This window comes from Globicephala melas, chromosome 6 (genome assembly GCF_963455315.2).
Source record: "Globicephala melas chromosome 6, mGloMel1.2, whole genome shotgun sequence".
NCBI lineage: Eukaryota > Metazoa > Chordata > Mammalia > Artiodactyla > Delphinidae > Globicephala > Globicephala melas.
In genome coordinates this window covers 19507544-19579632 of record NC_083319.1, presented here as the reverse complement: position 1 = coordinate 19579632, position 72089 = coordinate 19507544, and the positions used below count along the sequence as shown (strand labels likewise).

General features: G+C 43.0%; 1 protein-coding gene across 1 annotated transcript; it reads right to left on the bottom strand.

The window, feature by feature from the left end:
- Nucleotides 1-38600: 38600 nt before the first annotated feature.
- On the bottom strand, nt 38601-62247 carry TNFSF8 (TNF superfamily member 8). Its single transcript, XM_030858897.2, has 4 exons — nt 62053-62247; nt 52303-52345; nt 40467-40538; nt 38601-38995 (listed from the first exon to the last, which is right to left on the bottom strand). The coding sequence occupies exons 1-4, from the start codon at nt 62245-62247 to the stop codon at nt 38601-38603; spliced, it is 705 nt and encodes a 234-aa protein (XP_030714757.1).
- Nucleotides 62248-72089: the final 9842 nt, after the last annotated feature.

Below are 72089 nucleotides of genomic sequence, written 5' to 3'. Positions count from 1 at the left end.
TATTATGTTGAGGAAAGTTGCCTCTATGCCTACTTTCTGCAGGGTTTTTATCATAAATGGGTGTTGAATTTTGTTGAAAGCTTTCTCTGCATCTATTGAGATGATCATATGGTTTTTCTCCTTCAATTTGTTAATATGGTGTATCATGTTGATTGATTTGCATATATTGAAGAATCCTTGCATTCCTGGAATAAACCCCACTTGATCATGGGGTATGACCCTTCTAATGTGCTGTTGGATTCTGTTTGCTAGTATTTTCTTGAGGATTTTTGCATCTATGTTCATCAGTGATATTGGCCTGTAGTTTTCTTTCTTTGTGACATCCTTGCCTGGTTTTGGTATCAGGGTGATGGTGGCCTCGTAGAATGAGTTTGGGAGTGTTCCTCCCTCTGCTATATTTTGGAAGAGTTTGAGAAGGATAGGTGTTAGCTCTTCTCTAAATGTTTGATAGAATTCGCCTGTGAAGCCATCTGGTCCTGGGCTTTTGTTTGTTGGAAGATTTTTAATCACAGTTTCAATTTCAGTGCTTGTGATTGGTCTGTTCATATTTTCTATTTCTTCCTGATTCAGTCTCGGCAGGTTGTGCATTTCTAAGAATTTGTCCATTTCTTCCAGGTTGTCCATTTTATTGGCATAGAGTTGCTTGTAGTAATCTCTCATGATCTTTTGTATATCTGCAGTGTCAGTTGTTACTTCTTTTTCATTTCTAATTCTATTGATTTGAGTCTTCTCCCTTTTTTTCTTGATGAGTCTGGCTAATAGTTTATCAATTTTGTTTATCTTCTCAAAGAACCAGCTTTTAGTTTTATTGATCTTTGCTATCGTTTCCTTCATTTCTTTTTCATTTATTTCTGATCTGATCTTTATGATTTCTTTCCTTCTGCTAATTTCAGGGGTTTTTTGTTCTTCTTTCTCTAATTGCTTTAGGTGCAAGGTTAGGTTGTTTATTCGAGATGTTTCCTGTTTCTTAAGGTAGGATTGTATTGCTATAAACTTCCCTTTTAGAACTGGCTTTGCTGCATCCCATAGGTTTTGGGTCGTCGTGTCTCCATTGTCATTTGTTTCTAGGTATTTTTTGATTTCCTCTTTGATTTCTTCAGTGATCACTTTGTTATTAAGTAGTGTATTATTTAGCCTCCATGTGTTTGTATTTTTTTACAGATCTTTTCCTGTAATTGATATCTAGTCTCATAGCATTGTGATCAGAAAGGATACATGATACAATTTCAATTTTCTTAAATTTACAAAGGCTTGATTTGTGACCCAAGATATGATCTATCCTGGAGAATGTTCCATGAGCACTTGAGAAAAATGTGTATTCTGGTGTTTTTGGATGGAATGTCCTATAAATATCAATTAAGTCCATCTTATTTAATGTATCATTTAAAGCTTGTGTTTCCTTATTTATTTTCATTTTGGATGATCTGTCCATCGGTGAAAGTGGGGTGTTAGAGTCCCCTACTATGATTTTTTTACTGTCGATTTCTCCTTTTATGGCTGTTAGTATTTGCCTTATGTATTGAGGTGCTCCTATGTTGAATGCATAAATATTTACAATAGTTATATCTTCTTGGATCGATCTCTTGATCATTATGTAGTGTCCTTCTTTGTCTCTTCTAATAGTCTTTATTTTAAAGTCTATTTTGTCTGATATGAGAATTGCTACTCCAGCTTTCTTGTGGTTTCTATTTGCACGGAATATCTTTTTCCATCCCCTTACTTTCAGTCTGTATGTGTCTCTAGGTCTGAAGTGGGTCTCTTGTAGACAGCATGTATATGGGTCTTCTTTTTGTATCCATTCAGCCAGTCTGTGTCTTTTGGTGGGAGCATTTGATCAGTTTACATTTAAGGTAATTATTGATGTGTATGTTCCTATTCCCATTTTCTTAATTGTTTTCGGTTTGTTATTGTGGGTCTTTTCCTTCTCTTGTGTTTCTTGCCTAGAGAAGTTCCTTTAGCAGTTGTTGTAAAGCTGGTTTGGTGGTGCTGAACTCTCTCAGCTTTTGCTTGTCTGTAAAGGTTTTAATTTCTCCATCAAATCTGAATGAGATCCTTGCTGGGTAGAGTAATCTTGTTTGTACGTTTTTTTCCTTCATCACGTTAAGTATGTCCTGCCAGTCTCTTCTGGCTTGCAGAGTTTCTGCTGAAAGATCAGCTGTTAACCTTATGGGGATTCCCCTGTGTGTTATTTGTTGTTTTTCCCTTGCTGCTTTTAATATGTTTTCTTTGTATTTAATTTTTGACAGTTTGATTAGTATGTGTCTTGGCATGTTTCTCCTTGGATTTATCCTGTATGGGACTCTCTGTGCTTCCTGGACTTGATGAACTACTTCCTTTCCCATATTAGGGAAGTTTTCAACTATAATCTCTTCAAATATTTTCTCAGTCCCTTTCTTTTTCTCTTCTTCTTCTGTAACCCCTTTAATTCGAATGTTGGTGCATTTAGTGTTGTCCCAGAGGTCCCTGAGACTGTCCTCAGTTCTTTTCATTGTTTTGTCTTTATTCTGCTCTGCAGTAGTTATTTCCACTATTTTATCTTCCAGGTCACTTATCCATTCTTCTGCCTCAGTTATTCTGCTATTGATCCCATCTAGAGTATTTTTAATTTCATTTATTGTGTTGTTCATCATTGTTTGTTTCATCTTTAGTTCTTCTAGGTCCTTGTTAAATGTTTCTTGCATTTTCTCTATTCTGTTTCCAAGATTTTGGATCATCTTTACTATCATATTCTGAATTCTTTTTCAGGTAGACTGCCTATTTCCTCTTCATTTGTTAGGTCTGGTGGGGTTTTGCCTTGCTCCTTCATCTGCTGTGTGTTTTTCTGTCTTCTCATTTTGCTTATCTTACTGTGTTTGGGGTCTCCTTTTTGCAGGCTGCAGGTTCGTTGTTCCCGTTGTTTTTTGTGTCTGTCCCCAGTGGCTAAGATTGGTTCAGTGGGTTGTGTAGGCTACCTGGTGGAGGGGATTAGTGCCTGTGTTCTGGTGGATGAGGCTGGATCTTGTCTTTCTGGTGGACAGGTCCACATCTGGTGGTGTGTTTTGGGGTGTCTGTGGACTTATTACGATTTTAGGCAGCCTCTCTGCTAATGGGTGGGTTGTGTTCCTGTCTTGCTAGTTGTTTGGCATAGGGTGTCCAGTATTGTAGCTTGCTGGTCGGTGAGTGAAGCTGGGTGCTGGTGTTGAGATGGACATCTCTGGGACATTTTCGCCGTTTGATATTACGTGGAGCTGGGAGGTCTCTTGTGGACCAGTGTCCTGAAGTTGTCTCTCCTACCTCAGAGGCACAGCACTGACTCCTGGCTGTAGCACCAAGAGCCTTTCATCCACACGGCTCAGAATAAAAGGGAGAAAAAGTAGAAAGAAAGAAAGAAAGAAAGAAAGAGAGAGAGAGGGAGGGTGGAAGGGGGAGAGAGAGAGAGAGAGAGAGAGAGAGAGAGAGAAAGAAAAAAGGGAAAAAAGAAAGGAGGGAGGAAGGAAGGAAGGAAAAGAAAAGAAGGTAAGATAAAATAAAATAAAGTTATTAAAATAAAAAAATCATTATTAAGAAAAAAAATTTAAAAAAACACCAAAAACGGACGGATAGAACCCTAGGACAAATGGTGAAAGCAAAGCTATACAGACAAAATCTCACACAGAGGCATCCACATACACACTTTCAAAAAGAGGAAAAGGGGAAAAAATAATAAATCTTCTCTCAAAGTCTGCCTCTTCAATTTGGGATGATTCGTTGTCTATTCAGGTATTCCACAGATGCAGGTACATCAAGTTGATTGTGGAGCTTTAATCCGCTGCTTCTGAGGCTGCTGGGAGAGATTTCCCTTCCTCTTCTTTGTTCTCACAGCTCCCAGGGGTTAAGCTTTGGATGTGCCCCCGCCTCTGTGTGTAGGTCGCCGGAGGGCGTCTGTTCTTCGCTCAGACAGGACGGGGTTACAGGAGCCGCTAATTCGTGGGCTCTGGCTCACTCAGGCCGCGGGGAGGGAGGGGCACGGTTGGCGGGGCAAGCCTGCGGCGGCAGAAGCCGGCGTGATGTTGCGCCAGCGTGATGTTGCACCAGCCTGAGGCGCGCTGTGCGTTCTCCCGGGGAAGTTGTCCCTGGATCCCGGGACCCTGGCAGTGGCGGGCTGCACAGGCTCCCCGTAAGGGAGGTGTGGATAGTGACCTGTGCTCGCACACAGGCTTTTTGGTGGCGGCAGCAGCTGCAGCCTTAGCGTCTCATGCCCGTCTCTGGGGCCCGTGCTGTTAGCGGCGACTCGCGCCCGTCTCTGGAGCTCCTTTAAGCAGCTCTCCTAATCCCCTCTCCTTGCGCACCAGGAAACAAAGAGGGAAGAAAAAGTCTCTTGCCTCTTCGGCAGGTTCAGACTTTTCCCCGGACTCCCTCCCGGCTAGCCGTGGCGCACTAACCCCCTGCAGGCTGTGTTCACGCCGCCAACCCCAGTCCTCTCCCGGCGCTCCGACCGAAGCCCGAGCCTCAACTCCAGGCCCCGCCCGCCCCGGCGGGTGAGCAGACAAAGCCTCTCAGGCTGGTGAGTTCTGGTCGGCCCTGATTCCCTGTGCGGGAATCTCTCCGCTTTGCCCTCCGCACCCCTGTTGCCTTGCTCTACTCCGCGGCTCCGAAGCTTCCCCCCTCCGCCACCCGCAGTCTCCTCTCGCGAAGGGGCTTCTAAGTGTGTGGAAACCTTTCTTCCTTCACAGCTCCCTCCCACTGGTGCGGGTCCCGTCCGTATTCTTTTGTCTGTGTTTATTCTTTTTTCTTTTGCCCTACCCAGGTACGTGGGGAGTTTCTTGCCTTTTGGGAGGTCTGTGGTCTTCTGCCTGCGTCACTAGGTGTTCTGTAGGAGTTGTTCCACGTGTAGATGTATTTCTGGTGTATCTGTGGGGAGGAAGGTGATCTCCGCGTCTTAGTCTTCCGCCATCTTCCTGATTCCCCTACGGGACTCTTAATCGCCCTCCCTGCCCTCCCCACCATGTTGCCATGGTTATGAAATTCCTGAGCCCACCTGGGCAATGGGACCTGTCCGAAATAAAGAAAGACATCTGGCCTGTCCCACTCCCACCCTATAGAAGGAAGGTACATGTGCCTCGACCAGTTAGTAAACAAAATTTTCACCTTGGACCATTCCTTTGTTTTCTGGCTGTGAAAGCTAATCGATATCACATGTTTGGGCTCGACTCTCCCAGACTACTAGGAAGTCGGCCTGCTGTTCTGACAGCCACCCTTCCCTCTAATGAATTCTGTCTTGTTTACATTCTGCCTTGTGTCTGGAAATTCTTTTCCAACCCGCGTTTGGACCACGACATTTCTGTCAAATATCATTAGCCAGAATTGGAACATATGTCCCTTCCCAAGTCAATCACTGATAAAGTGAATGGAATCACCAGTTTCGGCTCATACTGTAGCAAAGTTCTTCCTTACTTGGATGGGGCTTGGCTGGGATCTAGGAAAATAAAGGCAGTCTGAAGAGTCTGGATAACTCAACAGATCCAGAGTTCTGTTGGCAAGGAAGGATGCTGTTGGGTAGGCAACCAAGTGTTTGCCTTACCAATCTTTATATTTTTTGCCAATCTTAGAGGCAAAAAGTGATATCTTATATTTTTGTTTATGTTTACTTTTTTATTCAGTTAGGCATTTCTTCCATATTTCTTAGCCATTTTTATTTCTTCTTTTATAATTAGCCTGTTCATATCTATGGCCTGTTTTTCTACTGGTATGTTCATTTTTCTTATTGATTTTTAAGAGTTTTTTGTTTATTTTTTTTCTAGTGGGAGTATTATTTCCTTCCCCATTCCTTTACTCTGAGTCAGGCAATGCTGAGTTCTTTCTTTTCCACAGTCCCGTATACCTTCCAAATTTACCTTCTTGGAGCTGTTTCAAAAATTCTTGCCTTTATAATGCACACATCCCTGGTCTAGCACAGAATAGTTTCCCACCACCATCTAGTTAGTCCCCAGTCTACTGTATTCTTCTTTTAGAATAAATATCCTGTTTCAATTGAAAATGCCCCAACCACTTCTCCCTTTGGACTGTTAATCTCCCTCCTCGACCTCGCTACCATGTTGCCATGGTTATGGAATTCTTGAGCCCACCTGCGCAATGCCCACCTGGGCAACGCCCACCTGGGCACCGGGACCTGTCCCAAATAAGGAAAGGCGTCTGGCCTGTCCCACTCCCACCCTATAGAGGGAAGGTATATGTGCCTTTGGACTGTTGCCATGGCCTCATAATTGTTTTCCTCTCCTCTAGTGCCTTCCTTTTCCTCCGTCCTGCAGTATCTCAGTGAAGAAACACCAAGGTGTGGATGACACGGCTTTACGCCCTTTGTTGCGAAGGCTGCCCTTTTGCTTATTCAGTAAAGTCTAGACTTCTAAGCGTAGCCTGTAAGACCTGCTCCATTCAATTCCAAATAATCCCTTTTCACTGTTGCCTTGTGCTCTTATTATATCAGTTTACCATGCCTAATCCTGCTTTCTGCCAGCGCCGTTTCCCTTTCTATCATGTCCTTTTGGTGAAATCTCACCCATTTTTCAGCACCCACCTCAGAGCTACCACCTAAGCCAAGTCTTCCCAGATTCCTCAAGACGGAATGACCTTCTCCTTCCTCTTTCATAAGCATTTTTACTGTGTGTGTCTGAGTGTGTAGGACATCTTACCTGCATCACTGTCCCACACGTGCGGGGCTTTCCACCAGTCCGCATCACCTCCTAGAGTTTATGTGGAGTGGTGTTCAGTGTGAGCTTGCTGAATCTGTCAGTGCTCAGGAAATGCTTGACATTAACAATTCCTCTTGGCGTGCAGTTACCCTAGGGGTGAACTTAAATTTAATTGCCGTTTAGCACTTGCTGGAGCAAGGCTGATGACCACTGCCTGCAAGAGCACTTTTGGAAGAGGAGGTGTTTCCACAGTCTGCTTGTAGTGTGGATTTTCAAGCCTCGTTTTCGATTCATCAGCAGACGGCTCCCTGACGGTACTTCAGTCAATCGATCCTTTTAGCATAAGGCTAGTTTAAGTGAATTCAGCCTGGAAATTACAACTACAAACAGGTCTTTAGAAGTCATGCTAAATTATGGGGAGTGGGATCAATTGTAGAAATTTACTTTTCTAGTTCTTTTCAAGAAACTTTAATAGGTATATAATAACCAGTAGTTATTGACAATTTGCTATACGTCATGCACTATTTTAATCACTCTACACGTGTGAATTAATTTATTCCTCATAACACTTTTAAGAGATAGGTACAATGATCATTTTCATCATAGATATGGGAAACTGAGGCAAGGGAGTTTAAGTAACTTGCTTTAAGTCACAAAGCTAGTAAGTGGAGGAAGCAGGATTTAAATTCAGGCAGTTGAATTTCTGAACTTGCACCCCGAAGTGAACTCTGAGCTATATTTTTACTGACCACTAAGGAGATAAATAGTCATTTCGAAGCCATTCAATATAAATTACTTTTATTAAGCCAAACATCAAAGAAATTTCTAAAATGTAAAAAAAAACCAGAAACCACTGCCATTTTTCTCATTATTTTTGTTTTTGAAAAATATTTTTCATAAAAATGGTGTTTGTGTTAACCCATTAACATGTAATGGGTTTATTACTGTTATTTTAAAATAAATATTCTCAAGTGATCAGTTTTAATTCATAACACAGTGCATATCAATAGGTGTAACCCACATAAACAGAAGCTCTTTAAGATCGTCAATCATTTTAGGAATGGAAAAGGGTCTGAGACCACAAAGTGTGAGAACCACGGGTATAAAGAGACTAGAACAGATCCAAGTCATGAGTTATATTTAGGTTAGATTCTAAGATCATGATTTCAACTCTGTGTATGTGCTGAAATATTTAAAGCTTGAAATATATTCATTTAATTGTTCACGTATACAGTGGCTATCTGTTGAACGCTTTCTGTGTGCCAGGTGCTGGGTGAAGCATTGAGGATATAGTGGGGAGCAAGATAGCCTACCCTCCCAAAGCTTAACTTTGGCATTCATTCATGCAGCTTTCCCTTTGTCAGTGATACCCAGGGTCTACTCTAGTCTTAGAAGAGCCCCCAAAGGATTTATAATCTAGGGAGGCAAGACACCTGTGTGGAATCTTTAAGCAAATCAGGATGAATACAGTTACGACATCATCATTAGCAGTTCTCATGATGTAGGAGCTCAGAGAAGGGAGAAATCAGTGTGGGTTGGTATAATAAGGGATTCTGGGACTGGACTTAAACCCAGAAGGATAGGCAGGTTTAAGAGAGTTCAGTTGAGAGGAAGGGGCCAGGCTGGGTTGTGGAGGTGAATCATTGCTCACTGTCGGCATGTAGGGAAGGAAAGGGGCTTGCCTAATGGAAGAGACTTATGGAGGGGAACTCCTGGTCTAGGACTGGGTTTGCTTCTGTAGTTGATGGAAACCTCCTTATGTCTTCTAAGCTGCTGGTTATCAGATGTCTCTCTTGGGTGTACTTAGAAATCTGTGCCATCACTCAGTGTTCCCAAACTTGCCAGATCTGAAACTTTCCCAAATGGCATAGTTATCTGGAAGTACTTGTTAAGGACACGGATTCCAGAGCTTCATCCAAGATGTGCTGATCTGGACAGGGGCCTAGCGTTCTGAATTTTTATTAGGTATACAAGGTGATTTTCTTTTTTTTAATTAGATGCAAGTTTGGGAAATGTAACTCATCTCATTACCAATGGTTCCAACCCTGATGGTGCACACTGGGAAACTTAAAAAAAATACTACTGCTGAGGCCCTACCCACAGTGACCTAGTTAATAACAACAAAATGATAAAAATAAAGATAGACTAATAATAATTGGAATTAAATTAGGAGAGTTTTGGGGTCCATAATTATTCCTTCAGTGGCACCATATTTCCCATAATCCCAGAATCAGCTAGGAAAATCACATCTGGCTCCATTAACAGTGTTTTTCTAGTTTCAACAGGCCAAGAACACAGCACTGTGAACTAGGGGTGTGTTTATCGGTGGGGTGGAGGCAGGGGAGTTACATCACTTGCTTTGAAGAAAAATAAAAGAACATTTATGGTTGCTTTGGGCTGTCAGTGTCTGTTCAGGTCACAGCAAAAGTTAAAAGCATCCCACTGAGGCCACGTGGGAAATTATCCTCCCGGTTCCACTTAACTGGAACCTTTGGGAGGAAGCAGAGAAACAAATCACACCAGGGCTCTCATTGTTCCTGAGAACTTTCTGAGTAAATGCAAAGTGCGTGCCATCTGATCCCACAGGAAATCAATTTAGTTTTACTGAGAAAGTGTGTGTATATTTCCATTTATGAAATCATGGACTCCAAGTTCTGGGAGGTCACAGAGCCACAAAATATGCGAGAGGCCACTTGGCTCTACTGCTTACTCTCTCTCTCTCTGCTCTTCCTCATGCAGCTGGATTGGGTACCAGGAGACAGTGAACTTTGAGCTGCCTCTGGCACTGGCTTGCTCTGTGACCTTGAGCAAACCTCTTGCACCCTCTGGGCCTCAGCTTCCATATCTGTTTGAAGAAAGGTGTGCTTTAATCTGTTGAGCCCTTCTAGCTGCATCTTTGGAAAAATATAAGCCTCAATTATGACATTTTTCTGGCTCCTTCCTAGAAAAAGGACACCCAGTTTATAGAGCCAAAGGGTTGAACTGCATCTAGAAAGAACTATGCTTGTAATGTGTCCCAGTGGAACAGGATCTGTGCAGGGACTTAGAAAAGAGTCTGAGTATTCAGGAAAGCATATCTGAAATTCTGAAGAAAGTAAGGTTCTGAAACTTGACCTTCTTGATTCATCTCCCTGGTGGGTTGTATGGTCTTGAGCTTGTGAATTATTCTCTATGGAATCCGTTTTCTTCATTTATAAAATAGGAATGATAACAATGATAACTTGTTGTTCTGACAAGTAGATAAGATGTATCTACTTAGTATCTCAATAAAAACTAGCTGTCATTTTCCCTTTATAATTTGGTTGCAGTGGATGTTTTCTCCTTTCCTTGGTGTATCCCTTGGTACTGTTCTAGATTAGTTTTGTTAATGCATCTTTATTCTCTTTCTACTGTATAATTATTTTGGCCTGGTTCATCTAAGGAAAGAAGAAAGGAAATGTTTTTTATGAAGTCAAGTTTTAAAGAACAAAGAGTATACCTGGATGGTAAGATCAAAGAAGGTGAAAAATTACCTGTATTTAATGCTATGAAATGGAGACGGAAGTAGAGTCCAGAATTTTGGCAGGGGAACAGGTCTCTGGGTGAAGGATTGCCTCCTAGCACTGTGCTTTTATGACCTTCGTTTCCTGAGCAGGAACTTTCTGTGCAAACAACTGACATGAATCAAAGAACATCTGGGTTCTTGCTAAGGGCAGCTTCCAGAGCAGGGCAGCAGTCAGGACCTTCCTGCCGTCTTTCTCCACCTCTCACCTTCCCAGCCCCAGTCCCTTGGAATGGAGCAATGATAGCAGGGAGTCCACAGCTGCGACACAGCTGCCACGTGCTGGGCCTTGATGTCCAGATTTGGGATTTAGTGCTGATTCTTCAGCTTCATCTTTTCTGTGGGTCCTTGAGTGAGTTGCTTGCCCCATCAGCCTCACTCAGAACCCGCACCTGTGAATGGGCAGGTTGGAATGGATGTGAGCTTCCATACGTCAGGACTACCGAAGAATATTTTATTAAAACTACACAGTTTCAGACCTCACTCTCAGTGATCCTGGTTCAGAAAAGTCAAAGATGAGTTGAGAGCCACTGCTCCTGACCCCGTAAAATCCTAGATGTCCTCCATTCATGGTATGTGGCATGACTCACCCTCCTGATGGAAGTGAGAGAACTCAAGCAAGTTTCCTCTTGCACAGTGTCGCCATCCAGGCCGTGGTTCTGGAAGTGTGGTTTCCAGGTCTCCAGTGAGCCATGAGGGTTTATCTGAAGGTCTTAGAATCACATGTGAGTCTTATTTTACTTTTAGGAGGTTAGTGACATAAATTTCCATAGGTTGGGATCTTTTATGTAATTAAAGACTACCTGTTAATCTAATATCTGAGTTTGGGTTCCCCTGAAAGCAAACCTAAGGCAAAGTTTTTAGGTGAGAAGTTTATTTGGAAGGTGACCCCATGAAGTATTATAGAAAGGAGGGATGGGAGAAAAGCCAATAAAGACTATGTCACTGAATTACTCACTGTTGTGGGCAGCTGGGCTTAATGCCTTGGGGACCCTCTGTCAATCCGCGTAGTTCGTGATTCTCAACTGCGTGGTTTTTCTCGCAATGGAATTTGGCGGTGTATGGAGATAACCGGGAAGGGCTACTGGCGTCCAGGATGCTGCTAAACATGCTGCAATACCCAGGACAGACCCTGCAACAGAAAGAATTATTCAGCCCAAAATGTCAGTAGGGCTCATGTTGAGAAACCTGTCTCAGAATTCTCCCTCTTATGGAGATGTGCCTGGCATCTGTCCATTAACTCTCACTGCCCCCCCCCACCCCCAACCCCCCCACCGGATAAAGGTTGCCTCTGGGAGTGTAAATGTCCTCAGACCAGTAGGCTGCACTTGAATTAAGGCTGAGCAGCCTTCTGTGGTTTTGGAGAAATCCCTGAGGCAAAAAAGCAGAGAGATTACATGACGCGTAGGTGGGACCCTGCCTGTGTGCATGCCATAGCCTGTTGTGTACTGAAATCAGGCCAAGGTCAAAGGGATGTGACTAAATGTGATTCTCCTAGCTGAGTAATGATTCAGGGTTGTGGAGAGTATGGTACAACTGAAAAAAAATTATAGACCCTGAAACTGCCTTAATTTAATTTGACCGTGAAAATGGCTGAAGTCTGGAAATCCAGTATAGTACAGAGGTCCTGTATGGTGAAATGGTTACAAATGTGGCGTCTGGGCCGAGGCTAGCTGCCTTCAAATTCTGCCTCTAATAGTTTTTAGCTTTGTGACTGTGGATGAATTAATTAACTTCTCTGTCCCTTAGTTTTCTCACCTAGAAAATGGGGTTAATAATGTTTCCCATCTCATAAAGTTATTGTGAGGATTAAACTTTATTTGTGTATGTGCATTTGTGTTTGTATGTATGTATATATATTGATGTAACATATATATTTAATGTAACGTGTATTTAATATTTAATGTAACATTTTAACAGTACCTGGCATTTGGTGAGCTGGAGTGACTGACTGACTCTTATCATCATCCCAGGGCTTGGGTTCTGGGCTTGGGAAGTTGCAGCATTAATTTAGCTTGGCCTTTTTCCATTGGTAGTAGGCACAAGACCTTCACTTCAATTGGAAAACATTTATTGAGCTCTTATTATAGCCAGATACTATGGTATCTGTGGCTCTTGGCCAGGCTCTTGGTAATAAGAATAGGAATCTCTCTCTTTCCTCCTCAGCTCTTTGTTTATGTTCCACCATTCCTTTCTTTGGTTTCATAAGGTGTGATGGAGAGTAAAGAGTATAGGACTTGGAGAAATGAACTTCTGTTCCAGGCTCAACTTCATCATTCACTGGCTGTGGATTTGGGAAATGACTTTGCTTTACAATTTTATAAGTGAATATAACCCACTTATGCCTCTCTGTGAGACTTAAATGACTTGCTATAAGGAAAAATACTGTAAGAATTTCTAAGTGAACCAACCGGTAGTTTATTGTTTCACTTGCATGTCCAGTGTTCTCAATTCTGTCTGGGACTGCGGAGCTTTAAAACAGATTTCTGGGTTCTAGCCCTATGGTTGTTGAGAGTGTCTTGAGGGGCACCAAGGGAGCCCATAATCAAAAATATTTTTTCTAGTCAATTCTGACAATCAGCCAGATTTGAGAACCACTAAACTACTGTGAGTGCCATGGAGCAGGGACGATGTCTTATTCAACTTTTGTGTTCCCACTGCCTAACAAAGTTCTAAATATACAGCGTGCTCAATACATGTTTTCTGAATGAATAAAAGGCTAAACCTCTCTATACTTAAGAAAATAGAGGAAAGGTACAACACTCTAGGAGTCACCCTATTCCCCGATCTGCATGTTTGTCTGACCCACCTTCCTTCCACTGAAGTAGTTTGTTGCTGAAGCACCTGAGCTAATTTACACCTGGGACTATAACACTTGAACAGCTTGCACTGTATGTTCAGATTCACCATGAGTGACAATATCTGTTCTTTCTACTTTAAAGGTGGTTGGGAAGATTAAGGGGTAAGAAGGGGTAAGAAAGTGATTTTTCAGGCCGCAGTGTGTTATAAATATATAGGGAATTAATGTTATTAAGAAGACAAGGCTCAGTAGATACAGTGTAGAAGAGAGAAGATTCTTTAATCAGAGCCTGTAGGCCCACAGATTCACTACTGAGCTTACTAAAGTGATAACAGAGAACAGATTTAAAATAAAGTGACATGGAGAGGTGAAAGTATAAGACTGGGCAGAGGTATACAGGCCAAGGAAACCCCAAAGAATCCAGAGGGATCTCAGTATTAATGTCAGGAAATTGGAATACAAGGTGTTAAACAGGTCAAAAAGGAACCTTTTATAGCGATGGAGTGTGTGATCCATAATGGAATATATTGGCATGAATAGTTATGCACCAATGAACATGGCACTAAAATATAGAAAACAAAATCATCAGAAAATACAAACAACAAGAGCAAAACCCCTGACAGAATCAAATTTGTAGTGGGAACATTTGTTATACACCTTTGGAACTTCGGCAGATCCAGTAGATACAGAAGTAAAGATAAAGAGGCATAGGGAGTTGAGGAAGATGGTGGAAGAGTAAGACGCGGAGATCACCTTCCTCCCCACAGATACACCAGAAATACATCTACACGTGGAACAACTCCTACAGAATACCCACTGAACGCTGGCAGAAGACCTCATACCTCCCAAAAGGCAAGAAACTCCACACGTACCTGGGTGGGGCAAAAGAAAAAAGAAACAACAGAGACAAAAGAATAGGGACGGGACCTGCACCAGTGGGAGGGAGCTGTGAAGGAGGAAAGGTTTACACACACTAGGAAGCCCCTTCGCGGGTGGAGGCTGCGGGCGGTGGAGTGGGGGAGCTTCGGAGCCGCGGAGGAGAGCACAGCAACAGGGGTGCGGAGGGCAAAGCGGAGAGATTCCCGCACAGAGGATCAGGGCCGACCAGAACTCACCAGTCTGAGAGGCTTGTCTGCTCACCCGCCGGGGCGGGCGGGACCTGGAGTTGAGGCTCGGGCTTCGGTGGGATCCCAGGGAGAGGACTGGGGTTGGCTGCGTGAACACAGCCTAAAGGGGTTAGGGCACCACGGCTAGCTGGGAGGGAGTCCGGGAAAATGTCTGGACCTGCGGAAGAGACAAAAGACTTTTTCTTGCCTCTTTGTCTCCTGGTGTGTGAGGAGAGGGATTAAGAGCGCTGCTTAAAGGAGCTCCAGAGACGGGCGTGAGCCGCGGCTAAAAGCGTGGACCCCAGAGACGGGCATGAGACGCTAAGGCTGCTGCTGCCACCACCAAGTGACCTGCAAGCACAGGTCACTATCCACACTGCCCCTCCCAGGAGCCTGTGAAGCACGCCACTGCCAGGGTCCCGTGATCCAGGGACAACTTTCCCGGGAGAACGCACAGCGGCACAGCGCGCCTCAGGCTGGTGCAACGTCCCGCTGGCCTCTGCCGCCGCTGGCTCGCCCGCATCTGTACCCCTCCCTCCATCCGGCCTGAGTGAGCCAGAGCCCCCGAATCAGCAGATCCTGTAACCACGTCCTGTCTGAGCCAAGAACAGGCGCCCTCCGGTGACCTACACGCAGAGGCAGGGCCAAATCCAAAGCTGAGCCCTGGGAGCTATATGAACAAAGAAGAGAAAGGGAAATCTCTACCAGCAGCTTCAGGAGCAGTGGATTAAATCTCCACAGTCAACTTGATGTACCTGCATCTGTGGAATACCTGAATAGACAACGAATCATCCCAAATTGAGGAGGTGGACTTTGGGAGCAAGATATATTATTTTTTCCCCCTTTTCCTCTTTTTGTGAGTGTGTATGTGTATGCTTCTGTGTGAGATTTTGTCTGTATAGCTTTGCTTTCATAATTTGTGCTAGGGTTCTGTCCATCCATTTTTTTGTTTCTTTTTCTTTTTACTTTAAAAAAATTTTTTTTCTTAATAATTATTTTTTATTTTAATAACTTTATTTTGTGTTATCTTTATTTTATCCTCTTTCTTTCTTTCTTTCTGTCTGTCTTTCTTTCTGTTTTTTCTCCCTTTTATTCTGAGGCGTGTGGATGAAAGGCGCTTGGTGCTCCAAACAGGAGTCAGTGCTGTGCCTCTGAGGTGGGAGAGTCAACTTCAAGACACTGGTCCATAAGAGACCTCCCAGCTCCATGTAATATCAAATGGCGAAAATCTCCCAGAGATCTGCATCTCAACACCAAGACCCAGCTTCACTCAATGACCAGCAAGCTACAGTGCTGGACACCCTATGTCAAACAACTAGCAAGACAGGACCACAACTCCACCCATTAGCAGAGAGGCTGCCTAAAATCATAATAAGTCCACAGACACCCCAAAACACACCACCAGACGTGGACCTGCCCACCAGAAAGACAAGATCCAGCCTCATCCACCAGAACACAGGCACTAATCCCCTCCACCAGGAAGCCTACACAACCCACTGAACCAACTTTAGCCACTGGGGACAGACACCAAAAACAACGGGAACTACGAACCTGCAGCCTGCAAAAAGGAGACCCCAAACACGGTAAGATAAGCAAAATGAGAAGACAGAAAAACACACAGCAGATGAAGGAGAAAGGTAAAAACCCACTAGACCTAACAAATGAAGAGGAAATAGGCAGTCTACCTGAAAAAGAATTCAGAATAATGATAGTAAAGGTGATCCAAAATCTTGGAAATAGAATAGAGAAAATGCAAGAAACATTTAACAAGGACCTAGAAGAACTAAAGAAACAAGCAATGATGAACAACACAGTTAATGAAATTAAAAATACTCTAGATGGGATCAATAGCAGAATAACTGAGGCAGAAGAATGGATAAGTGACCTGGAAGATAAAATAGTGGAAATAACTACTGCAGAGCAGAATAAAGACAAAACAATGAAAAGAACTGAGGACAGTCTCAGGGACCTCTGGGACAACATTAAATGCACCAACATTCGAATTATATGGGTCCCAGAACAAGAGAAAAAGAAAGGGACTGAGAAAATATTTGAAGAGATTATAGTTGAAAACTTCCCTAATATGGGAAAGGAAATAGTTAATCAAGTCCAGGAAGCACAGAGAGTCCCATACAGGATAAATCCAAGGAGAAACACGCCAAGACACATACTAATCAAACTATCAAAAATTAAATACAAAGAAAACATATTAAAAGCAGCAAGGGAAAAACAACAAATAACACACAAGGGAATCCCCATAAGGTTAACAGCTGATCTTTCAGCAGAAACTCTGCAAGCCAGAAGGGACTGGCAGGACATACTTAAAGTGATGAAGGAAAAAAACGTACAACCAAGATTACTCTACCCAGCAAGGATCTCATTCAGATTTGATAGAGAAATTAAAGCCTTTACAGACAAGCAAAAGCTGAGAGAGTTCAGCACCATGAAACCAGCTTTACAACAAATGTTAAAGGAACTTCTCTAGGCAAGAAACACAAGAGAAGGAAAAGACCTACAATAACAAACCCAAAACAATTACAAAAATGGGAATCAGAACATACATATCGATAATTACCTTAAATGTAAATGGACTAAATGCTCCCACCAAAAGACACAGACTGGCTGAATGGATACAAAAATAAGACCCACATATATGCTGTCTACAACAGACTCACTTCAGACCTAGGGACACATACAGACTGAAAGTGAGAGGATGGAAAAAGATATTCCGTGCAAATAGAAACCACAAGAAAGCTGGAGTAGCAATTCTCATATCAGTCAAAATAGACTTTAAAATAAAGACTATTAGAAGAGACAAAGAAGGACACTACATAATGACCAAGGGATCAATCCAAGAAGAAGATATAACAATTGTAAATATTTATGCACTCAACATAGGAGCACCTCAGTACATAAGGCAAATACTAACAGCCATATAAGGGGAAATCAACAGTAACACAATCATAGTAGGGGACTCTAACACCCCACTTTCACCGATGGACAGATCATCCAAAATGAAAATAAATAAGGAAACACAAGCTTCAAATGATACATTAAACAAGATGGACTCAATTGATATTTATAGGACATTCCATCCAAAATCAACAGAATAGACATTTTTCTCAAGTGCTCATGGAACATTCTCCAGGATAGATCATATCTTGGGTCAAATATCAAGCCTTGGTAAATTTAAGAAAATTGAAATAGTATCAAGTATCTTTTCTGACCACAACGCTATGAGACTAGATATCAATTACAGGAAAAGGTCTGTAAAAAATACAAACACATGGAGGCTAAACAATACACTACTTAATAACGAAGTGATCACTGAAGAAATCAAAGAGGAAATGAAAAAATACCTAGAAACAAATGACAATGGAGACACGATGACACAAAACCTATGGGATACAGCAAAAGCAGTTCTAAGAGGGAAGTTTTTAGCCATACATACAGTCCTACCTCAAGAAACAAGAAACATCGCAAATAAACAACCTGACCTACACCTAAAGCAATTAGAGAAAGAAGAACAGAAAAAACCCTGAAGTTAGCAGAAGGAAAGGAATCATAAAGATCAGGTCAGAAATAAATGAAGGAAACGATAGTAAAGATCAATAAAACCAAAAACTGGTTCTTTGAGAAGATAAACAAAATTGATAAACTATTAGCCAGACTCATCAAGGAAAAAAAGGGAGAAGACTCAAATCAATAGAATGCAAAATGAAAAAGGAGAAGTAACAACTGACACTGCAGAAATACAAAGAATCATGAGAGATTACTACAAGCAACTCTATGCCAATAAAATGGACAACCTGGAAGAAATGGACAAATTCTTAGAAATGCACAACCTGCTGAGACTAAACCAGGAAGAAATAGAAAATATGAACAGACCAATCACAAGCACTGAAATTGAGACTGTGATTAAAAATCTTCCAACAAACAAAATTCCAGGACCAGATGGCTTCACAAGCGAATTCTATCAAACACTGAGAGAAGAGCTAACACCTGTCCTTCTCAAACTCTTCCAAAATATAGCAGAGGGAGGAACACTCCTAAACTCATTCTACGAGGCCACCATCACCCTGATACCAAAACCAGAAAAAGATGTCACAAAGAAAGAAAACTATACGCCAATATTACTGATGAACATTGATGCAAAAATCCTCAACAAAATACTAGCAAACAGAATCCAACAGCACATTAAAAGGATCATACACCATGATCAAGTGGGGTTTATTCCAGGAATGCAAGGATTCTTCAATATATGCAAATCAATCAACGTGATACACCATATTAACAAATTGAAGGAGAATAACCATATGATCATCTCAGTAGATGCAGAGAAAGCTTTCGACAAAATTCAACACCCAGTTATGATAAAAACCCTGCAGAAAGTAGGCATAGAGGCAACTTTCCTCAACATAATAAAGGCCATATATGACAAACCCACAGCCAACATCGTCCTCAATGGTGAAAAACTGAAAGCATCTCCACTGAGATCAGGAACAAGACAAGGTTGCCCACTCTCACCACTCTTATTCAACATAGTTTTGGAAGTTTTAGCCACAGCAATCAGAGAAGAAAAAGAAATAAAAGGAGTCCAAATCGGAAAAGAAGAAGTAAAGCTGTCACTATTTGCAGATGACATGATACTCTACATAGAGAATCCTAAAGATGCTACCAGAAAACTACTAGAGCTAATCAATGAATTTGGTAAAGTAGCAGGATACAAAATTAATGCACAGAAATCTCTGGCATTCCTACACACTAATGATGAAAAATCTGAAAGTGAAATTAAGAAAACACTCCCATTTACCATTGCAACAAAAAGAATAAAATATCTAGGAATAAATCTACCTAAGGAGACAAAAGACTTGTATGCAGAAAATTATAAGACGCCGATGAAAGAAATTAAAATCATTCAAATAGATGGAGAGATATACCATGTTCTTGGATTGGAAGAATCAACATTGTGAAAATGACTCTACTACCCAAAGCAATCTACAGATTCAATGCAATCCCTATCAAACTACCACTGGCATTTTTCACAGGACTAGAACAAAAAATTTCACAATCTGTATGGAAACCTAAAACACCCCGAATAGCCAAAGCAATCTTGAGAACAAAAAATGGAGCTGGAGGAGCCAGGCTCCCTGACTTCAGACTATACTACCAAGCTACAGTAATGAAGACAGCATGGTACTGGCACAGAAATATAGATCAATGGAACAGCATAGAAAGCCCAGAGATAAACCCACACACGTATGGTCATCTTATCTTTGATAAAGGAGGTAAGAATATACAGTGGAAAAAAGACAGCCTCTTCAGTAAGTGGTGCTGGGAAAACTGGACAGGTACATATAAAAGTATGAAATTAGAACACTCCCTAACACCGTACACAAAAATAAACTCATAATGGATTAAAGACCTAAGTGTAAGGCCAGATATTGTCAAACTCTTAGAGGAAAACATAGGCAGAACACTCTATGACAGAAATCACAGCAAGATCCTTTTTGACCCACCTCCTAGAGAAATGGAAATAAAAACAAAAATAAACAAATGGGACCTAATGAAACGTCAAAGCTTTTGCACAGCAAAGGAATCCATAAACAAGACGAAAAGACAGCGCTCAGAATGGGAGAAAATATTTGTAAATGAAGCAACTGACAAAGGATTAATCTCCAAGATTTACAAGCAGCTCATGCAGCTCAATAACAAAAAAACAAACAACCCAATCCAAAAATGGGCAGAAGACCAAAATAGACATTTCTCCAAAGAAGATATACAGATTGCCAACAAACACATGAAAGGATGCTCAACATCATTAATCATTAGAGAAATGGAAATCAAAACTACAATGGGATATCATCTCACACCAGTCAGAATGGCCATTCATCCAAAAATCTAGAAATAGTAAATGCTGGAGACGGTGTGGAGAAAAGGGAACCCTCTTGCACTGTTGGTAGGAATGTAAATTGATACAGCCATTATGGAGAACAGTATGGAGGTTCCTTAAAAAACTAAAAACAGAATTACCATGCGACCCAGCAATCCCACTACTGGGCATATACCCTGAGAAAACCATAATTCAAAGAGTCATGTACCACAGTATTCATTGCAGCTCTATTTACAATAGCCAGGACAAGGAAGCAACCTAAGTGTGCATCATCGGATGAATGGATAAAGAAGATGTGGCACATATACAATGGAATATTACTCATCCATGAAAAGAAATGAAATTGAGATATTTGTAGTGAGGTGGATGGACCTAGAGTCTGTCATACAGAGTGAAGTAAGGCAGAAAGAGAAAAACAAATAGCGTATGCTAACACATATATATGGAATCTAAGAAAAAAAGGTCATAAAGAACCCAGGGATAAGATGGGAATAAAGAGTCAGAGCTACTAGAGAATGGACTTGAGGATATGGGGAGGGGGAAGGGTAAGCTGGGACAAAGTGAGAGAGTGGCATGGACATATATACACTACCAAACGTAAAATAGATAGCTAGTGGGAAGCAGCGGCATAGCACAGGGATATCAGCTCAGTGCTTTGTGACCACCTCAAGGGGTGGGATAGGGAGGGTGGGAGGGAGGGAGACGCAAGAGGGAAGTGTTATAGGAGCATGTGTATATATATAACTGATTCACTTTGTTATAAAGCAGAAACTAATACACCATTGTAAAGCAATTATACTCTAATAAAGATGTTAAAAAAAAGAGGCATGAACATAATTTATAAGCTGTTTCTAATAGAAATACATTGATCCCTACAAACAAAGAATAAACCTTTTTTAAAGCACCTATGGGACAGAATTTTACCATACTTTTAGCCTAAAACTACTCTAATAATTTCTTTAAAGAACAAAGAGTATTGACCTGAGTTTTCTAATATGATAACCACAGTTCACATCTGGCCATTGAACACTTGAAATGTGGCTAGTTGTAATTGAGGTGGGATGTAAGTATGAAACACACACTAGAATTCATTCCAAATAAAAGGAATGTTAAATAGGTCATTAAAATTTTTACAGTGACTAATGTTCAAATGATAATATTTTTTATATATTGGGTTAAATAAAAATATTAAAATTAATTTCACTTTTCTTTTTACCTTTTTTAATGTCACTACTAGAGTATTTAAAATTACATATGTGACTCCTATTTTTGGCTTGCATTATATTTCTATTGGATAACACTTGTATAGGCCATACTTATTTTCCACAGTGTGATAGAGGACAAAATCTAAAGCATAATAATAATTTTTTAAACCCAAACCACTTAGAAATTGAAAAAATAAAAATACAAATTATAAACTCCCATTTAAAAATCTTGTTGCCTTCAATAAAAAATTTTTCAGAAAACTAAAAATCTTTTTGTGTCAAAGAGGAAATCAAACTGACAATGTCAGAACATTTAAGGAAGTAAATTTGGAGGATAAAAATAATTTATTTCATAAGGTATGTGATTTACCCAAAAGAAAAGGAAGAGCCCTAAATATTTTCAGTACTAAATAAGAAAAGGTGGAAATAAATTAAAAACAGTCAACAGTCAACTCAAGAAATTAGGAAAATGAAACTACATTTTTCCAGGGGTCTTATGGTCCAGAGAAAGAAGTCTGCCAGTGTACAATGGATGTCTGGTTGTTCTCAGTATTGAGTATCTCCTGTGAGTCAAGCAGCAGGGGCTCACCTACATTATCTCTAATCCTTTCAAACACACTACAAGATTGGCATAATTATACCCATTTTGCAGGTGATTAAACAGACTCAGCTAGGTTAAGTGACTTTTTCAAGAACTCAAGACAAAATAGTAGATGTGTGTGATTGGAATTCTGTCTCTAAGGCCCATGCTGTTTCCAGTTCATCACACTGATTTCATAAAATGTTCAGCTGCTTGTTTTAGAGTCCATGGGGTACTGGATAGGAATTCAGAAGTGAGAGAATTAAAAAGTCCAAAGCATTGATTCACCTTGATTTCGTTGGTATCCCTTAGTTTAGTTGTAGGAACTTCAGTCTCCTCCTTTATCAGACAAGGGAACAAAAATAGGTCATTGTTTAAGGCCTCTTTTGGAAGGTAGCAATGAAAGGTGCTTTGGGCAGGTCAGTTTTCATGTGTGTGATGGGTATAACTGGTATCTGCCAGAAAAGGCCCTTCCCCACCATCATGGTATAGCATGCCGTCACACATATGGGACACTCCTGACATGTGTCCTATTAAGAGATCCCTGGAGTTTGGGTTGTCTGTCCAAGTACTGCTCTAATACTGACTTCACATTTGGACACATTGCAGCTGAAGTTTCATTACCTGAAAAGTAGACTTTCACCAGAATTTATTCTCTGTTTTGTTTTAAAAGAGAGGGGGGAATCACAAAAAATCTAGAACTAATCCATTTCTTGGAACATCCTGATCAGTTGAATTCATCTCAACATAGACTTTCCAGGCTCCTACTATGTGCCAGAACCGGGGACAGAGTTGCAAACGAGACAGAACACTAACTCTAGGACGAGACATATAGACTCTATTAGTGTGTTATTTTTCCAGTTGTAAGAACAGAGACCCTCCTGGGTCAGACCAGAAGATATTTGATATCAGAGAACTACTTGAATAAACAAACCAAATTCCAGGGAACCTAGGAGAGCCCTCAGCCTACTCTAAGGGTACATGTAGGAGTAAGAAGAATAGAATCCCAGTCACACAGCTAGATTCCTAAAAGACTGGCTCGTCAAGTGGTCACTGGAAGGCTTATGGCTTCCCCAGAACACTACTTGACTGTTACCACAGTTTCAGCTACCACCAACAAATTTCTCTTTAATAATGATCATGGGCTTCCCTGGTGGTGCAGTGGTTGAAAGTCCATCTGCCGATGCAGGGGACACGGGTTCGTGCCCCGGTCTGGGAAGATCCCACATGCCGCGGAGCGGCTGGGCCCATGAGCCATGGCTGCTGAGCCTGCCCATCCGGAGCCTGTGCTCCCCAACAGGAGAGGCCACAGCAGTGAGAGGCCCGCATACTGCAAAAAAAAATGAACACTGTTTCTCGATTGAGCCTTTTGTCACAATTCAAATAACCATGTACGTGTGGATCTATTGTTAGACCCTACTGTTTTCATTATCTTAACCTTGTAGTAAATTGAAATCTGATAGTTTGTCTTGCAAAATTCTCATTTTCTTTCAGGCTATCTTGTCCATTTTAGGTTCTTTTGCATTTCCAAAAAAATTTCACAGTCAGTTTGCCAATTTCCACACATAAAATACCTACAGAGATTTTAATGAGGATAAAATTTATTCTTATAGGTCAATTTGGGGAGAATTTACATCATAATATATTGAGTCTTCCAACTCATATACTTGAAATATCTCTCCATTTAAGTCTTTAATTTCTCTTAGCAATATTTTATAATTTTCTGTGTGGAGGTCTTGTACACCTTTCATTAGATTTAGTCCTAGATATTTGATATTTTGGGGTACTACTGTACATGGTATATTTTTCTGAATTTTGTTTTCCAATTGTTTGTTGATAGTATGTAGAAATATAATTGATTTTTATATGTTGACTTTGTAACCAGCAACTTTGCTAAGTTTGTTTATAAACTATTTTTGATTTTATAATTATAGTATTTGTATCATCTATTAATAGACTGTTTCACTTCTTTTCTGATCTTTGCACAGTGTATTTCTTTTTCTTCCCTTATTGCTCTGGCTAGGACTGCTGGTTCAGCATTGCACAAAAGTGGTGGTAATGGACATCTTGTCTTGTTGCCAACCAGTAGACAAATGTTCAGTATTTCACCACTGAGTATGATTTTAATTGTAGGCTTTTGTAAATATAATTCTTTTGTTTCTTAGTATGAAATATTTAAAATAATGATGAGTGTTAGTGAGGAACACTTCTCTTTTCTGGATGTTTCACATGAAGGAAGCTCAGTTAGTATAACATTATGTTTCTTTTTGTTCTTTGGTTCATTCTGCTGCAGGAATGGTGGAGTGGCCTTATCTGCTTGCTAAATCTGAGAAGAATACAGTGGGCTTGTTCCTTCAACTGCTCTCTTGATCTTCCTCTTGGTGGTCCCATGTTCTTGTCCAGGATTCAGGAATGTTACAACAGGCAGTTCTCTCTAGATCAGGAATTTAGCTAGAAGGGCCTGTTTGGCTCTGAAGCCAAGCTACATCATCTGACTTGGCCTTTCACAATGACAAAGTTGATACTTTAATTTCCCATCTGTCTTAATTTTTGTTTTAATTTTCAGTTTCTTCCAGAGCCCTTCCTTTTTATACCTAGGCTCTGGAAGAAACTGAAAATTAAACAGGGGAAGCAAGGGATACTGTTACTTGTATTATTTTTAAATAAAACAAGTTTGCCACAAAGAATTAAAAAATCTGTAAGGACAGGATGTTTTCAAGGTATGACTTCATGAGCCATTTGAGCATCCTTCCTTATTGTGCTTATCCTGGCCCTCTTGCTGATAACCTTTCCTTCTCCACAATCTTCCTGCTGTGCCTTAGCCAAGTTTTACCCCCAGACAGGAAACTGCCCAGCACCCTTCCCTCCTTGAAGCCCTCGGCTTCTCCCTCAGCGCCACCGCATCTGCACAGCTGATTTGTCCTGTGGATCCCCTTCTTCCCCACTGGTCCTGCAAAGTCTGCAAAGTCAAATCCCACAAGTATCACAGAAGTTCCACCCCTTAGTTAGACATTCCCACCACAGGCCCTGAAGTAAATTTATCTCTCAGGGCCTCATTTCCATACCTTTAAATTGGAGATCATAATAGAACCAACCTCATAGGATACGTGTGAAGATTAAAGAGTTATTTGGATGTAAAGCACTTAGATTAATGTCTGGCTCAGTATGCTCTCATTACATGTTAGATATTATTAATAGCTGATACTATCACATTCACTGGGCTTTTTAATATATCATTTTATACTCTTCCATACTTTTATCTGGTTGTTTTGTGTACATATAACTTATTTTCCAAATTAGTTTTTAAGCTCTATAAAAGCACATCTGAGTCTTGTACTTTTCTTGCATTTCCTTTGTGCTAGTCAAATTTACTACCTGTAATAGAACAGCAAAATGATAATATTGGGATTTCAGTATTTTTTGTAACTGTATTTCTGAAATACCATTAGCCTGATCCTTTTTGAAGTGGTGATATTTCTGGGATATGTATGTGTCTCTATTATTGGAGATTTTACTTCTTTAAGTATTCAGAGAAAGAGATGTAGAAAGCTTCTCTCAAATAGAATAAAAACTAATTTGGTTCCTGAAAATCTGGGTTAGAGTCCTGGTTTTTCCATTTAGTATTTATTAGCTAGGTGATTTTCATCTCTGATTCTCAGTAAAATAGGGACAATAGGCCTCCTTTTCAATGCAGCATTTAGCTTTCTTCTGTATTTTAATATTCAGATTAAAAATAGCAAAAAATCTTATTTGTTGGACAAAAATACTACTTAAAAATAGCTGGACTACCTGAATGCTATAAATCTGGACCACAGTCACTAGTACATGTACGTCTGTGAGTATGAGATATACATGTATATGTATATTCATATATGTATTGGGTTGGCCAAAAAGTGCGTTTGGTTTTTCAGTAAGATGGCTCTAGTAGCGGTTAGTTTTCCTTTACTTCATCTGAAACAATTTTGTTAGATTGTATTGTGACAGCTGTCATATCAGCATGCATGTAAAAAAAAAATCAAAATTAGTGAATTTTTGTGTAGCCATTTTAGTATTGAAGATGGAAGAAAAAAAGCAACATTTTCGGCATATTATGCTTTGTTATTTCAAGAAAGGTAAAAATGCAACTGAAACACAAAAAAAGATTTGTGCAGCGTACAAAGAAGGTGCTGTGACTGATCAAATGTGTCAAAAGTGGTTTGCGAAGTTTTGCGCTGGAAATTTCTTGCTGGACGATGCTCCGTGGTCAGGTAGACCAGCTTAGGTTGATAGTGATCAAATCAAGACATTAATTGAAAACAATCAACGTTATACCATGCCGAAGATAGCGGACATACTCAAAATACCCAAGTCAATCACTGAAAATCATTTGCACCAGCTTGGTTATGTTAATCACTTTGATGTTTGGTTTCCACATAAGTTAAGCGAAAAAGACCTTCCTGAGCGTATTTCTGCATGCGATTCTCTACTTAAATGTAACGAAAACGTTCTGTTTTTAAAGCAAATTGTGACAGACGATGAAAAGTGGATACTGTACAACAATGTGGAATGGAAGCGATTGTGGGGCAAGTGAAATGAACCACCACCAACCACACCAAAGGCCGGTCTTCATCCAAAAAAGGTGATGTTATTTATATGGTGGGATTGGAAGGGAGTCCTCTATTATGAGCTCCTTCCAGAAAACCAAACGATTAATTCCAACAAGTACTGTTCCCAGTTAGACGAACTGAAAGCAACAGTCGTCGAAAAAAGTCCAGAACTAGTCAACAGAAAATGCATAATCTTACATCAGGATAACACAAGACCACATGCTTCTTTGATGACCAGGCAAAAACTGTTAACACCTTGGCTGGGAAGTTCTGCTTCGTCCACCGTGTTCACCAGACATTGAACCTTCAAATTTCCATTTATTTCGGTCTTTACAAATTCTCTTAATGGAAAAAACGTCAATTCCTGGAAGACTGTAAAAGGCACCTGGAACAGTTCTTTGCTCAAAAAGTTAAAAAGTTTTGGGAAGTGGAATTATGAAGTTGCCTGAAAAATGGCAGAAGGTAGTGGAACAAAACGGTGAAGAGTTTGTTCAATAAAGATCTTGGTGAAAATAAAAAACGTGTCTTTTATTTTCACTTAAAAACCAAAGGAAATTTTTGGCCAATTGTTATTAACAATTCCAGAAAAGGGTATAGACCAGTGTTTACCAAAGAGAATTCTCTTGAGGTGCTAATAGACCTGACTCTCCCTGGGTCAGGCAGAGGGTTACAGTAGATGAAAAACTTGCAGAACTGTTCAGTATCCACAGAAAGGTAATCAGTCGCATTGCATGGGGGCATAATTTGCATTTTTATGGACAAGAATTATTTGTATTACTATCATTTTTCTGCAGCTTTAAGGGTTGTAAAAATATCAGAGATAACAAAAGCTTGAAATAATTAGAATTTATGAGCTAGTCAGTAATTCCACTAAATTTCAGTCTTTCACAGTTTTTCCCTATACCACATGTTCTCTGAAATAGAATGCTACTCTTGGCAGTCCTTTATTTAAAAGGAGCCTTTAGTTACTTATTTTAAAAATATAACAATATAGAGCTCATTTAATGAGTATTTATGTAGAATATCTTCAGTTTAAGAGAGACTGAACTAAAAGGAAAAAATTCAATATAGGAAGTTGTTTTTAAAGGTGATTTCAGCTTCTATTCAAATCAATAAATATTTCCTAAGTACCTACTATGTGATTCAAAGAGGAGTAATAATGATACCTTGTCTTTGTTGGGCACCAATAATGTTCCACTACTCACAGTGTTAGGTTTGGCCCCATGTTTGAGTAGGACCTTACGTCTGATAGTATGTTTCTGGGAGTCTGGATAATTGAGTCCAGAAAATAGCCATATATTGGTTTCCATAATTCACATAGAATTCACTTAAGTCCCCTTTACTAGTGTAAATGGAAGTTATGTTTTCCTACCCCTCCAGCCACCATCTTGTCTCTGTATCCAAACTCCGCTGGGTAGCTGATTGAAGAAAAATATCTAAGAGCAAACAATAATTTTCTTGGAGCAGTGCATTCTGAATCCCTATTTTAGAAAGAGACATCCATTTAAAACCTTTTCATCATTGTAAAGAACTTCAAATCTTCACATCTCAAGCCTCTTTTTTAGAACAAGATCTTTGCTTTGTTTTTGTGTAACTAAAAGGTCCATTAATGTTTTTTCCCAAAAGAAAAAACTCATTGTCCTCAAAGGTTAATTCAGGCTCTTGACTTAGAAAGCTCCTGGCAGTTTTTTCTCTAACTCAAGTCATCACGATTTAATAATAATAATAAATGAAAATAATACAAGAAATGTGTTTCAGTGTCAGCCATCATATTACTACAGGACTGAACTGGGTCGATTATAAGGGTGTGTAGGGCTTTCACAAAACTGTGAGCTAAGGGGTCCAAGTTGTGATTTAAAATTATTCCGTTTTTTCATGGTTCTGTCTCCTCTTACTGGAAGTTATTCCTTCTCATTGTTTTTGGTGGACTTGCCTCTGAAGTCTTTTCTTTTAGTTTGTTACTCATATTTTTAGAATAGATACTGCCATGATAAGCCCATGCATGGGCCCATAGAACCTGTCACTCAGTGTTCACAGACATATTCTATACACGATTCCAACATACTTGATACTCCCTTCTCACAGCTAATAATATTGAGAAGTTCAGATAGAGGCAGTGGCCAAATGGTTCTGTTTGTGAGTGAATTTAGGATGTGTGTGTGTGGTATGTAAGTATGTATATCTGAACATATATGGAGTCACCAGCAGTATATAGCAGAGTTGGCAAACACTTTCTACAAAGGACCAAATAGTCAATACTTCAGGCTTAGCAGGCCATAGAGCTTCTCTTGCATCCTGGCTTAACTACTCAGTTTGTAGTCATTGTAGCAGAAAAGCAGTCATAGAGTGTATATAAATGTGTGGACACAGCTGTGTTCCAATAAAACTTTATTTACAAAACATGCAGCTGCCCCAAAGCTATTGTTTACTGACCCCAGAATATAGTATAGGTTGGGCAAGAAATCAGAACACTAGGGGCTTCCAGCTCTGCCCCTACCAGCTCAGTGCATCATCTGTCACTTGAAAGAGTGGTTTTGTAAACTCTAAAGTACTGTACAGACATCTGAGATGGTTTTCAGCAAACCCTTCATTTATTCAACAAATATCTGTCAAATTCCCATTGTGCATCAAGAATGATCCTACACTATAACATGCATACAGTATGTGCATAAATCATCAGTGTACAGCTCAACAGAATTTTAAAGCGAATACACCCATGTATCCATCCCCTTCAGACTGAAATATATACATGTATATCACCTTCCCTGGTGCCTCATCTCCAAAAGGTTTAATAGCCTTTCAGATGCTCAAATTGTTCTAGCTTCAGTTCTTTCCGGTTGGCTCCCATGTCCAAGAAAAACTACCCCCAAAATGAAAAAAAAAAAAAAGAACTATACTAGAACAACAAGGTGGTAGCAGATAAAGATAAACTTTGGGAGGGGTACCAATATTGGACTGTTAGGTGATTGTCAGGTTGGGGTCGTAGGGTAAGATGACAACCTGGTAGGTGGGGAGGGGATTTTCCCTGAAGGGAATGGATGTTCACATAGTCATTCAATTTGGGAGGTGTTTAATTCTGGGCAGGAAATGAGTTGGCACTTTGGGTTGGGGGTGGTCACTCTTCTTTCTTTCTCTGGGGCCAGGAAGAGTTGGGTTAGGATTCTCAGTCATGAAAAGGCCTGGGTAATTATGATAGTGGGAAGTGAGATGTTGCCTGGCTGTGTGGAGTTAGGCCTAGAGTGATTGGTATCTTCAAGTTCATGGTTTTCCACTTAGCAATGACAGTGACCATGGGGAAGAACAGCCAGAATGAAGCGTAAAGGCTAAGTGATGTACGGTTACCAGCCTCAAGGTAGCAGTGTCCCTTCCAGAGTCCAGAGTACGGTGTGAATGGTGGGGTATCATGCCAAAATAATTTAGAAGCAAGAATCACTTTATTTTGTAGACACTGGCAGGAGAAGTGTCCTCTGTTTAAGCACTGTCTTATTAAGAAGTCTGCAGTCTAACAAGGGAAGCAAACACATAATCATACAACTGTAGTACAAGGTGATAAGTGTTTTAATGGAGGTGAGGATATCAAGGCCCAGGTGGAATGCCTAACTTAGCCTGGGAATGGTTCTTGAGAAATAATGTTTGAGTTGAGATTTTATGGATGAGGTCATTAACCAAGCTGACAAGGGAGGGCAAGGACCTTGTAGACAAAGGAATCACATGTGCAAAGTCAGGTGGCTTCACAGCGGAGCAGTGCAGTGTCCTTAGGGATGTGGCTCTCGAGTCAGACTTCGGGCATTTACATCCTGGCTCTTGAGCTGCTTAAACTTGGACTTGCTGATGCGTTTCTTCAAGCCTCAGTTTCCTCATCTGTAACACGGGAATGGCAATCTCTCATAAGGTGCTATGAGAACGCAATAGCCTACAGTATTTGAAGGCTTCAGTACGATGCCTGGGAACCTGGTAAGGAAGCATTCATTAAGTGTTATCAGTTATGTGTATTCATATAATATAAAGCTGTTTAAATAAACACACCATAGTTATTGAAGGAGGAGCATGGGAAGATCAGATCCAATTAAGACTATATATTCGAGTGTAAGAATGTAACTTTGTAGGAATCAAGCCTCCTTAAGCATTTTCTTGATTTTCCTCATCCTGATGTGTCAGTTCCGTGACGGATGGGCTTTCTTCCCTTGTCTTCTTCTGTGCGTGATGCTGTGTGCATGAGGCCAGCTGGTAAAATGAAACTAATTGTGAGAGCAGAAGGCAAAGTCAGAAGGTCATGGCAGTTACGTCATCTGTGCCCCTAGCAGAGGGGGTGAAATGATGACGTACTTCAGCTGGTTTTCCCTTGGAGCCTTCCAGGAGTGGGAGGGATAAAACTTCTTTTCAGCATGTTCCTAACTAGCTGCACTGACATCCTCACCCATTAATTCTCTGTCTCGCTGTGAGTGAAATCTCCTTTTTCCGAGTGCTGACTTTGTGCCGGACACTAATCTAGGTGCCGGGGATTCAGAGGAAGAGTCTTGCCTTCTAGATGTTCTAGGTAGGAAAAAAGACATGCAAATACCAATAGTCCACTGCTGCCATGAGGGAGACACAGGGAGGGGACTGTCAACACTCTATCTCCCAAGTATTCCACTGGCTTATCCAGGACAGTTATCCAGGACAGTATAAAAGTACGTCCGGGTGTTTGTCTCACGGACACCTTTGTTTGTCAAATGGCTAGTTTTTCTGGCCACAGAAGGGAGACATGGCTTCGGTGAATTTGAGGAACTTCATTCCTCTCAAACCTTTCCCCCTGCTCCTTTTCCCGCAGTCAAACTCCTTTGTGAATATGGAATATAATACAATTACCTCACATCTGTGTACTTTTCAAGCTTATTGCATGTTTCTTCTCCCACAGCTTTGGGAAGGATTATGCGCCTCATTTCACAGCTGAGGAAATTTAAGTTTAAAGAGTGTTTGTGACGCATCAAAATCCTAATGTTAACAATTACCTGAGCTAGGATTCAAAGTCAGGTTTCCAAAGTGTTCTTTCCCACCTGCTGCCCCCAAACTTGTTTTCCCTGTTCCTTGGCCACAGGGAAAGTACATCCCCCTCTCTGTACTGTATCCAGAGCTTTCAACATATTGGCCAGAATTTTGTCCCAGCTCTTGCCTAAGATTCCCAGGGGAGAGAGTTGGACCAAAAGCAAATTTTAAAAACTCCGTGATGATAATTACAAATGAATACCATCATAGTGACTGAACTATGCCTTTGGCAGTGTCCAAACCCTCACATCTGCATATGCAGTAGAAGGGAATGGAAAATCCATTTTCCAAAATCAGCTTGAGGGAAACAGGGAAGCATAATGGATTCAGGGTAATCTCCACTTACCAGGGAAAGTCATGGAAACCAGTGTTGCTGAGACCATTCAGTGCCCATGAATCCCTTTTGGATCTTATTAAAACGCACATTCTTTTCTAGTAGGTCTGGGTGAGTGTGAGTGTCTGCGTTTTGAATAAGCTGTCTAGGGATACTAAGGCTGCTGGTCCAGAGCACAGTATGGATAGCGTGGATTTAAACCGTTGACTTTTAAACTTAGCTTAAGTTTTGGGAGCTCAATCCTAATGCCTGGGTCCTAACTCTAGAGATTCTAACTTGATTGGTCTGAGATGTGGCCTGGGCACGAGGGTTTTAAGAAGTCCTTCAGTTGGTTCTAAGGTGTTAAATTTGATTTAAACTCTCTAGGGTGAGTATCCCGTCCTGCGAAATGATTCCAATAGCATATAGCTGTCTTATAAGGATAGTAAGAGACAGGTTATGTAGCAAATATTATACCTGGCTTATAGAAAAGGTTCAATAAAGTAAGTGAGCGTTTGTCTTTTCCCCTTCCAAATTTCTGATGGCACAGGTGGATTTTGTTTTCTGAAAATTTCACCTCTGTTTAATCAACATTCTTACTCTCCTGAGTGCTGAGAAACGTTCATAAGAGAAAAGGTGACTTTCAATTTACATTTCCATATTTAGTAAGGATTTTAAGGTTTTAAATTATTTTGGTGGCTTATTTGATATCTTTCCCCTGGAATGGGGCCCATGTTTAAAGAGTTTTTTTTCAATTATTTATTTAAGAAATATAGCTATCGAGCTATCTATAGTTAAGAAATATAGCTATCTGTTATATCAGAAACTGTGCTGGGCTATAGAGGACCCAGTGCTGAATAAGGTTCCTACTGTCAAGGACTTTGGATGTTGGAGAAGAGCTATAGAGAGAACCAGGGGTGGACGATAAAGTGTCATGCACGTAAGGATGGGGCAAGCGTGAGAGAAGACAGCAGGAAATTAGGTGAGACCAGAAGAGTCAGAAAGACTTTGTTGAGGAGCTCAGAACAATGTTAGGAGTTAACCAGGCAAAAGAGAGTGAAACGAGCATTCCAGGCAGAAGGAAGAACATGTGCAAACACCTGGCGGCAAGGCTGAACACAGAAGGTTTGAGGAATTGGGAGTTCAATGTCATCTGAGCATAGAGCATGGGAGGTGGGAGGTGGGTATGAACACATGAAGCTGAAGAGAAAGGCAGGATCTAGATGGATATAGAGCTGGTTTGGAGAGCTTGGAATTTAGGAAGGCTGGATTCGAAGTGATTGGAACATGAATGTTGAAATGGGATGTTCACAAACCAGGGCTTGAATCCCAGCTCTGCTACCCCTGGCTGTGTGATGTTGACGGTGCCACTGTGTCTCAGAGTCTCAATGTCATTGTTGCCTGCAGTGTGGCGGTAATAGTGCCTCCCTCATAGGGCTGACTTGAGGATTGAATGAGTGAGTACATGACAAATGCATAAGATGTAAAAGTTTGATAAATGATAATTATTACTATCATTCCAGGAAGAAGGGAAAGTTGTTATTCTGTCTGGAGATGTGATTTGTAAGGAGTAAGTCAGGAGACAGGGATGTGAATTAGGAGGTGATGGGAATAGTGCACGTGAGATGGTGGTGGCTAGGACCAGAGAACTGGATAAACTGGACAGATGTTGATTGGATGGGAGACATGAAAGAAGGGTCATGAGAGTCTCAGGTAGTCTTTGAGATTTGGAACATGGGGATAGTGACAAGTCTGGGGTGTGTATCATGAGGTCAGTTTTATACATATTGATTGTATCCATCAGGGATCAGTTGCAGGGAGCAGACTTCTCTCCAGCTTTTTAGCAGGAAGGCATGTATCCCAGGGTATTAAATGGCTTACAGAATTGACAGAGGGCTGAGCAAACAGAATCCAGGTTGAGCTTTCAGGAGCAACCTCTAACGCTGCTCCTAGGCACTGAGCCACCATGGTCGCTGCTGTCTCTTCAACAGTCTTGCAGTCAGGAAGCTGTTCTACAGCCACAACACTGCTGTTTCAAACAGGAAACCACCCCAGTAAGGAAGCCACTGCTGCTGCCAGGTGTGGAACCAATGTGAATCTGCAACAGACCATGTCAGCAGAATGGATGCTTCTCTCCCTACACCCAGGCTCGCCATACCTACTAAGCTCGTATCTGAACACTGGAAGCTATGCAGATGCAGCTACAGAAAACCCACAGGCCTCCACAGCTGTGCTTGCTGGGTGAATGGACGAACATTCCTAAATCTTGTCCATCTCAGACAGAACTATTCTAAAGCCCAAAAGCTGCGAGAGAGTAAGGAAAGTATATCTTTAGCGTCCCCACCTCTGGAGCAGGGAAAGGCAAGCTTGAACAGTTGTGGGTTGTGACTCATTAGAGCATCATAAAATCAACTCAGGTGGTCATAACAAGATTTTTTTCCTTAGTCATAAATAGTAAGGGTAGGCATTACTTAATGAAATGCTTGTCTTAGGTGTGTGTGTTGTTTTTTGTGTGTGCACATGTACATGCAATCATTTGCGAACTAAAGTGTTATTTTCTCTGGGTCATGGTAAAAAAAAAAAAAAAAATTGAAAGCCACTGCACTAGACATTGACTCCAATCTTCCACTGCAAGGTCTCGGAGAGAACTAATGGATAGAGTGCAATAGCTACTCAATGTATGGGGCTGGATTTTAGGACAAGAACCAAACTGAAGGTAGAGATGGTGCAGTCATTGGCAAGAAGATGTCATTTGAAAGCAAGGGGGTTGATTAAGTCACGCAGGGAGACAGTGTGGAGTCTGAAGAGCAAAGGGAACAGAGCCCAAGGAACATGGACGTTTGGTCTTGGGGCAGAAGGTTCCTTCTGGGGTTGTGCTCATTCATCTTTCAGTCTGGGATTTTTCATTTATCCTCCAGAAAGAGACCTGGACCCAGGGGAGCCCCAGAGTGCTTTGGAAAAGCGTGTTTTAAGCACATGCTAACTAGAGCTGATTTTTCAGCAGCCTGGAAGAGCCATGGCACACACCGTGCTGAAGCCCGGGGCCTGGTACCACGCTGGCACTTGGGACTTCACGTGGAATGGTTGTACAGAGCAGAGAGGTTCTTAGGAAAGATGGAAAGAGCTCTTTAGATTCCAAGGCTCCAGCCTATGCGCTGGGACCACAGAGGGGTCTAAACCCTCACTGGTCAAGGCTAACTCGGTAGCTTTAGGGTACTATTTCTAATTTTCAAAGAGGATTTCTGCTGTATTGAAAAATGGCTAAAAGGAGGGGGAGCTGTACAGGAAGATCCTTATTGCAGCAAAAGCGGGAGACAAACTACGTGCTTATCCATAGGAGGATGAGCACACTGTGGTGTATCCAAACAATGAAATAGTACGATAGCAGTTAAATGAATGACCTAGATCTACGTGGGTCAGCCTGGAAAAACAGAAACTTAACGTTACATGAAAAATTTCAAGTCACAAATGTTATGTAAAGTATGATATTTATTGGAAATTTAAAAAACACAAAATTGTACTGTATATTCTTATGGGACAAGAAATATGAAATTATGTAAATGAAGGGGACATGAAAACTCCCAGGTAGTTGTTACCTCTGGGGAGGGCATAGGGAAATGGTGGGAGGGGTGAGACTTCAGCTCTCTCTGTATTATTTTATTTTTTAAAAGAAGCAGAACCAAATACAGCAAAATATTGATAGTTATTAAATACACTGATGAGGCATGGGAGAAATATTACTTTCTGCTCTTTTCATAATTAAAAATAAATACAAGAGTATATAAATTTTGCAATGTCCAGAGCAAGAATCAGGTTTCTTCCCGGGACCCCAGGTTAAGCAGATGACCTATACAACAATTATTTAGGGGAAAGCATATACACACATGTACACATATGTGTATATATAATATACATATATGTACATGCATATACACATACCTACTTATCCACACATATATACATATATATACATACACACATATATGCATAACCTCAAATTAAGACAAGCTTTTAATATTTTTATTGCAAAATATTGTCCTTATCATATATTTCTTCAGTTTCTGAGAGAGACAACTTTGACATCGTGGGACCCTAACATTTTTCTGTGATTTGACCATGTACAAAATCTACAGACCACCTGATGATCCCAGATTGTTTTGAGAGGTGCAGGGAGAAACAGAAGAATCCCTGAAGGTTGGGGCCTACTGCAGTGCAGGGCTGGAAAGATGTGATCTGAGGGGTTACAGGAAGGCTACAGTGGGGACCAGTATGGCCTGCTGGGGAGTAATGGCATGAGGAGTCTGGGCTCAAATCCCCACTCAGGTCCCAGCCACATGCGAGGATTTTAGTCTCTGTCCCATATTGGGCTTCCGTTCAAACACTGGCTCAGCTGATCTCTCAGCATCTTTCCAGAGATGACACTGACTGACTTCTGTATCGTCTTAACTTAAGGGCCTTGTCCCCCAGTGCCAGGACAATCGGTGGTATTCCAGGGATTCTGGAAGCCTCCCTTGTTTGGTGAATGCTGCCCAGTTTCCCTCAGCACTTCCTTGCTTTAGTGCCTGTTCATATCAACCCTCCTGGAGGTGCTGGGCCCTCCTCTGAGCCAACCTTTGTGTGATAGCGGGATTCTGAGAAGGAACTGGACAGGGAAGTCCCAGGAGACATTGGTGTGTGATGGAGAAACGGGGTGAAGAAAGTCACCAAGTATAGAGAAAGCCCTATGAATTTTCCCAAAGGCAGAAATATATTTACACTCATTATTTTTCATCAACTCACCCATCACCCTCTTGTCCAAGTTCTGCGAGTAAACTGTGTGTGTGTGTGTGTGTATGTGTGTGTGTGTGTGTGTGTGTGTGTGTGTGTGTGTGTGTGTGTGTGTGTTGGGGGTGGGAGAGGGCAGAATCAGTGAGCTCCAGACGAGTTTTTACCAAAGAGGCATATGTTTCAGGTAACCTGGGTTCCCAGTTAGAAAAATGATTCGTTTTACTTGTGTAGATGGTGTCATTTGCTCACAGCATTTCCAGGGGATGCGTAACCCTTGGGGAGTGACAGAATTTCATTTTAAACTTCCTAGGCTGTGCTCTCCCTGTGGGTTAGCCCTACCTTGGGTTATTAATGATTATTCTCTTATACTTTTTTGTTGTGCTGCTGGATTCCTTTAAATTCTGTGCCCCCTTGTGTCTTCAGATGTTGACTTTCAGGGCATTGCTTGACAGAGACTGAGATTAGGAACCCCTCACGAGGTGACAGTCAGGTACCTCTGCTCAGAGGAGGGTTGCTGAAAAACGAAAATGGAAACTTTCTCAAGTTAGAATACGAGACGGTAGAAAACTTGCTTAGGTTACACATGCTTAGGTTGCAGATATCTTTTCAAGAGCGCGTGAGTTGGTTTAAGCAGGATTCATTTGTCCTACAGAGTTAGGGTATAAATGCCAGGTGCCCCCTTATTCTGTGGCTTCGGGTCCTCAAAGCCTGTCTGCTTTTACCACATACCACTTGGCTTGATGAATTCAACACTTCTTCCAGTGCCCGCTCCTCCCAAAGAATCTACTCACAGAAAGTGTTAAAGAGAAATGTAGACTTTACTGAATATTTCATAGTGGAGACCTAGGAAGGGGTCGACGTAACACCCTGCTCAGCAAATTGCTTAAATCTTTCCCTTAGCCGTTTTTGTTCTCCCAAGTCCCTCTCATCCGTACCACCACTGCTGGTTTTTTTTTTTTTTTTTCTGTAAATCATTTCTAGTCTTTCTCTGACAAACTTTCCTGAGTTCCTACTCGTTTCTCTCTCCTGCTAATTGAGAAAAATGTAAATTTTGCTCCATTCTTTTGCACAGCAGTTAAGGGTCCCTTTTCCTTCGGAAGCATAACCTCACGGGCTTATATTTCAAGTCAGTGGTCCTTCCCTCAAACAAACAAGGTGCTCCTTCGAAGATGGACAAATGTAAATGTGGGTTGAAATGTCGTGCCTAACGTCAGGAGAGGAGGTGGCCGCTGCTCAGAAGTCCTTCTCACCATTTTCAGAGTCATCACTGTCTATCATCAATGCTGTGGGGCCTTAAAAGCCCTCCGAGAGTATCTGAAGCAGGACAGAGTTCATGTGGGCGATGGCAGCAGCTCTTCTCTGAGCAAATGACTGATCACCTGGACTGAGCGCTTGCCGAATTCACAGCACTTTCCTGACAGGAAACAAAAGCTGTCTGTTGGTGACTTATTGTCAGTCTTAACTGCAATGGAGTCAAGCCTGGTCAGGTGGTTTTCCAAATACCCAGAAGGCATTAGATTCCGGATGGTCAGTTTTACACACTTTAGATCCTACTGTTCACACCATTTGTCAAGGTGCCCTGAACCTTGTGCCCAATCCTGACTCTGCTGGGGTGACACGCAGCCAGATACTGCTAGTACCATCGGTTTTCTGCCAGTGCGGGGAACTTGCCTTTGGTCGGGGGCTTCGAGAACATTGCCTGGAATCTTAGTTCACAGGTCTGTGATGAGGGAGCCTGATCTTCTGGGATGGAAGAGGCTTTGGAGAGATTCAAACTCAGCCCCTTGATTTTTCTGACGTGGAATCTGAGTTCCAGGGAGGGGAAAGGACTAACTCAGGTCATACAGTGAGTTAGTGATCGGGCTGGGCCTAAACCCATCCCTTCTGATGCCCGTGTGTGGCTTTGCCTGCCACACCACATTGCGTCCCTGCCTTCTATCTGGAAGATACTTCACTCAGAACTCTCTTTTTAACCCAGAGTTGTATCTTCCCAGGAAACAGAAGGAGAAGTGTACTATTTAATTCCCTTTGTGGTTTCAGTCTTGGCCTAAAGTGTTCTTTTTTCCCCAAGTATCTGGAAGGATGAAGTGCTGTATGGTAGAGAGTTGCTTTCTTCCTGAAGGCCAGGAGGGATGGTTCAGTCTGAACTACTGTATAAGAAGATGGACAACACATTCTCAAGAGGAAAGGTGTTTGTATCCACATACTGGAATTTATCCACCTTGACTGATATGGTGGCGTTGACCTGGAGGTGCTCCAGCAAGAACTGAGAGAGGTTCTGGTATATGTTTTTGGTTTGCACTCCAGACTCACACACTGTCACCAGTGTCTGTTTTTTGACATCTCTGTTGATGAGAAGCTCCAGCTTCAGGTCGACAGAATGTTCTGGGCATTTCACAAGAAATTGCAGTTGGCAAATGATGAAGTACCAACCTGGGAACTGGATCACCAGATTCCCATCCTGATATCTGACTCCATGGGTAATGCCATCTTTGTTCCAAGACAACTTGGTTTTGTTTATATGCTTTGACACTGGAAAGAGAAGGACAAAAGAACCTCAGAATTATTAGGTAAATTTCAGATGCGGATTGGAAAATTTGAAGTCTTTATTCAAGGTTCCCCATTCAAGTCCTGTGTTTTCTATAATATTGACTGCTGGTTCAACCACCTGGAATATCTTCCATGTTACTCCTAGGCATTACTGAGTATTCAAGGTACAGGTACAAAACCACCCCCTGCCTTTTCTCTAATGCATAAAGCTGGAGGGTCAGAACACACACAGTATTAGACCTTTACCTCCTACGGAACTGTTTCCCATTTAATCATTGTATCATTCTGTAATTATTATAATTATTATTTTTCCCTTTTCAGACTATTAGCTCCTGGACTGTATTCCCCATAAGTTCTGGACTATCATGGACATTTAATCAACCGATCAAGGAATCTTTGATCAATGGGGGACTGCTATTTGGTAGGCATTGCACAAAGTATCAGAGAAAAAAAACATTCAACTTTGTTCAATTAGTAAACAGTTTAGGCATCACGAGGTCCAGGAGAATCTCAATTTGTTAACTTTCACATTAAGATACGTCCCTTAACATTGTCTGAATTTTTAAATGTCTTCCTCTCTTTAAAAGGCCAGACAGACATAATTTTGTAGACCCCTCAAGTGCACATTGAGGGCCTCTTCCCAGCTGGGTTTTATAGAAAAGCAAAGAATTAGCAGACCCTCTAAGCTGACAAGTTGGCATCGGAAGCCAAGTCTCTGAGTCTTAACAAGTGAAAATCGGCACTGATTTGTCAGGGTGTCTTTCAGAATTGGGAAGCTGGCGTGTTCATTTTAATTGCTTCCCTTTAAACCTCGTTGCAATTCAGCTGAAGAATGAGAACTGAGCTGACTGCAAAATTGAATTTTTTTAAATGAGCAGAATGGCTATTTCAGAGAATCTCGGCCATCTCCTCTGTACCTCATCTCTTCCAGTGTAAGTGCCTCTTATTATTTCATCTATGAGGGGCCTCTCTCCCGAAGCATGCTGCAATATGCAAATAGACCCTGTGCCAACATGGCCATTAAGCTGTCAATCTGGGCACAGGGCAATTTTGTGGCTCCCTTATGAATAACTTGATAGAGGCAGAGGTTAGGAGCCTGCTTCCCGTGCCTGAGGAAAAGTACTGCACACTTGGCCTGCAGCCCCTAGATGGATGAGTAACGAGGGGTGGTGCGGTGAGGTACAAATGCCCTCACAGGCCAGGGACGCAAACTTGAGACAGTGAATGAGGCTGAGGAAGTGGGAACCTTGTAGCTTTCGAGAGTAATGCTCTCCCTTCGCCCCCTAAAGCATTTAAATTCAAATTATAAAAAAATATCATGCAGGCTAAACAAAATCCACATGCAGGTCACATATGGCCGTGGGCTTCTACTTGTGACCTCTGGCTTAGAAATTTCAGAAAGGCCACAGGAAGTGGTCCTCATGTGGTTGGGTTCCTGGATGCGGTTACTGACCTTGGAGGTAGGCCCATGACTTCTTGAATGCAGCCCTTTCCAGGATACATGAGATGTCCTCTGAACAATTCCCTAAAAATAAGGAGATCCCGTGTTAAATGCCTCTCTCTGCCCCGGGAACTGGAGCTGCCAGATCTTTCTCCGTGACCCTTTGATGGAGACGATGACTATTCTGTTTCCATTTGGGGGACAAAAGGAAACCTGTTTATTTCTCATTTTGCGGTCAAGTACCTTAGAAGGTTTTTAAAAACGTGATTGCTCCCACTTGGGCTTTTACAAAAGACTGTGGAAGTTGGGGGGAGGAAACAGACAGGGCCTGAGTTCCTATATGTACCGGCTGCATTCTTGTTGCTTTATATACGCCACCTCACTTGATCTTTGCAACAACTCCATGAGAGAGGTATTATTATGTCCCTTTGAGAGGTGGAAAAAAGCGTGTGGACCAGACAGATGAAGTACATTGTCCTACGTCAGTCAGTCAGCCAGGCAGTGGTAGTCAGAACACTAAGGCTGGGAGTAATTATTGCCACCCTTCCTTTAAGAGTGCACTAGTTGAAATATACATATTTCAGCTAATCTGATTCTCAGAATAACCCTGAAAGGCTAATCCTGGACAGTGTTGAGAGCTGGCCACTGCTCCAAGGTCATGCAAGTTGGTGGAAACCCTTAGATCCACCCCCATGTCTATATGATTCCAGAGAATCAGGTTTCTTCCTCAGGGCCATGTTGCTAGACAAAGGAGATAAACACATCTTGGTGCTCAGTTTTAAGAGGATAGAGGATCAAAGAGATCTAAGCAGGGAGCCTGCTATTTGGAGCGTCCTTGGCAAGGAAAAGAGACAATGTTTATGCCATTGTGGAATTTAAGAAATAAAAATATTTTAAATATATTCACTGGTGATGGCAGCTCAGCTTCTTATTATAGTAACTATTTCGTATGCAAAGAACCAAGTTATACATTTCCTTCAAAGACTCACGAATTCAACTTATTCTGGGCAAATCTTTTCTTCTCTTTGGGTCTTGGTTTCCCTAATCTGTAAAACTGGGAGATCTAAGACCTGACACTGACATCTTTTTGACGGTGTCACCAGGGATGATCGCTCGTTCCATCCATCAGAGACCAGGCAGCCATTCAGTCGAAGTGGCCACACCCTAGCAGGCTCGTTCACTGGATCTTCTAGTAGAGCATATGTTGGGCTCACCATCCTCCCCATTGCCTTCTCTGTCCAGGCCTGAGAAGGTCCCTCCTGGCCTTCCTTAAAGCGGGGTGGGGTCCTTGGAGTGGTGGAAAGCTAAGTGAGGAGTCCCCTCTGCTGTCTGAACAAGCTCACTGCTAGAGGCATCCCCAGCAGAAGCAGGGGGCAGTTTTCATCCTTTTCTTCCCTCAAGGCATGAAGAGCTTCTGGTCCGAAGGTGTCTCAGCTGAGGAGGGCTGGTAGGCCAGCTGCCGTTCTTCTGATCCCATCTCTCACGCATCCTCCAACTAGCGTTCTTGTCCTGCCTGCAGCCCACGCTCTCGGGGTGTGTCCAGCCACATTCACAACAGCGAGGCGATGACAGCTGCCCATTCTTTTTTTTTTTTTTGGCCATGAGGTGCGGCTTTTGGGATCTCAGTTCCCTGACCAGAGATTGAACCTGGGCCATGGCAGTGAAAGCCCGGAATCCTAACCACTAGGCCACCAGGGAACTCTCGAGGGCTGTTCATCCTTAAATGTGCTCTGACTACTGGTAGGGAGTCCCCCTGGCCCAGCCTTCTCTTTTTGGTACGTGGAACATCAAGTCAAAAGGAATCGCAGAGAGGCACGTCTGGCTGCATCTCTTCTCTGCTTGGAACCCCTTTCTGACACTACTGTGACTGCAGGATCAGGGCCAAGCTCCTCCACATGGCATTCATTTTCCCTTGTGTTCTAATCGCTACGAAATTCTGCGGTCTCATCCCTCACTTTCCCTCTTTCCCTGTACTCTCCTGTACTTGTCCCAATAGTAGTAGTAGTAGTAGTAGTAGTGCTAGTAATAATAATAATAATAATAGCTAATACACATTGAGGGCTGTTTCCTTGGCACTGTGCCAAGCACGTTACGTGCATTATTTTACTTAATTCTCACAATCATCCCACGAGAAAGGTACTCTAATGACCTCTCTCTTGTATATAAGGAAACGGAGGCTTTAAAAAGTTCACATTCGCACAGCTAGTCAGTGGTGGAGTGGAGAGTCAAACCCAGGCTATCTGACTCTAATGCCTGAGTGGATTTTTGACCATTTTACTGAAGGTTGGGGCCTTGGGGTGCCCCCAAACACACCATGTTGGTTTTCCATTCCACTTGGAATTCCCCTCTTCACTGATAAGCTATTCCTTGTGTAAAGCACAGCCTCTGGGAACCCTTCTTTGACCCCTCCGTCTGTTTGGTATTTACCTCCTCTGTTAGATGGTGAATCCTCAGGGCAGAGACTGCTGTTTAACTATCCCCACTGCCAGCTCAGAAGCTGCTCTGCAAATGTTGAATTGGATCATCTAGTGTGTCTCTCTTACTCCCCTCTGTGGGTGTCAGCTAAGCTCTCAAGGCTTGAGTGGGATGAATGCAGAGTCTTGGCCTGCTTTCCCTTCTGGGCTGGAATAGCACCTGGCCTCAGTCTACCATTGGTTCTGCAGGTTAGGTTAGATTAAACGGGAGGTTAAGATTCAAGCCTTTGGCGGAAGCCAGCACATCGCACCAGGAACAGGCTCTACTCCGTGGCTGAAGACCCCCTCACACCATGTCACTTGTGGTGGCATCTGTCAGGTGAGCTTCTGTAAATGGGTGTCTGTAGAAGTACAAGCCTGGGGTTGGGTTGACTCTCACACATGCATGTTCTTGTTTTTTTATTTCCCCTTTGGTCTTTGCATGTTTGCTGGGTTGACCTCAGTTGTAATTCTGAGAAACCCAAGGATGGAAAAAAAAAAAACACCTTATTTTGAAGCATTTGCATTTCCTGAAGTCAAATGCCATGGCGTATCTTAGTTTTTCTTTAAGAATCTTTTAGATGTTTCGAGAGAGGGAAAACAGAGGCAACTCCCTTGAAGAATGACATCGCTAGAGCCGGCTCAATGAAGGGGCTGGGAAACCAGGACACCGGAGGAGCTCTTGGTGGAATGGGGCCGCTGAACTTGGAGAGGAGCCCAGGGGAGGGCACACTGGTGGCCTTTCGCAGCTGCCGAGGCTGTTAGGAGGGCCAGAGCTGAGGGGGGCCGGCTCTCTGGGGCCCAAACACGAAGGCTCCGTGAACGTTTAAGGAGGTGATGCACTCAGCTAATGGTTAACACCACTCCTGTTCCCATTTCTCAGATGAGGCAGTGGGAAGACATTCATTAAGGACACACAACTCACACTGTAAGTCACAGTGCTGGCAGCTCAAATATTTGACCAGTTAGTGCTGTTCAAAGTTGTGTTGGATGTGAGGGTCGGGAGGCTCTTGTCAAGACCTAGATGAATGTCTCAGGGGTCATTAGTCATGTGGCTTGAGGCTTCTCATCACCCTGTGAATCCATGCTCTGACTTTCTTTTTTGGTTATGAGACAGGAATCCTATAGTATTCCTGGAATTTTGAATTTGGGGAACATTGGGAGCAAAACACACCCGTTTCATTCACTTCCCAACCAGATTTGCTGTCTCGAGGGGTTTAGTTTGAAGAACTAAACACTAGGGTGGGGAAATGAGAACAATCTGCAAATCATGGCAGAGTAGATGGCCTGGGAGTTAGAATCTAGGAATTGTCCCTCTCTGGGCTGTCATGTCCCTAGCTAGATGAAGAGCAGTATGAATCTGATGATCTAGAAGGGCCCTTCTAGCTGATTGTAGCAGGCTGTGTAGACCCAGCTTTACACCACCAGGCTTGCTGTGGGGACCAAAAGTCAGTCCCAGCTCCAACTGTCTGTCTTTTGAGGCATGTTGCTCTACCCCAGCTAGGAATCTGTCTTCACATAGTAAGATTTCCAGGTAGCTGTATCAGTAGAACAGAGCATTTTAGGTCTGGGGACAATCGAAGTTATGAAGAGCCTTGTTCTGTTAGCGGTTTCCATGGCTCATAGAAATGGAAGTTCCCTGAGAACTCATCTGGTCCAGGCTTGGTAACTATGTAACACGTGTGTTCCTCAATGTTACCCCCCACCCAGCAGACTTGTCCTAGGTCACCCCATGAGTCAGTGACAGAGGCAGGGCCAAAACCCAGGACTCCGTGCTTCTGTGGGGCATTCCATCTTTTGGACAACCCAAGTACTCTGTGAATAATTCTGAGGACCAAGGCCTTCAGATGGGCAAGATTTGTAAGCGTTCTCCCAAGCTTTGGCCTCCTCTAGGGGGATCATGGAACTTCCTTGGGCTTTTTTTGGAAGCCTGGGGAGAAATATGTGCCAATGAAACCATCCTGGACAGGCGCACGCAAGACAGAGATGGGGAGAGATGCTGCCTAAGGTGATGGAAAGGGTCATGTTCTAGAGGTCAGAATAATGGCAACCTGAAGGTGGGAGCCCACCTTGAGGTCTCAAAGCATTAGACCCAAGAGGACCATTAGATGCCAAGTTAACCAAGACCCTAGATTTACGAGTGGGGAGACTGAACCCAGAGGGACTGAAGGTCTGGCTCAAGACCCCACCGTAGGCTAGTGGCAGAGCTGGGTTCAGAGCACAGAGTTCCTGACTCCTAGTCCAGGGCTCAGTCCCATTTTTCAGTCTTTCCATGTAGCAGGAAGGGTTAAATGTAGGAAGAAGTGGGTTTGTGGCCACCATACACGCTGGACTGAAAACTGATGAGACAGCTGGTGGTGCTGGGAAAACAAGCACAAATGAGCCTTCTGGGCTCCCTCTTCCTGGGAGAATGGCAGCAGGTGACTTCAGGCAGGTGTGCTGAACACTGCCAAGTTGTAAGTCAGGGGCAATCAGAGCTCCATTAAGATACAGCAATGCCCAAGGGGGCAAAACAAACCACACTTATCATTCCAGCCAGAAAGTATGTGGTCTGAGTGCCAGGCACCTTCCAGGTTGATACCAGGGCAAAACAAACACAGTGCATCTCAAAGAGAGCACCTGGGTTCTAGTCAAGGCTTTTAACTTCAGACCTGTCACTTTCCCTTACTGACCCTCAATGACTGCATCTGTCAAGTGGGGATGGTAACAACCCAAATGTATATGGATGTTGCAAAGATGCAATGAGATTATGGATATCAAGTGGCCGGCACAGCACATGGTAGCCCCTTCCTCCCCCACTCCTCTTTCCCTAGTTGTTACAGTGGCACAGTTTAGCAGTGCTGCTTAGCTGATGAAGTGATCTGGCTGATGAAATGCTCATTAAACCAGAGCTCATGGCATTATCTGATGGATTGAAGTTTCTCAGTTATGTACATAAGTGTTTGAAGCCATCTGATGCTCCCAGGGAAGTGTGAATAATCCTCCTCCCATCTGCTGAAAATATTTTAATGCTTCCAAGAAAGAGAGGAATCATCCTCATGACTCTGCATCTACCATGTCCTGGCTTCTTAGTTCCTCCCTTTGGCGGAATATCTAGGAGAGTCCCAACAGTGACATCTAGGGGAGAGTCCGCTATCAGTCGAATTCAGAATCAAAATGAATCCTTAACCTAAGGGTCATTTCAGCCGTTTTCTCAATGCCACCAGGCCAGCTAGTAACAGAGAAACTCCAGGATGCGCTGTTTGTTAAACAAAGGACAACTAGGTGACCCTGGATTTACAAAGAGCATTTGGGGAATAGCCATTACGGCATGCTCAGCGTTAAGCACATAGAAAGCCACCAGTAAGTACAAATTGGGATCAAGCTGAAATTCATTTGAATCCCTTGAAGGTTACTTAGGATTTTGAGGTCTTTTTTTTTTTTTTTTTAGCCACATGGCAAGGCTTGATAAAACTATCAAGTCAGATAGTTTTACCTTACATACTGCAACAGGTCAGGATTGAAAAGACTCCAAGGGAATTCCCTGGCGGTCCAGTGGTTAGGATTCTGTGCTTTCACTGCTGTGGGCCCCGGTTCGATCCCTGGTCAGGGAACTAAGATGCTGCGTGCCTCACAGTGAGGCCAAAAAAACCCCAAAAGACAGGTTAAGAGTGGGCTTTAAGTGAATGGGTTTAAAGTGAATGGAGAAGCCAATAAGCTCTTTGAGGCCTGTGACTATCTGAAAAGCAGTTACCCCATGAGCAGGGGTATCCCCACTTACTGTGGAAAAATAAACTACAACAACTTGTAGACTGGGCAATCTAGATCCAGATCAGTCCACCTGATGGAAGTGAGGTCTCTGCTGTTTTTCATTCTTTCTAGGGTAGGAGGCTGCTGCTTCTCTACCTGCCTCTTCTGCTGCCAGTGCAGCATCCTGGTGCGGCTGCAGCCATCCAGATCCCAGGTGTGTGACACCAGGGCTAGCGGGGCATTGGTGAGTAGCTAGCTCCTTGGTTTAGTTTCACTGCCTTCGATGGGCAGCTTGTATCATTTCCCTGGGGGTGGGTTCACTGGTTACAACTAGAGAGCTAACTTACTTGATCTCTTTTAATGCCCACATTTTCTTTTTAGCGGGGAAACGGGGAGAAAGGTAGCTTGCCAAGCCATGCACAAATTACAAATTGTTAGAATGGTGACATGGTCAAAGAATCCTAAGATATTTGATTCCTGGAATGTTATATTCAGAGCAAAATCCATGCTAGGTCAGGACAGCTGGCTTGCCCACCTCATGCCTGATATTTTCAAAAACAGGAAACTCCAGTCCCTGGGAGTTCAAGTCATAGGACTGGAGTCTAGGTATTCCGAAGTTCAACCCAATTCTCTGCCTTTTGTACCTCATCCCCAGCTGGAGACTGAATTCAGGCTGAGGGTGGGGAATGCAAGAAGGGGTACAGGACCACTTCATGTGGTCTGTCCACTGTTCCCACTTCCTCAGGGCCTCCAGGGAACCTTGGGATATTAGGGGCCATGTGACATTCACAGGAAAGACAAACTCTTCTAACTGGCAGGCTGTGGGGAGGAAGGAATCATCCCAGGTCTCATGACTCCTGGGGCTTGAATTTGGCCTCTAGATCCCCTGCCGTGGGCCCTTCATGCCCCCTACCACCTCACCTCTTGTGCAAACCCACGTGTGTGGTTGTGCTAGTGGCCCTGTCTGTCTCAAAGCTCGACAGCAGAGAGCATACTTCAGTGCCAAGAAGAAAGACAGCTGCAGGAGCAGGTGCTCAGGAAGTGGCAGAGAGCCTTGGAAGGATTCCTAGCCTTGGAGGACTGGTAGGGGCACCGGAAGGAAGCACAGTTGTGTTGTACTCAGCATCTGACCATACAATCCTGGTTCGGCAAAAGGGCTCCAAGGCGGTCAGCCTGCCTTCTGAGGTCTCCCCACTCCATGCTAGCTGTGCAGTCTTAGGCAAGTCAAGTCGGTAAACCTCTCTGTGCTCTAGTTTCCCTACTTATAAATAATAAGGGGCTACTGATTATCCCCCGGACTTGTTGTGAGACTGTACGCGTGAATCACGAAGCACTCAGCTCAGTGCGTGGCACGGAGTGAGTGACCCATCAGTGTTTATTATTTTCACTTCACCAGATCCTCACACATACCTAGTAAGGGAATAAGAGAAAAACTGACTTACAGGTTGTCTACAGAATTCCTCCAGTACAGCTAAGAATTGATATTTTGTTGTTGGGAAGTTAGGAAGGCCTGGGGCTGAGACCAAGGTGACCAAAATTATTTTGCAGTAAAAGCAGTAGAATTTGAGTTTCTGCAGAGTTTGTGAGGGGAAGTGAAGGCGTGGTGAAAATGGGAAGAAGGAGAGCATGGCCACAGGGCTGAACCTCAGGGAGCAGTGCAGTCCCTCCAGAAGGCCCTGGTGGCTGGGGCGCAGAAGCCTCACGAGCACAGAGGGGTCTGCAATTCAAGTCTGCCTCATCCTCCATGATGGAAGGCACTGCCCCGCCGCCTTCTCCACGTACCCTAAATGCTACTGTCAGCTTTGCTACACACAGCTGCGGGTGCTTCTGGAACTCTGGGGACCTCAGGCATAGGGGGCTGTGTTCCAGGGTTTGGGGAAGTAAGGCACATACACGAGCATAGGTGAGAGTCAAAACGCTGTGGAGGCAGGAGACTGGAACAAGAAGTGACGAGAAGCAGTACAAGCCTCCCTCGCCCAGCCCGCCTGGACTCTGTGTCCAGAGGACTCATGCTCGACCATGTGGCAGACAAGGGTCGTATCTGCTGTCCCATTTCACCCTCGTAGTAGCTCCTTGCAGGAGTCCTTCATGGCTGCATTTGCCAGAGAAGAGGAGAAGCGTGTGGGAAAATGTTCTCCTCCCATTGCCCTTCCTACCCTTAGTCCCGGCTGGGCCCCCGCATGGGCCACTGAGTCCTAGGCACGATGGAGTGTGTGTGAGGTAGCAGTCTGCCAGTGACAAGTCTCCTGGTTGGGAGCGGGAAGCTTGTGTTGAGACTCAGACATCTTTTCATTACAAAAAAAGGCTTGGCTTTCGGTGGTTTCCCTGCAGCTAAGTGTCATCCTGTGTTACATTACTTTAGTGTACGGACATGGCCCTGTTTTCCAGCCTCTGGGCTGCTGCTGGCTTCCTGCTGATGGTGGGCAGTTTCCATCAGTTGGTGACAGAGGTCTCCCTGGGAAGCGTCTGGCTTCTGCTCTTCTCCAGCCCCGTGACAAACCACATGCTGACCCCTGGGGCTTCCTCCCTGGAGTTTCTGGGGGACGATGCCTCTCTGCCTGGAATGTCTTGCAATGGCTTTTCAAAAGGGAGTTTGCTGTTTCTGCCTGTTTAAGAGGGGTTTGTTGGGGGAGAAGGCTGTGTATGCAGACTTCCTCAAGGCTATTAGGAATAATCTTTTTAGACTTCTCTATATTTCCATAATGAATGAAAGATTGGAGTATCATAAAGCATCAAAGTTGGAAGGGCCCTTCCAGTTCATTCAGTACATTGTTGTTATGTTATAGACGAGACCCAAAGAGGAGGAAAGACTTGCCCAGAGAAGCACAGCCTGCTGGTGTGAAGGTCAGTTCTGGAGCCCAGGCCTTGCTCCAAGGTAGTGTTCTTTCCACCTCACCCTGCTACTGTGTCTGTAGTTTGCCAAGTTAAGAGAAGTGGAAACTTGCATTAAAAGCAGGAGAAAGCTAGGGACCACGCACAGTAGGTCACTGACATTTTATGGCTGAAGCATGTCATGTGGGGGCTAGAGAGGAGCCCTGGATTCTGATCCGTGCTCTGCCATCCACTCCCTAGATGACCTTGGGCAAGTCACCTTGATTCCCTGGGCCTCAGCTCATTATCTGCAAAATGGGACTATTAATCCCCGTGTTGTTTGCTTACAGGTTGGAGGCTAATATAAATCCAGGGGAGGTGTGGGAAGGTCTTTAACGAAAGTTTCATGGCCCTGGTGAGAATTATTAGCATTTTCTACCTGGTTGCAGAAACATTGAATTGTAAACTGCAGTCAGTTTTGGATTAGTTTGTGTTCTGATATCTACAGTGATGGCCCATTTAAGAAGCGATCTGGTAACTGATCTAGTCCACAGCTTCCAAAACTTTGAATTTTATGGACCAAAATAATTACTCCAAAATGTAAATTCAGTTACCAGTATACAATGGGCAGCTTATTATTTTGCCTTGTGACCATTCAAACAAACAAACAAAATAACTCTGACTAAAAGCAAACCAACTTAATTCCCATCTATATCAGCTTCATGTTGTAAAAGAAAGGACATTTTAATACCAGAAAACTGTAGAGGACTTCCCTGGTGGCTCAGTGATTAAGAATCCGCCTGCCAGTGCAGGGGACACGGGTTCAAGCCCTGGTCCGGGAAGATCCCACATGCCGCGGAGCAACTAAGCCCATGCGCCACAACTACTGAGCCTGTGCTCTAGAGCCCGTGAGCCACAACTACTGAGCCCACGTGCCACAACTACTGAAGCCTGCATGCCTAGAGCCCATCCTCCTCAACAAGAGAAGCCACCGCAATGAGAAGCCTGCGCACCACAACGAAGAGTAGACCCTGCTCGCCGCAACTAGAGGAAGCCCACGTGCAGCAACGAAGACCCAACACAGCCAAAAATAAAAAAAAACTGTGGAAAAGGAGGTGCTCTCAGAGGAAAGCATAGTTGGCCATGGGAAAAGGGGGATCAGGTTAGAACCTCTGTAGTTGGTGACCTACGATGGAAGTGCAGAAACTGAGACCCAGAATGGCTGAGGTCGTGTTGCCTGATCAAAATTGTCCTTGTCGTTGGGGTCATGTTCTCCCTAAAGATCATCTCCCCGTCTTGAAAAATGAAGTTCTCGTCAAAACTTGGAAAATCTGGATGGATGTGGAACAGTGGGACTGGGGAAGGGAAAATGACATTTACTCAGTGTGTTTGGTTTCTTGCAAGCTTCTGTGTTCTGAATCCAAAGCCGGTACTGTTTCCATGATGGGGGGCAGCACACCCTGGTCTGTGGGTGAGATCCGGACCACCGCCTCATTCTGCGCATGAAGTCTTGTGGGCCCGCAGCCATGCCTGCTCATTTGCTGCTTCTGCACCACGGCAGTGGAGCGGACTCGCCACAGGGACTCTTATGTCCTGCAAAGCCTAGAATGTTTACTCTCTGGCCCTTTACAGAAAAAATTTGCTTACCTCTGCATTATGCCATCTCCTTTTTACCTCAATGTGACTGTCTACAGAGGCATTGTGGGAACTGAGGTCACATGCTAAGTAATTCCAGCCAAAGTTAAGCTATTGTTGACAAAGCTGTATTTACTAGTCTGCCTTGAAAGATCCAGAATGCTTCTCCTTTTAGGGGATTTTGCCCTTACTTTCTAAGTCTCTGGATGACAAATAGCAGGAGAAGCATGACTACGGGTGTCCTGAAGGAAACTCCAAGTGTGGTGGCTGCTTCTGTGAGAAGCTGTGTCCAGACACTTACGTCCTCTGGCCCCAAGCATGACCTGGTGTCTCTATCCAGGTGCCTATAATGACCCACTCTTTCTCTTCTACTTTTTTTTCTCTGAGCTGTCTGGTGATCCAGTTGCTAGCTAGGTTCTGAGGGTTACAGGACTGAGATGGGGCTAAAGATTTTGGGTTGAAAGAACACTGGATTAGAGATGAGGACATCTGGGTTCTAGGTTTGACTTCATATGACTCTGAACAAGACCCTTCACTTGGTCTTACTTTTCCTCTTCTGTGCAATGAAAACATTCATCAGATGATCCCAAAGTTTTTCATTTTCCATGTTAACCTAACTCTGCATATCACCAGTCTGGGGCTAGTAGAGACAATGCATTAATTAGTGACTTCAGTGATAGGAAATATGAGGGGTGGGGAGGTCTGTTTCACAAGCCCTCAGCTTCATTATGCATTTTGTCTGTTACCGGTTATTTAATGATTACTATGTGTTGGTCACCGTGCCAAGCAATATCTGGAAGAGATCTGACAGCTTCTCCAATACCTTCATGAGGTGGGTATGATTAGTCCTATTTCACAGATGAGGACCTGAGTTTCTCAGGTGGGGTGTAGAGCCTAGATTCACACCCACATTGCCTGACTCCAGATTTTAAGCTCTTAACACAACGCTGCCTTGTGTTCCTCTCTGTGTCCGTGTGACAGCCTATGCCAGAGGTACAGTTTTCACTAGTGGGAGAGTTGAGGGCTGGTGGGAGAACTTGTGGGGAGGTGAGTGCAGCTCAGAGGCTGCTCGGATGAATGGAGAAGCATCAGCTCTGCCCTGACGGCCCCCCTCCGCCCACTCTCCTGTTGGACACTATCGTGATGTTTCTGGTTGGTAACCATCTGTGATGTGATATGCATGCGTCCCTGCACATTTATTCCTAATTCCAAAGTCTTACCTCCTTTAAGGTGGAATTTGCCCGGCGGGTTGGGAATGGAGTCCTGCAAGAGAAGAAAGAGGAAAAAAAAAAAAGCAGCATGAGAATGTCATCAGATTGAAACAGCTATTCTTTTTCTTTTCCATTTTGGTTGTCCTCAAAGTATTATGCAATTTAGAATTCATGTTCCATCTGACTCTTAGATTTAAAAAAAATTCATTCACTGACTTAGTTTACAGTGGGCTTTCTCATCCATTTGCTTTACAACCTGCTTATCAGAAACACAACTGGAGGATTGCTATCCTCATTTCACATGTGTGAGGAACGGGGGGCCGAGAGGTAAAGTTTATGGCAGTTCAGGGACTAGAATCTGCAACTCAGCTTTCAGTCCAGAGCTTTTTGTTTTCACCACCACATGTGTTATTTTTTCCTACTTTGATTAACATAAGAGCAAACAAGTGTATTATATAAATATATGTGGGTTTTTTTTTCTATGTTTGATTCAGCAAACAGTGAAAGTATGTTGTAAACATACCTGGGAAGGTACGTTTCTATTTCTCCTGTGGTTGGAAATACTGAGTTAATAGAACGTTTACGTGCCAAGCATTGCGAAGATACCAAACATAATTAAATTGGGTCCCTGCTCTCATGGATTTATTACAAGTTTATATTTGACTACAACATCTAAATACTTATAAATATATAACATAAAAAGCATAAATGTATATTATTTATTTTAATAGTCACATGTTTTATGTTATTCTATAATAAGCGTAAATATATGCATAAATATTTACATAGTTAAGTAAGAGGTTGATAGCAGATACTCTGATAGCGGATTGTCTTCTGAAGGAGGGCCTCCAGGCTGGGGAGTGGAGGGGATGAAAGGAGGTCTTACTCAGGTGCTCTGAGCAACAGAAGCAGGTGGGCATAGTTCTTCACCCCTAGTTCTTCAGAGACTAGCTTCCTCCCCGGTCTCCCCCCAATTTCTCCCCACCTCAGCCATTAGAGACACCCCTCTGTTGTCCTGCCAATAAGGAATGAAGTGTCTTATTTATCTTTTGACCTCTCCTGGTCAGGATCTCCTATAGTGCATTGGATTGAAATATTAATAAAGACCTAGAGGAATGTGAGCATTTACAAGGATGAAAACAACTTCCCAACTTCTAACGGAGCAAGAAGTGTGCAGCTTCCCACACCTTATTTTCTTAGTGTCCTGTATGAACACCTAGGACCATCTGGAGTCCTCTCTTTATTCTACCGTCGCTCTAGGGGCTCTGTCCTTTGCCTTCCATTGCCAGCTCTCCTGATCAGTGACTCTCTGCTCCAGCCCAGATGTGTGGCAGTGAGTCCGAGGGAGACTCCTGAGGCAGCGCCCCGGCAGAGCACTGATGTGGAGATGGAAGTCAGTATAGATTTGGGAGCTTCAGCTTATCAGGGAGAAGAAGTGAACTTGGCTCGGAAGGTCCTTTCCTCCCTGCTCTAACAGCCTATGATTTTGTTGCTTTAGTTGAAAGCTCTTAACCTAATTAACAATGCTGTACACTTGTGGTCTCTCAGTTGCACATGTAGTTCAAAGGAGAACCTGATGTCACAAAATTCCCCTCCCGGTTGCCTCTGTGAGACAACAAACAGCATTTCATAATTTATAATAAACACCTAGTTTACTGCCAAGCATGTCCGTCGATTAGAGTGATGTGCAAATACGTGAAGAAGAACATCTACGTTTAAATGTGGTGCTAAGACCGTTGAATTCATTGGCTGCCCAGGAACATGTCCAGGGACAGTGAGAGACTGCCAGAGCGGCAGTCCCCGCGGAGCCATCGCAGCGGCCACTGGCAGTTGGGAAATACCAGAGAATCATACATTCAGCACATGTTGAATTGGGCACCTGGTATGTGCCAGGCTCTAAGTTAGTCATTGGAAGACATCCTGTGGATTTTATGGCTCGATCATTAAAGCAGTCATTTAAGATATACAAGTAAATATCTAATTAGAATTGCAAGTTGCGGCAAGAGCTGCCAGGAGAGAGGCAGAGTTTTTCACAATAGAACGTCTTGAACTTTAGCATGTGTATGAATCACTTGGGGAGCTCATTAAAATGCAAGTGCTGATTCAGCACGTGTGGGTGGAGCCTGAGAGTCTATTTCTGACAAGCTCCCAGGTGACATCGGTGCTCCTGGCCCACAGGACACAATTTGAGTAGAAAGGTTGTAAGAGATAATATCTGGAAGGAGACCTAATTTACATGGGGGGTTGGGGGTACAGGGGGAGTCTCTGCCATTTGAGGGCTTTCTGGTTTTCTAGCTTCAGACAGGAGGATGTCAGAAACAAAGCTTCATAGTACAGGAAAGAATCCTTTTGCTTGAACCTTCACCCAGGACCCATGATATCCAAGACAGAAGTGTGACTATTCCTATCTTGAAGAGCTCCTGGGATGAGGACAGGTCTCCATAGCTTCCCTTGGCTACCCATGGTAGATGAGATCAGAGAATCAGGGCCAGTGGGGAACCAAGACATCCTTTAGTCCATCAAGCTAAGTTTCACAGGCAAGGAGACTGAGACACTCATGAGTCAGTGGAATCCCAGATCCCAGACTGAAATTCTCCAGTGCTCTTTCCCTGGCTCTATGCCCCAGGAGAGATGCTGTCTTCAGAAGCCAAGGATAGAAAAGCTCATTCTTCCCCGGCCCCCCGGCCCTTAGTAGTCCTTGTTTTTGGAGGTGCAGAAGTAGGGTATGAAGAGATGACGACTTAAATTTTGCTGAGGACCCTTTCTGTGCTGTGCTCAGTGCTGTTCATCTATCTATTCCTCTTTAGTGAGGTACCTCCCAGTCTTAGAATTCTTTCCCATACCTAGCCTGGGGATCCGGGTCTTGGCTGGGGAAATGTGAACTACCTTGCTTAGCAACTTGGCTTTGTGGTAAACAGTACATAGGCTAGACATAGACACAAGCAAATGGACCCTCCCAAGTTGGCATTCTCAGCTCCATTGAGTAGCTCAGGAAACTTCATCTCCGAGGTTACCGACCAGGTACATTTCATTAAGTGTACTTCTCTCTCTCTCTTTTTTTCCCCAGAATCTGTGTGTCTAACGGGTATCCTCAACAATGTTTCTGTGTGTGGAGGGAGGAGCTGTCACATTTAACTTGTTTGTTTCCAGGTGGAATGGCCTGTTCCAATCATCTTCCCTGCCTAGGAGTCTGTTTTCCCATTTCCTTTCATCACTGTGATTACAGGGCTAATAATGCTTCCCTCCGCTGGGTTGTTGTGGACATAATAAGATATTATACATAGAGTGTTAGCAAGTACTTGAAAACTGTAGTTATTTTGGTTACTCCTAATGAGGTGCTTAATTTGCCTCAATACCTTGAAAGTCTTATTTCTTTTTTGCAGAGCAAAGTATCACAGGGCATTTCAATTCACCCCTATATTTTATCTGGGCTGAAAAGCAGGGGAGTCAGCTCTCAAATTTACTTTGAAAAAAGATACCCTCTCTGATGGAAAGTGGCCAAAAGGAACTAATATTTGGAATATGCCAGGTGGCCTCCCACCTTGTAAGGTGGGCCATGGAGACCTTTGCCAGGAATGCCTCTCTTATTTTCCAGTGAACGTGATTAAGCACTCAATGAGGGTGCTTAATCCTTGGGGGCTATATGCTTTACATGCATTATCTTATTTGATCTTTACCCCAAGAGTTAGTGATTGACTAAGACTTAGAGAAGTGACTTAATGATTATAGAAGGTCCCATAGATGGTGAATAGCAAGGAAAGTGTTCAAACTCTGGCGTGTTGACTTGGAAGGCAATGCTCTTCAATGCCAAGCCACGTTGCCTCTCTAGGGTAGGGCAGGATGAAGCTGGCGCAGGAAATTCTCCTGAGACTCCATGAGAAAGTGGTTGGAGGTCATAGAAAAATTTCCTTGACAGCCTTTGTTTTGGTAATGTTAGTGAAAGTGGTCATTGGAATACAGTGGCTTAAAGCAGTGCTTCTCCCCCTGGGGAATCTAGTTAAAATGCTAATTCTGATTCTGTAGGTGTGAGATGGGCCCTTAGGTTTTGCATTTCTAATGAGCTTCCAGATGATTCTTGTGCTGCTGGGCCAGGGTCCACACTTTGAAAAACAAGGGCTTAAAGACGTTACTCAACAGGCAATCAGGATACTGAGGCCTTCCTTCCCCGAGGAATGGGGAATGGCTTCTGGAGGCTGAGTGCGGAGCTGAGCTCATGCATGGGTTTAGAAAATCTTCCTAGTCTGTTGATAGGGTGGCTTCCTATGCTCTCATCTTCCTCTATCAATGCTTCTTGCCACCTAGCTCTAAGTCCTGCTGCTCCCCCGTGCAGTCTGGACTGACCTCTGTTCTGGCCCTGCAACTCCTGTCCTCACACTTGGGCTCGCCTTCTCCCAGGCTGTGCGTCTCCTCACTCTTGCCTCACCTGGAATGCCCGGCACCATCTCCACCTGCCACCATCCTTCCAATGGAGAGCTCTTCTCCATTGAAGAATGTCAGCTAATAAACGCACAAAGAATGATAGAATTAGGCAATTATCATTCTTCAACCCTCAGTACATTAGCTGACTCAGATGAGGGTCATCATCAAAGAATGCCAAAAATGTGGAGTGAAGGATATTGGTATGTCTTCAAAGTATTACCCCATAGATGACTTATTAATAAGAAAGAACAAAGTGTTCTACTAAAGAGATAGCCAGTGGTCTCCGCCTGAATCAAGGGACTAGACATTATTGCCAATGATGGGGCAACCTGACATATATGCCTCTAGCTCTGCTGCAGTAAGAAGTATATAACATCGCCTGTGTACTGTTCTTGCCAAAAATGTTTCATCTGAATATAATCATGAGTAAACACTAAGACAGTTCCAAAACGTAAGCTATTCTACAACAGAACTGACCCTTTGAAAAAGTCAATGCCGTGAAAAGCAACAAAGAGCAGAGGAGATTGTTAGATCTGTGCTTCTCAAACTTAACGTGTGTATAGATCACCAGGGACCTTATTAAAAAGCAGGTCTAGAATGGGGCTTGGCATTTCTAACAAGCTCCCAGGACCACCTTTTAAATAGTAACATTCTAGATTGGAACAGATAACCTGAGAGTGGATTCTGGGTCAACAAACAAAACAAGGCACAACAGCTGTAGAAGACATTTTTGACCAAGTGGAGGAAATTAAAATATGGACTACATATTATAATAAGGTGATATCGCCAAATTAACATTAACTCTCTTGGCTATGATAATGGCACTGCAGTAAGTAGGAAGTGGGTGCTGAAATACATGCAGGTGAAAGGTCACTATCTGAAACTTACTTTCACATATATAGAAAGAGCAGAAATATGGCAAAATATTAACACAGTGAATTTAGGTGAAAGGTTATATGGGTGTTTACCATTCTATTTTTCTGTAGGTTTAAAGTTTTTCAAAATAAAACTTTGGGCATAAGACATGATCCTTTTAATTCTTGGAGGAGGCTCAGCTTCCCTTCTAAGCTCTTCTGCAAAGCCTTCCCTCATCCCAAGCAGAAATTGTCTTCCTCTCCTCTGGTATGGCATTCAGTGCCATTCTGCCCCAAATTCAGTCTCTTGAGTGTTTGGGCCTCATTTCTCCAACTTAGAGATTCTCGGAGAAAAGGGTCCTGCCTTACCCACTTGGGTCCTTCCCTCACAGCCCAGCATAGGGCTTTCCCTGGAGAAGATTTTCAGTGGCCTTTTTTGGATTGATAAATTGAATGCATTGGAGAGAGTAACATGGGTAGAGAGAAGAATCACAGGGCATTTCAATTCTCCCCTATATTTTATTGGGCTGAAAAGCAAACCAGAAAACCTTACCACCATGACCACCAGTCACTACCCCTATACTCCACTCTTGGTGGGGAAGTAGAGTGGTATTGTAAGGATAAATTTTTTTAAAAAGGAATTTTCTTTGCTGATAAAGGGAAAGAAGGCAGCTGCTTTCTCTTCTTTCTAGAGGACATAATGAGCCCTTGCTAACCGTGTGGACTGTAAATGGATCTCTCTAGGGGTTGGATAAGTCCAGGCTCCTGGTTTGTAACAGAGATGTCTCTAAGATTGAAGACCTCAGAGCCACTTGAACTGTAAACACTTTTGGTGTCAACCTTGTAGCCTATATAAATCTATATATAACCCTTTGTCTCTGGAGGAGATATGAGAAATTTTATTATTTTTCTTTTTTTGTTGTTTTTCATTCTTTGCTGTATGAATTGTGTGAAATTTCATCCTGACACATATGCAGGTACTCTGTTGTGCTTACTCAGTAAGAAATCCATTTTCTGTCTTTCTCATGAAGATCTGTCTCTTTGTTGGTAGGACTTTTACTTCCTCAAGAGTAGTATATTGGTACAATCTCTTTGGAAGCTGATTTACATAATTTATAGACATGAAAAACACATTATATTACCACCACTAGGAATTTGTCCCACAGATATACTTGCAGATGTGCACAGTGGGCAAAACTTCTAGAGGAAAACCTGAGTGTCCTTCACTAGGCACGGTGAAATATGAAATACAATAAAATGCTATGTGACTCTTCAAAAGAATGAGATGGACTTCCATGTACTGGCATGGAAGGATCTCCAAGATATACTGTCAAGTCAATAAAGCAAGGTGCAAATTTATGAGTTTACTATAATGACCTGTGTATACTATATATTTGTAGAAGCAGAGAATTTTGGAAGGACATGGAAGAATCTGTTAATGGTCATTATCTCAGGGAAGAGGGATTGCTGGTTGGGTGGGGAGAGTGTGAGAGATTTCTATTTTTCTTTCTTTTCCCTTGTTTACTATTTACTTTTCTTAAACCACAAGAATAGAATATTTTAAATAAATATAATAGTTTAAAGGTAAATAAAATACAGCCACCACAGAGACTTAAGACATCAGTAGGCAATAAGTTCCATAAGTAACAGGAAAGCAGGGATTTTGTTGGCTTTGATCAAGGCTCTGTACCCATTACTTAGAACAATGTCCTGTACACAGCAGATGCTCAACAAGTATTTGAGGTTGACACCTAATTCTTTCTTTGCCTCTGCCAAGGAATTTGGCCTTGGAGTTATTTGGTCTTCAAGCCAAATCTCAAGGCGATCTTTGTTGATTTTCCTACATGCCTTTCACTTTTCTTCTCCATCACTTTTCTCACACTGTTCCACTGGCCAGGAAAGCTCTCTCCTCTAATCTCCCTTCACCCATTTGAAACTGTGCACATTTCTCAAGCCAAACTGAAATGTCAATCTCCAGTGAAGTTTTTCTTAGCTCTGCCTGGGAAAATGTTCTGTCTCCTTAACTTGTGGTCTCATGGTAGCCCTATGTGCCTACCTTCCATCGCTTATTATATATTATGAGTTAAGCGTGTTTTAAATTTTGTCTGTGCATGTGCCTTTTCATTTAGAGCTGTGACCTCTTAGGCCAACAGAACCATTCTCATGGTTCTCACCCCTGCCCCGATCCACCCTCACAGCAGAGTGCTATGTGGCCACCAATCCATTCCATTGTTAATAATTGGGATATGAGTTTAAGGTCCTTGGTTATCTCCCATTGACTTCTTTATCAGAAGTCCTGTTAGAGTCTCTTCATTTGTCTCTTCACTGTCATTTGTACCTGTCCTAAAGCCAGCCTGCATTCCCTCCTCCTGTAGGAAGCCTTTCCTGATAACTCAGGCTCAAGGGGATAACTCTCTCTTCTTAGCTCTTCTAACAGTTAATATCTGAACAAATTATCGGAAATGGTATGTGTAAAACACTTCACTTTTAATGTCGCAGTTCTTTTACGCAAGTAACTGACATTTCTCGGGCTAAGAAATCACAGTACACCAAAGCCAACAATCAGACTTTGAAGTGAATCTTTTCATATCCCAACGTGAGGCTAAGTCAAGGAGATGGATGCCAAGAAGATAGCGCTCCCAAGAGAAGAGCAGGAACAGAGTTTCTTAGTGCTTCTGTGGCTGGCTGTATCATCAAAGGGAATGGTGTCCTGATTAAATAATCAAGCAGTCTTTACCACTTTCTCAGGACGACTTAGGTCAAGCCCTGTCCCCTTTCTGTTCCTCATTTTCCACATTTACAAAAATGAGGGAGAAAGATCCACTCTCGTTCCTTCATGGAAAGAATCAGTTCATACAAAGGTGGGATTTGAATAAGGACCATTCTGGAGCTCTCTCTAGCTTTATATGTTACCACCACACCTTATACCCCCATCATCTCTTTCTCTTTTCCTTCCTTCCTTCCTTCCTTCCTTCCTTCCTTCCTTCCTTCCTTCCTTCCTTCCTTCCTTCCTTCCTTCCTTCCTTCCTTCCTTCCTTCCTTTTCTCTCTCTCTGTCTCATAGCAGTTCTAGCTGCAACCTTTAACTACAGAACTTTTCAAAGACCACTTTAATTTCTTTGCTTTGGCTGTTGCTATAAAATGTTACACCTCTGGTTTACTTCAGATTAGAATTATAGAAATTATAGAGCCTCTACAGAAAAAAAAAAAAAGTGTCCTAGAATGTTTTCAAGAGTATTATTCCTAGTAGATGTAGATGAGCCCATTAAATGATGACCTTCATAAATTCTGCAATCTAAATCTCAAATGCTAGCAATTCTGTTTTCTTTCACTTTTGTGGAGATATGAGCCTCAAAGTTTCATTTAAATTTCCAAGCTTGATGACACTTGAGAAACAGATACCAAAGCCTGTTAAAGCCCTGTTCTTTTTAGCAATCAATAAGTTAAAGAGCGTTCAGCCTAAGACAACTGAAGGAAACCAGAACAAATTCTGCAGGATTATAATACCATACAAAATGGGAGCTTTGAAGGAATAATAGAAATGTACTTACTCTGGCAGGTTGGTGGGGGGTACAGTTCATAAACTATCAAAATTATTTCATTAAAAAAATTCATGAGCAATATATCCTATCAGTACAGTATTTTCTATAAAATACATGCTGGTGGATTCTCTGTAAACACCAATTTCCTAAAATATAAAGAAGCTTCCTCCTTCATCTCTTCTGGTTTCACAATAAATCTCACCATTTACTTCAAAAAAAGGTGAATTTCCTGAGACCCTTTGGCCTCACAGTGTGTACCCGTAATTGCTTGTAGTTTTAGAATTCTGAGCAGTCTCAAGGGAACAGATGTGAAAAACATCTCTAGGTTCTGCCTCTGTGCTTTATGTTTTTGTGGAAGAGCTAAGCTCTTCAAAGCAGTGGCTCAGGAGGAAGCTTTCAGTCTGTCTTGTGAGCTTTAACGCTGAAATGCCCAAGCTCTAAGAAGCCCTGGTCTTCTCTCTTGCCTCTTTCTCTTATAGACTTTGGCCTCTGAAACTTAGCTCCAGGTTAAAAAAAGCTCTTAGCATTGGATGAGGCCTCCGAAGTCTCAGGAACATTTAGACAGAGAATAGAGAACCTTGGAAACTGGTCTGAAGGCATTGAAGACATGACACCAAGTTGTACAAATGTGTTACCAAGTTTCCTTATCACTTCCTTCCTTGATAGGAATGTTGCTCTGGCTCAGCAACATTTAACTATTAATTTCTCAAGGCTAAGAGCTCCTCTCCCTTCTTTTGGCTCCTGGGAGCCTGGAAAGTTTGGAGATGATGGCTCAACAAAATTTTCTCTCCAAAAGCCAAACTATTTGAGAGAGTTAAGTTCCCATTTCTTTGCTCCCTTTCTCTGCGTGATACAGGTTCTTTTTTAAGTTTATTTCCAAGTCTCTCTCTGGAGAAAACTGAACATAAATCAGAAAGGAAAGGCAAAGAAGAGAAGTCCACTTACCGTCTTCTGAACTACCAGCACCATAATGGTTGCCACAGCAAAGACGAGACACAGAGCCAGTGAGGCCGTGGTGAAATAGAAGTAACTGCGGCTAGTGGTTCCCAAGTGGCTGGTGACGGAGCCTGCGGGCACATGCATGGCTGTGTCTTGAGAAGGGGCCAGTGGGTTGAGTGCTCGCCGCAGCCCTGCGTCCATTCTTATATAGTCTTCCCCACATCACACCTTATCTCTCCTCATCTGATTTGGTTCTGGGCCCGTCTCTGTTCCAAGAAGGATTCTCCCCCTGCATCCCGGATCATGTGACTTGGAAAAAAACCTTCACCGTCTGCCTCATGAAGAAATGCTTCTCTGGGGGCGGGAGGCGAAAGGCAGCAGCGCGGGTGGGGGAGAGGTTCATTTTTCATCGCCAGGGATTAATGTGAGTGAAGAGAAACTGTAGCTACAGAGAAGGTGGCTGATATCAGAGGGTGAGTAGGAAAATGACGGTTTCCCTACTCTGATGTGTACGTGTGTGTGTGTGCGTGTGTGTGTGTGTGTGCGTGCGCGCGCACAAAGCAACTTCTGTTTCAATCACACTCAGCCACAAAACGCCTTCCGGCCTGAGAAGCTGCGCGTTCTCTTTAGCAAGGCCTGTGGCTCAGAAGTCCTCATCAGAAAAATGTCTCTTTGCCGGGCCTTGGGGAGGCAGGATCCCGTGGACTGTGGTAGAATGACTCAAAAGATTGATAATATTGGCTCCTGCTAAAAACTGGAAATGCTACCAGATATCTGGGAAGGAAGAGCCCACAAATGTGGAGATTGAGCCAAAGGGAGACAAGCTCATGGCAGTATGATATTTGGTGACAGGTCCAAAGATACTGTTTGAGAGCAGAAATCTGGAGACACTGATCTTCTGAACAAAAATTCCTGCAGAGTGTATTGGGATCTGTTAAATTTGCATATAAACTTGGGCCTGCCATAAAACTCAGAAAAAGGGGAAGGAATTGGCGGTGAGGGTGGGTGTCGGGAAGTGGTATGGTGCGGAATGCAGGGGGTGTGTGTGTTCTGTATGGTGTGTGCATGTGTGGTGTGCCTTTATGACGTGTGGTGCATATTGTGTGGTGCATGATGTGTGCATACGTGTGTGTTGTGTGTGCTGTGTGTGTATGTGACCACTACAGTTGAACCTCTTCTGTCTCAGGCACAGTGCTAGGAGATTTACACAATCCCTCACTTCATCCTCACCTCTGCCCTCTGAGGCAGCTAATATTTCTTTTTTACAGATGGGAAAATTGAGGAGCAGAGAGGATGAACACTGCCTCAGTCAAAGTTGCAGGATAACTTGAGTGCATAGCTATACCTGTCTGGCCCCTGAACCCATGCTAAATCGTTCAACTCTCATTGCACTTGAAGGCTGAAAACCTGAGGTCTTGTCTCAGCCCAACCCCATAATGGTCTTGGGACCTTGTACAAATCCTTATGCCCCTCTCTTTTCCCCATCTGCATTGACAGCCACCGTGAAGATAAATGAGATGGTGATGTAAGAGTACTTCATGAACGGGAATAGACTTGGCCGATGGTATTGGACCATTCTGGTTCAACGTTCCAAATAGTCTGGAATTTAGACAGATAGAGAAGATAGATTCTCTGGGGGGCAGAGCTGCGTCACATCTGTGGTTACTAATGATCTCCACTTCAAAATACCATTTAAAAAATGAATCACTGCATAATTGGCGCCTCCGGATGTAGCTCTTCGAAAACTTCATTTGGAAGTACCCAGGTCTTTGTAGCACCCCTCCCCTTTCTGCTCACTGTTTGGCTGCCATATATCTCTGAGAGCAAGCAGAAATCACAGATCCCCCCAAGGAAAGGTCCCGTGTCCAAAGCCAAGCTTGGATTATTACCACTGCCACCTTTGCAGAGATCCCACTGCTGACCGTAACCTAAGTTGGGTCACTCTAGGAATTGGTCTGGATATTCCTTCCGAGTGAATCCATAAGATCATAGATTCTGGAGATGAAAGAGCCATCAAGAGGTAACTCTGGGGGGGGCTAAATAGAGTGGTGTAAAGTGTACCCATTTTATAGTCAAGGAAGCTGAGGTTCCCTTGATCCCACATCGGACTTGGTTTTGGAAGAAGTAGGTGCACACCTTCATTTGATCTGTGGCTGAGGTGGGAATGAAGCAAGCCAGTGTTCTGTGGGGTATGCACCCGGCTGATTCGGGGAGAAGACTGTGTCCTCTGGTGGGCATAAGCAGTGAGTGGGTAGCAGGGGGCTCTGTAACCTTCCCAGAGCTGCTGAGAACAGACTGCTCCCTCGACCTTTCTCTGCAGTCTCTTTGATGAAAGTGGAAAACTTCTGATTGTTGAATGGAAGCTGTGGGTGTTGAAAAATAAAAAGGCTTTGCTTGAAGTGCAGGTCTTCCTGAAGGCCCGTGGGGCTCAGAAGGGCAGTGGAAAAAAATGTTTGTCTTACAGTTACACGTTTTGCATACAGTACAATGTCCTGGGAGGGAAGGCTGACAAGGGGGAAAAATCACCCTTTTGTTTTTTTTTACTCAGAGCCTTCTGAGCAGTTGAGATTTTGCTTCCCTGGCTGCTTGTGGGCGCAATTCCACTCCTCTCCCTGTGCTACTCCTCCACCCATGAACCATCAATGGTTTCCTAATTCTAACCTCCATTGGCCTGAACTCCTCTCTGCTGTCAAGCTGTACCGGAAGCTAGCCCGGCCCACCTAGTGGTCCCATCCCTTGTGCTGACTGGCTGCTTTCTCCTCTCTCTCCAGCCACCCCGTGTGCAAATGGAAAGAGCTTTTACAGAGTTTCTTGCTCAGTGATTTTCAAATCCTTTCTGGAAGTGAAACTGTACAATGAGTGTAACAGTGCAGGAAAGTGGAGTTCTCTGGCTGAAGCAGAAGCAGGATGACAAGGGCTGAGCACAGACTGCTCATTTACCATTTAATAACCTGAGATCTCTCTAAGATGGAACAAAATTTGGAAACTTGTGATTTAGCTCAAAGCCCTCAATCCTCAAATCAGGAAACAGAGACAAAGGAATGGAAATGACTCGGGGGAGTTTCCTTGGGGAGGGGTAGAGACATACTTACAAGTCCCTGTGCTCATTCTTATCCCCTCTCTGCTGGTATTCTAGGCACACTCTGGCTTCTTGCCGTGTTCTCCTCACTCTTCCACCGCTTCAGATCCTTCCTGTCCCTCGAGGCCCCTGCCAGCCTGGCTCAATGCTCTAGGAAAGGCTGCCTAGACCTCTCAAGTCCACCAGCATCCTCTCTCCAGAGCCCTCTATCTTCACACCACATAACATTGCATCTCAACATCTACTTGTCTCGACACTGTCGTGAATTTTGCCTTCCGCGTAAGATTGAGAGTTCCTGAGGGCAGTCTGCACTTTTCCAGTCTTTTGAGTCCTTGCAGCCCACCCTGCATTACTCGGTGCTGGACCTACATATGGTCAATCTGCAGTCAATGATTGTGTTGATTTTGTGTTTATGGAAAGAGAAAGTTCTAGAAGGTTGGCTTATACAAAGGAATTGTGTGATTGCATATCTGTCACTTCTCAATGGTCCCCCCTTTCCCTGTCCTTCTCCGGATGGCTCACCCATTGGCTTTGACATTCCACCATGGCTCCATGAGAGTCACCACCAGCCTCCTTTCAGCCTGTAATTAGTTGCTGAGGTGTGGCTGTGGCACCAGAGACTCAGCGGGCAAACAGAACTAATCTCTCATCCCTTCACGAAGGAACCCCATTCTGAAAAACTGAAGGGGAACCAGCTGTAGGACCCTCCTCCCCTGCCATTGCTTCCCCATAAGAGGGACTGTGAGATCTCTATCATGTAGACAGACTAGTTGTTCCCAAAGCATGGTCCCTGAACCAGCGATAGCAGAGCTTGGCGGCACTGCAAATTCTTGGGCTCCACCCTAGACCTACTGAATCTGAAACTCAGGCTGGGGTTTAGTAATCTGTGTTTTAACCAGCACCCAAGGGAATTCTGATTCCTGAAACCATTTGGAAATCATTGGTTTAGGAAAATAACCTGTCCAGCTTCCAGAAAGAACCTACAAGGGATCATTTGGTCCAGACTCTGGCCTTTGTGCAGGTGAAATTCTGCCCCCTGTTGTGCAGATGAGAATACTAAGGCTCATGAAGAGGTGAGTGTTGGCATGAAGACTTTTTTTTTTAATCCCTTGATTGAGACCTCTTTCTAGCCTCAAATATGGCTATAGGCTGCAAAAATGTTACTGCTTATGCAGATGGAGATATATTTGTCGTATTTACCTAAAGTTCTCTTGTGGTGATCACTGTATGTAGTAGCAAGAAATCTTTTATAAAACTATTGGTGTATGTGAGAGGACAGACTCCCCCAGGGTATCTTCAAGCAATAAACCTTGCAATGAAACTGCTTACTGAGGAGGGAGGGCCCTGTCCCATTAACTGGGGAGGGCTTTGCTTTGCTGAGGCTAAAGAACTTGGAGAGACTGGACACTGGAGTTGGCCAGAGTGACACTTCCTGAGAGCGTTCAGTGATGACAGATACAGTAGGGGAAAGGTTAGGGCAGGGTCAGCAAACTGTGGTCACCGGCCAAATCCAACCCACCACCTATTTTAATAAATACAGTTTTATCAAAACACAGTCATGCACATTTGCTTATGCACGTCTGTGACTCTGTTTGCATTCTAATGGCAGAGTTAAGTAGTTGCAACAGACACCTCATGACCCATAGTCTAAAAATTACTCTCTACTCCTTTACTGGAAAGTTTGCTGATCCCTGGTTTAGTGTATTAAACTCAAAACAGAATAACCAAAGAAGGGATCTGGAGAAAGGAACAGAAATGGGTTTCCTAAGACTCTTCTATAAAATCTTCACTTATGTTTACATTATTAAGTCATGCTTTCATGAGACCTGAGAGTGAGGTATGGCAGAAAACATCTGGGAGCCGTGTAGCTAGGTATACTTTTAGTATTGGATATATGTGTGTGTTTATAAATAATATGTAATAAACATATATATATATGAATATATACATGAATACACATGTTACTCCTGCCTACTTTAAAAAGGTTTTGAGGCACCTTAAAATAAATGCACAGATGTATAATAACTGAAGCCATTAAAACAAGGCAAAAGGTAGGAGCCAAGTTATAAAGGTAGAGTGTCAAGTGAATGGCTTAGGAGCCCTGGCTGATGAGCACAATACCCCTGAGTTTCCTGGTAACGAGGGCAAGGAAGAAAGAAAACACACTGGGTTGCATAACTCTTTGATGGTAAAAAGAAGATGAGTTCAAACAGAGAAACGGACCCTTTGTTGCTTGTATAGGTGCTTTGAAATATACAGTCTCTGACTTAGGATAGCTTAACTTACAATTTTTCGACTTGACGATGCTGTGAAAGTAATATGAATTTAGGAGAAAGCTTACATCGAGTTTTGAATTTTGATCTTTTCCTTGGCTGGCAATATGGGTATGATACTTTCTCCTGATACTGGGCAGCAGCAGCCGCAGCTCCCAGTCAGCCACGGGATCACGAGGGAAAATAACCATTCTGTACCCGTACAACAGTCTGTTTTTCACTTACAGTGTAGTTTTCAATAAATACATGAGATGTTCAGCATTTATTATAAAATAGGCTTTGTGTTAGATGGTTTAGCCCAGATTTAGGCTAATGTAAGAGTTCTGAGCACATTTAAGGTAAGCTAGGCTAATCTGTGATGTTCTGGAGGTTAGGTATTTTAAATACCTTTTCAACTTTTAAATTATAAAAAGTACTTTTAATTTACAATGGGTTTATCAGAACATAATTCCATCCTAGGTTGAGGAAGATCTGTATAACATGTTCTCAAATGACAAATGAATGTAATCTATGAATTTAAATTATGACATCGCAATGACTTAGGATAAAAACCATTTTAACAAATGAGAATACTGGAATATTTAAAAAGAAATGTTTTATGATTTTCAATGAAGCAGAACTAATGATAAATAAATACTAAGGAAGTGAGAGATTCAAGAAAAAAAAAAAAGTATCACTTTCCTAGTCTCTAGGGTCTTACAGTAGAGTTGAAGGACTAGAAAAAAAATTTTTTTTTTTTTTTGCGGTACACGGGCCTCTCACTGTTGTGGCCTCTCCCGTTGCGGAGCACAGGCTCCAGACGCGCAGGCTCAGCGGCCATGGCTCACGGGCCCAGCCGCTCCGCAGCATGGGGGATCTTCCTGGACCGGGGCACGAACCCGCGTCCCCTGCATCAGCAGGCGGACGCTCAACCACTGCGCCACCAGGGAAGCCCCAGACTAGAAAATTCTTAAGTTAGATGGTCCTTAAGAACTCAGTTGTCATTCAAAAGAGAGAGGTGAGTTTGCACTTTTTGCAAAGCTGAGGAGAGGTCCTTCCATATCAATAAAAAAAGATATGGGAACATACAGGATGATGTGTTCTACATCACCCATTGGGTGTTCGGGAGCTTACTATGTGCCAGGCCCTGTCAATATAACAATGAACACGGCAGACGTCATCCCTGACTTCATGAAGCTTGTAATCGGGTGAGTGAGATGGGCAATTAAATAAGTTATTATAACATGATTGCTATTAACAACAGATGATTCAGGGTGTTATATGTGCACAGTGGGAAGATTCGAGGTCTCCTATCACTCTCTAGGGGACTTCTTTGAGGTGACCTCTTTGACGTCTACATTAGTTTAATGAGTAAACATCCACCCAGACTCTACTAGGTCATTTGACTCTCTTTCTTTTCCACTGTCAAATCTTTCAGCGTCTCTCCTTGCCTGTGGAACCCTGGTTGCGTTTCCTTGCAAGACTTCCCTGACCTTTCCTCAGCCTTCGTTTTCAGCCTCTGATCCCACTTAACCCTTCCCCCCACTCCAGGGGCAGTTTATCTCGATCCTCTGACCTGCTAACCCTTCCCCTGAATCCGTTTCTGTGCAGGCAGCATCCTCACTGCAACATCAAATGCCCTACCTTGCTCCAGCAGTTCTCCTGCTCCGGCAGGTTTTTTTGTTTTTTTTTTAAGCTGCTGTTCAAATGTTGTCTCTTCTCTGAGCTTCCACCCTCAGCGTCCAGAAAGAAATATATCCCTCTTTTCTCTGCAGCATTTCATAGCATACTTATACCCCCAGTCAGTAGTGATGAGAGTAATAATAATTATTTTGTGATTACAACCGCCACCTACATTTAATGAGCACATATTGTACACCATTCACATTACATTAATAATCTCACTTAATTTTTACTGTTATCCCATAAATGCTGTTATTCCCATTTGGCAGATAAGGAAACTTAGGCTTGGATCTGGCATTCTGGCACAGGTCTGCCTAATGGCAGAGCAAATTGCTGTAACCACTAAGGGATTATATTACCTGTACTCTAGGTATCTACCTGGGCTCTGTCCCCCCAGATATACTGTAATCACCTTGAGAACAGAGTATGTCCCTGGAGGAAATGACTTACAAGTGTCCACACCTAGAAGGCACCTAGAAGTACCACACCTAGAAGGCATTATAGTTTAATGTTTAAACTATAATCTACCTAACAAATCCATTTAAAATACATCATATTGGGGAAAACACCATTTAAAAATTTTTTCTTAAATGAGGTCTAAACATGAGCCTGTCCCAGAAAAGAGATCCCAGGCCTGGTCCCTTCCCCGACCCCTTCCCTCTTGCTGCCTTCCATCCTCCAAATTCCTGTCTCTCTCCCTACGCCAGTCCTTGCCTCTAAGTATATGTGTACACACGTGTCTATAAATAGAAGCAGAGAGAAACTCTGACATGTAGAGATGTGTAAGGACATTAGGGTCTTCTTGGAACATACTTGGTGAACGAAGAATTGGAAGAACAGATGTTATTTGGAGAAAAGGAGAAAGAGAAAATGTGGAGAGGGAGAGGCAGAAATCTGGAAACTTCTCAGAGTTCAGGATCTGTTCTTTTGAAAGGAAGAACGGCTCATTTCTGAGATACTCAAACTTTTTTCATGTAAAGTCCAGCCTCTATTCTCTGATTGTGTTAGATTTTCGGATTTCACTGGAGGTGAGGTTGACACTGAAACATGTCCTAAAGTGTTGTTTCCTGATGTTAGCAAAATCAGGAAGTGACCTTTTCTTTTCTCTTGAAAGTGGGCTAACTTTTCTTTTTCTCTATTTCTACGAAATCTGAAGCTTGATGGGTCTTGGTTTTGAAGTAAAAATCTATTTATCCCTGGAGTAAACAATTCCAATTGAACAGGTGCTTTAGCTGTGCGATGCTGCATATTTTCAGTTGCAAAGGGCCAAGCAAAGGAAGAAACATGTGAACCACAACAGAATGCACCAGTTCATTTTTCATGGCTGTTATTTTTACTGGGAAGAACAAAGGAGTCCCAACCTAAACTTGCCTTCTTAACATCAGATTTTCAGCTGTGCAAAGAAAGGGGGTATTGGCAGATGGAAAAATGCCAAAACGTGAGTGCTTGCACAGGACATAATCAACAGAGGGAGACACTAACGCTGTGAAAAGTGGAAAAACAGGTAGTGGAGCACTTTTCTGGGAAATGCATCCCCAGTGAAGTTATGGAGTGTAGGTGTTTGGAGGAGGTTCAGAGAAGTGTCCTGGAAACACAGACCCAACTTCAAATCCCCTTTCCCTTCCTTCTACTCAAAACAAACATTTGTTGAGCACTTGCAGTAAAATGCTTGTAACCTTTGAGAGGCGGGTCTACTTAGTCACCCCAAGTCTCAGTTGTTTTTATTGATAATGTGACAACAATCATTGTCACTTTTAGGGTGGTTAAAAGATTGATATTGTGTTTAAAGCACCTTAGAGGGACTTCCCTCGTGGCACAGAGGTTAAGAAGCCGCCTGTCAGTGCAGGGGACACGGGTTCGATCCCTCGTCTGGGAAGATCCCACATGCCGCGGAGCAACTAAGCCTGTGCACTACAACTACTGAGCCTGCGCTTCTGCCACAAGAGAAGCCCCCGCTCGCCACAACTAGAGAAAGCCTGCGTGCAGCAACGAAGACCCAACACAGCCAAAACTAAATTAAAGAAAAAATAAAATAAAATAAAACACCTTAGAACACCTCCTGGTACATAGCGGGCAATTGGTTTACATTTGTTGAAAAGATGTGCACTATTCTTCTGCTGACTTGAAGTGTTAGACACCAGTGTAGCTAAATACACCACTGGGTGCGTATCCAGGCAACAGAACTCTTCCTCCATTGTCCCTGGTCAAATCACAAAAGATGTCTATTCTCCCTTTCCTTTCTTCCTCTTTCTCTCCTCCCAAGCTCTTTCCCTTTCTTTCCTCATTTGTCCTTGTGCCCTCCTTGGTTTAACTTCTGAGCCGCAATTTTACCAAGTATATTTTTCTCTTTTATTTTCATGTTGTATGTTTTTTTGTTTGTCTCAAATTGTTTATAATGAGTATATATTGCTTTTTGTATAGAAGATACTAGAAGCAGCCCATAATCCGTATCCATAGGGGAGACGGCAAGTAGTACTTGGGATCATGCTGAACATATATTATACAGTTGTTTTCTGTCTAAATATATGTAGTTTCCTATAGGTCATAGGAAATCTGTTATTTCCTTGTCTGTATATCATGTACTATCTTTCACTGCCTCTTTCCAGGGAATGTGGAATATATAAGAAATAAAATTAAGTTTCTCCCTCTGAAACCAGCACACAGAGTGGTTGACACAGGCTGTGTGCCCTTTTTCCTTGGTCTTAAAGTTTCTTTCTGGGCTATCCCATTCTGTCCTCAGGTCGGAAAATATAGGCGTAGCTGACATATAGCCGGACAGCCTGAAAATTTTCTACGGGAACTGAGAAAGCATAAGGTATCAGGATAAAGGGCTCATCTGCCAGTTTGGCAAAACCTGAGAAGATGATTCCCACCCCGCTCCCCCACCTTAGAGGACTGGAACCCAGGCGTGGCTTGCAAGATGCTCTTGGTGGCGAGCTCCTCTCGTGAGGTCCTGCCTTTGGTTTCCCTGTGAATGCCCCTTGGAGCATCCAGGTTGAAAAACTTGCCCAGCTCTCCTGGACTTCATG

What these genes read in the sequence shown, in the direction of transcription:
- TNFSF8 (XM_030858897.2), bottom strand. Translation starts at nt 62,247, where the DNA reads ATGGACGCAGGGCTGCGGCGAGCACTCAACCCACTGGCCCCTTCTCAA. An exon ending in TGCTGGTAGTTCAGAAGACG is followed by an intron (nt 52,346 to 62,052) that starts GTAAGTGGACTT and finishes CTTCTCTTGCAG; the next exon opens with GACTCCATTCCCAACCCGCC. An exon ending in CAAATTCCACCTTAAAGGAG is followed by an intron (nt 40,539 to 52,302) that starts GTAAGACTTTGG and finishes CCTTATTTTTAG; the next exon opens with GGAATTGTTCAGAGGACATC.